At 39.4% G+C, this 53,034-nt stretch overlaps 2 protein-coding genes across 2 annotated transcripts; both read left to right on the forward strand.

Annotated features, from left to right (window-relative positions):
* The first annotated feature begins 5,322 nt into the window (after positions 1–5,322).
* On the forward strand, positions 5,323–8,719 carry LOC139458623 (mucin-2-like). Its single transcript, XM_071240045.1, has 5 exons — positions 5,323–5,443; positions 5,935–6,099; positions 6,217–7,294; positions 7,449–8,044; positions 8,481–8,719. Exons 1-5 carry the CDS (start codon positions 5,323–5,325, stop codon positions 8,717–8,719), a joined length of 2,199 nt encoding a protein of 732 aa, XP_071096146.1.
* Positions 8,720–14,662: 5,943 nt separating this feature from the next.
* On the forward strand, positions 14,663–42,911 carry LOC139459865 (uncharacterized). The gene is made up of 19 exons (XM_071241573.1): positions 14,663–14,747; positions 21,773–21,990; positions 23,075–23,164; positions 23,669–23,798; positions 24,247–24,379; positions 24,584–24,677; positions 25,038–25,103; positions 26,206–26,348; positions 27,188–27,237; positions 27,923–28,037; positions 28,609–28,785; positions 31,367–31,508; positions 31,648–31,758; positions 31,971–32,025; positions 32,552–32,698; positions 37,633–37,761; positions 39,018–39,149; positions 40,420–40,551; positions 41,602–42,911. The coding sequence occupies exons 1-19, from the start codon at positions 14,663–14,665 to the stop codon at positions 42,435–42,437; spliced, it is 2,985 nt and encodes a 994-aa protein (XP_071097674.1). The 3' UTR covers positions 42,438–42,911.
* Positions 42,912–53,034: the final 10,123 nt, after the last annotated feature.

The following is a 53,034-nucleotide window of genomic DNA, read 5'->3' on the forward strand; positions in this document are numbered from 1 at the left end:
AAGAGCTGAAACAGTAAACCCCATACTGCGTCATTGGGTCAGGCAATAATGCATTCGACATGTCCCCATCATTTCTGCCTCCTCGACAAGTTTGACAAAGTATCACACTATAACACAAATATGGTCATTGTAATTTAGTGGATATGATAAGCCAACTCGGTTTCAGCTCCTCGTAAATTTAGAAAATTCTCGGTGACTACTCATGGTGTTCACCTAATCAGAGACATTGCAGATACATTCGTGCAATACCAGGCACTGATGGGACTGGCTCAATCCATGCCATGGGCGAGATGGTGAAACGGAGGGTACCAAGACTTAAGGTGGACTTGGATGATGTTAAAAAAATCAACAGTGTCAAACTATTCTCACAAAGAAATCCAAAGGCAGTGCAGGCGAACATTATCTATCCACCAATTGGTCACTTCTGTCTTGATGAAAAGAATAGCAAACTAGATATTTTGTGGACTGCGCCACTTGTGTGTGTGTTGACCACTGTGTTCCGGTTGCATGCAGTTGCTCCATTCTGACATTCCATACCCCAGGAAGAGCTCTGAGATATTCTTGTTGATTATCAGCATGACACCAAGTGACAAATCCTGTGTCAGATCAATGCTGGAGTATATTTCCAAACATGCCAGACGACATGGAATCACACCGGTTATTACAATCGACCAGCAAATTTGGTGAATTGCATACATGATCATCGAATCACGGCCAGCTGAGAGCCCCTTGCATCAAATAGCCCTGGTCTTGGGGGGGGGGGGGGGGGGATTCCATCCTTAGATGAGTTTTGTGGGTACAGTTGGGAATCTAATGGCTGGATCTGGGTTAAAGGAGATCATCACTCAAGTATATTCAGAGGGTAGTGCAGATCAGATGTTGTCCGGCAAATCAGTGTCACAAGCTGTGCTGGCTCATTTCTTGAGGAACCACTTCTGCAATGCTCTTATCGTGTTTGATGGTTATTGTGGTGTTTTTCGACCATGGATGAGACCCATCAGAGAAGAACTGGAAGTGAGATTGGAGTGGATGTGGATTTCACACCGGACATGATTCTGAAAATGAAGAAAAAGCCCTTTTGGCAAATGAAAGAAACAAACAGAAATTCATCACTCTGTTGGGGTCAAAAATCGAAAAAGGTGGGTTTTCAGATTAAACACTCATCCGGAGATGCTGACTATGACATTGCAATGTCTGCCTGTACATTGGCTCAAAAACTAGTGGTAGGGAATGACACCGACCTTCTCATCCTGTTGCAATATCACTTCAGACTCGATACCATGAGGCCATCTTTCTTCAGACAAGTACAAAGATCATTGAAATCTTCATCCTACAGATGATCCTTGATCCTAATCTCAGCCATTTTTTGCCCTTTGTACATGCATTGTCAGGGACCGACACAACATCGAGGCCATATGGCATACGGATGGTCTCAGGAATATTCAAAGGTTTTCATGGTGACAGGTGGAAACCATGCAGAAATCGAGCAGGCTGGTAATCAGGCACTTGCAATCCTCTACAGCTGTATGCCTGGCTTGGATTTGAATTCTGAACGTGTGACAAAATTCACTGAGAAGGTATGTATCAAGCTCGAATTACCTACCCCTTCGACACCTTCCACCGACATCAGATGCTGCCAGATTGCCCAGCCAACGAGTCTGACTCCAAGTGCAGACCTGGCTAGGCAACAATATGGATGCGACAATATTAAAGCATCCATTGCTAATCTATGTCAACAGGCTACAGAATCCATGTATTTCGTACTACGTAAAAGCCGAAACCTTAATTTATCAATTCAATGCCAATTATATCTTTTTGACACAATGGTAAAACCAATCTTATTATATGGTTGTGAATTATGGGGTTCTGTTAATCTAAAACAAATTGAAAATGTACATATTTGTTTTATGAGAAAATTATTACCTGTTAAAAAGAGTACCCCTTTATGCATGCTTTACGGTGAACTAGGTAGAGTTCCGTTATCTGTTGATGTTAAAACCCGTATGTTAACCTTTTGGTCGAAATTACTTACAGATAAATCCAGCGAAATATCTTCAATCATTTACTCTATTGTATATAACTTCCATAATACAGGTGTTTACAACTATGACTGGATTTCATGTATTCAAAATGTTCTAAACAATATTGGTTTAAGTTATGTATGGTTGTCACAGTCTCCTGTTTCATCTTCCTGGCTCAAAGCAACAGCTCACTCTATTTTAACTGATCATGCTAAACAAACCTGGAGCTCTGAGGTGGAAAATTAAAAAAAAAGTGTAGTCTATTCTCTCTTGAAACCACAATTTGAATTAGAAAATTATCTGACGTCCCTACCCCTAAATAAAGCTATCCCTCTACTTTTATTTCGTACTTCATGCCACTACTTACCAATTGAAAAAGGAAGATGGAATGGGATACCTATTTGTGAAAGAAAATGTAAACCGTGTTTTATTGATGATATTGGAGATGAATTTCACTATATTTTTAAATGTCCATATTTTACGAAAGAAAGAATTTTGTATATCCCACCTACATATTCTAAAAGACCTAATATGATTAAATTTCAAAGACTTTTCACTTGTAAAGAGATATCTGTATTAAAAAACCTTAGTAAATTCTGTAAATATGTAATGCAAATTGTAAAATCTTCCGGCTAACCACATATCCGCTATTATAATGTGTATTTTGATGTCATTTTGTATCTCATATGCCGAGGATCTCGGCCTGAGCGTAATAAAGTTCTGTTCTGTTCTGACAGAATGGGGCTGGACGCTTCACAAGAGCAACAAGGGCACTATATTGAAACCAATCACAAGGCACCAAGCTGTCACTCCTAAATTTCTGTTGAAAATAATCAGATACAATTGCACTGGAAAGTGTGATGAAAACACATGCTCATGCAGAATATTTTTGTCTACAATGTACCTCAGCATGTGGACAATGCAAAGGGATGACATGTTCAAATGGACCAAGTCATGACGTTTCTGACATAACTGAATAATCGTCTCTTCATGTACAGTATATGAGTGTGATTATAAAGACTTTCTTGAACTTTAGACATTTAAATTGATAGTAAGTTTGACTTGTAAACTGTAGTATTGCAGGGTTATATCCTCTTTATAAGCCCGTGTTAAATATTTTGTAGTCTGATATGGAACAATTGCATTTTTTTCACATTTCGGGCAGCCGAAATTTATTTCTGTGTAAGATTTCACTTCAAAATTGTTATATATATATTCCCCTGTCTGGATCCTATGAAGTTGATTTTAAATAGAGTCATCAGCCATGTTTAGATTTTGATTGATTCTTTTTTTTTTAAATTTTTCGATTTTCGTTTGTACTGATGGCGGCCATCTTGGATTTGACCTATTTTGGGTGTTTCCCCATGTCAAATTTTGGTAAACTATTTTTTTTTTTAAAGTAGACCTATCAAGGCAGTGAAATGTGTTAAAAAACCTTTTCCGTCAATTTTGTTGAACCTTCATGAAAAATAAACCTTTAATTACCGGACTAAATAAACACACAAGTGCCTCGCTGTATTCCAAACAATCTTTGGGGACAGTATTTGGTCTACTCCTGCTACAAATTTAGTTTCAAGTCAAGAAACGGAGACAGAATCCACTGGCGCTGTTGTCTGAGATCATGCCGTTCCAGAATGGTAGCCGTAATTCTGAAAGAAGAAAAATGTCTAACAGCATCGTGCCAAAAGAGAGTAAAGTTGTTTAAATTCCCATATATTTCAAGTAATTACATCTGCATTTGCTGAATTGTCCTGGTTCCTTTTTTCACCAATTTCCCAGACAAAAAAAAAGTTACAAGCCGGTTAAAAGAGTTAATTTTGTGACTTTAAACAGTAAAACAAATGCACTCAAGACGAGAAATGTCAATATCGGGTGTTTTAGAAATAGGTAACTTGTTCCGATATCAATATTGTCAAGATTGGTTGTAAAACGTAATGAATTTAATGAATTGCAAATTACGTACGCATTACGCAAATGATAATACATCATGTCACTCATGGGCTTCGATACATTTTTTATTTTATCAATGAGGGTCCACTTTTCGAAATAATTTTTCACATAATTATGTTTCTAATAATTGTAACAATGTTGGATGAATTGAAAATGTAATTGTCAACTTACCAAGAAATAATACGGCTCCGTTATCGTTGTTCTTTTTCTGAATATTTTCCAAGGCACTAGCACTAGCACTAGCACTACGAAATATCTCTCTTTGCGAGCTCTTCTTGATGTACGGCAGCCCGTAGATGCCATATTCTCCACGTTGGTTTTTATCTTTTTTGATGCGGGAATTAACCATTTTCCCGAAGGTTGATTTTGGTAGACTTTTTAATACAAACTCAAATACATTCAATTAAAAGGAAACAGTCGTTAAATATTCTGTTGCAATTTTCTTGAGGTTAAATTATAGAATGACCAGACTATTTGGGCAATTAGACTATTACATATGATCTGACATATTCTTCCTGTTGTGTTTCATACCTTCTGTTCAACAGTAGTGACTTGTGTAGGAGGGCCACCTCCACCAGTTCTCACACTCTCCTTCCTCCTTGTCACCTCCTTCTTCTTGGCTGCAGCCCTGAGGTCCTGCCATTTCTTTTTCAGCTGAGGCACAGTCCTTACCTCTGTATTATTGGCGTTGATCCTGTAAACAAAAATTATTTCAAAATTATATAATATGTTTTGCTCGATGTCACCCATGATTGACAATTGCCTTGTTGTTGTCTACCATTAAATATGAAGGTGTTTAAAAATAAGTGATTCTGGCGTTTTTTGTTCCTAATCACTGAGCCGGACATTTAGGAAATTTACGTTTAGTCTATATACAATTTGTTTTATAATGTGAGAAAAGAGATACTTCCGCGACTTCTTATATGTGTGCATACATGTATATGCACTTATGCACAATATTTCAGATATGTATCCCTAGCAATAACAATAATTCCCACCTTTTCAAATTTTGCACTAACAAAGAAATATAGGCTTATTGCAAGTTCAAGTAGATCTACAGTCACCTTTTATCGCTATGTGTTTCCTTCCGCATAACAACAAGCGCGATAACACTAAATGGCATAGGTCTATCACTTCCAAATAAAACATATCCTTCATATGACAGATGTGGGTTCAATGCCGTGAAATACACTCACTTTGTCAGAATATCCTCCCATATCTTCTTCTTCCGATTGTTTGTGAAAAAGAAGAAAACGATGAAAACAACACATCTGAATTGCTGTCAACTTCTTCTGTAAGAATTTCGACTTCTGTGGCCGAAAAGTTTCTCTTCCTCGATTTCTTGTCGCAAATGTTCTCCATTTTACTGCGCTTCGTCGTCTGCTCAGAGCACCTGCCACGGGAGACAACTTTAGTGCGGATTTTCCTACCTCACAAAGTGAAAGAGCTCCAATCGTATTTTTTACGTGCTTGTAAGTTGGCCGAGGTAACGCTAGTTTTAGTGTAGCTTTGTGAAACAGTCTTAGACTATGGCGTAAACATTGCGCAAATATGGCGTAAAATCTACGAGCGTGTAAATTTACGACTGCTTTGTGAAACGGTACCCTGGTATCTTTAATTTATGTGATGACTTTACATGTGAGAACTGGTCTCAGTGATGAAATATGTCTTATTGTTGACAAGAATAGTTATGCAGAGTTGCATAAATTTACTGTGAATCTTTCCACGAATGGAATCTATGCCTCTTACCACCATGTGCTACCATTGATCATCGGATTCACCAAAGGCTTAAACATGTTCCATCTGTATTGCCTTGGGATTTACTTCCACATTAACCATGGTCTAGTGAAAGGTTTACACGATGGTTATGATAATCGAAAGACGAACATGCTCGACAATATTGTCATCAATATAGCAATTAGCAAATATCTGAACGTTTAAACGCTGCTTGATTATGTTGCAGACTGTCCCTATGGCGACAACACGTTGACTGGCCCATGTGCCTATAGCAACTGTATCACTTCCGGTCCCGACTACATTGGAAGGTGTTGTGACACGTGTCGCAATTTTACGTCACAATCTACCACAACTACAACAACTACTACTGTACCAACAACTACCACAACTACTACAACTACTACTGTAACAACAACTACCACAAATACATCAACAACTACTACAACGACTGCCACAGCTACACCAACAACTGTCACAACCACTACTGTACCAACAACTACAATAACTTCACTAACATCTACCATAACTGCACCAATAACTACAACTTTACCAACTACCACAATTACATCAACAACTAGCACAACTACACAAACAACTACCACTTTACCAACTACCTCTACTACCCCAATAACTACCACAATTACACCAACAACTGCCACAACTGCAACAACAACTACACCAACAACTACTACTACTCCCCCAACAACTACCACAACTACCCCAACAACTACCACAACTACACAAACTACCACATCTACACCAACAACTATCACAACTACACAAACAACTACCACTTTACCAACTACCACTACTACCCAAATAACTACCACAATTACACCAACAACTACCACAACTTCAACAACAACTACCACTACTCCCCCAACAACTACCACACCTACACAAACAACTACTACACCTACACAAAAAACTACCACAACTACACCAAAAACCACCACAATTACACCAACAACTACAACAACTGAAACAACTACCACTACTACCCCAATAACTACCACTACTAAACAAACAACTACCACATCTACACCAACAACTATCACAACTACACTAACATCTACCACAACTGCACCCAAAACTACCACAATTACACCAACATCTGCCACAACTGTAACAACAACTACACCAACAACTACCACTTCTACCCCAATAACTACCACAATTACACCAACAACTACCACAGCTGCAACAACAACTACCACTACTTCCCCAACAACTACCACTACTCCCCCAACAACTACCACAACTACACAAACAACTACCACGTCTACACCAACAACTACCACACCTACACAAACAACTACCACAGCTACACCAACAACTGTCACAACCACTACTCCCCCAACAACTACCACACCTACAAAAATAACTACCACAGCTACACCAACAACTGTCACAACCACTACTGTACCAACAACTACGATAACTTCACTAACATCTACCACAACTGCACCAATAACTACAACTTTACCAACTACCAGAATTACATCAACAACTAGCACAACTACACAAACAACTACCACTTTACCAACTACCACTACTACCCCAATACCTACCACAATTACACCAACATCTACCACAACTGCAACAACAACTACCACTACTCCCCCAACTACCACAACTGCAACAACAACTACCACTACTCCCCCAACAACTACCACACCTACACAAACAACTACCAACTACACCAAAAACTACCACAATAACACCAACAACTACCACAACTGCAACAACAACTACCACTACTACAACAATAACTACCACTACTAAACAAACAACTACCACATCTACACCAACAACTATCACAACTACACTAACATCTACCACAACTGCACCCAAAACTACCACAATTACACCAACAACTGCCACAACTGTAACAACAGCTACACCAACAACTACCACTACTCCCCCAACAACTACCACAGTTACACCAAAAACTATTGCAACTGCACCAACAACTTCACCATCAACTACAGCTACTCACCCAAAAACCTCAACTACTACACCAACAACTACAACAACTATACCAGCTTCCACTACAACTAATACTAAACCAACAACTACCAAAACAGCACCAATAACTACTAGACCTACAACAACTTCCACTAGTTCACCAACAACTACCACAACTACACCAACGACTACTACAACGACTGCCAAAGCTACACCAACAACTGTCACAACTACTACTGTACCAACAACTACTTTAACTTCACTAACATCTCACACAACTGGACCGCTAACTACAACTTTACCAACTACCACTACTACACTAATAACTACCACAATTACACCAACAACTACCACTTTACCAACTACCACAACTACACAAACAACTACCACAACTGCACCAACAACTACCACAACTGCACAAACAACTACACAAACAACTACCACAAATACACAAACAACTACCACTTTACCAACTACCACTACTATCCCTATAACTACCACAATTACACCAACAACTACCACAACTGCACCAACAGCTACACCATCAACTACAACTTCTCCCCCAACAACCTCAACTACTACACCAACAACTACGAAAAACTATACCAGCTTCTACTACAACTTCACCAACTACCACAACTACACCAATTACTATCACAACAACTAACACTAAACCAACAACTACCAAAACAGCACCAATAACTACTAGACCTACAACAACTTCCACTAGTTCACCAACAACTACAACTAAACCAACGACTTCTCCTACTACGCAATTAACTACAACTACGCCAAATACAACGCCAACTACCACAACTACATCAACAATTCCTACAACAGCCAGCTCAACACAAAGTTCTTCACCTCCATCAAAGCAAGCTACCAGGACAAGAATAGTGTCCAGCACAGCTACAGTCATGGCAGCACCTACATCCACAACTTTAAGCTCATCTCCTCCTACCATGATAGTCAATGCTCTCAGTGGTGAGTACACAAATTACAAAGAGTTACAAATTACCCCTACAAACCATGCTTGTCATTAACGTGACACAATTGGATCGGGTGGTCGATGACTTGTTTGATTGTATGTTAAAGTACCCTTAAGGTATGGACCGTTGTTCATCCCATCAATTGCCGATCTGTCTGCCCTGGAGTCGATTAATCACAGTGATAGTTTTAAATATTGCTGACTTCAGCATAAAACGGAAACAAACACATGTTAAGAATAAAGAATATGGAGACGGAAAAGTCTTGGAAACAGTGATTACCGCTGTCTTTCTGACTTTCACGGAAACTTGTACTACCACCGGTTTCTCCTTTGTCAATTCCTTCCTTCAAGGAAATCATTCATTTTTTCATTTACATTAATTAAAAATAAAAACAATCAGTATTATCAGGTAGTGAATTGTATGAAATATTTGTTTGTTTCCAGAGCAAAAAATAATCATAGGGGCGAGCTCCGCTCTCGGTCTCGGGATAATTGTCATCCTCATTGCGCTCATCGTCTTTGTCAAAAGGTGCGTACAGTTATTTTCCTGAAAGAGTTAATCTACATAAATGTGCTGGAAATGTGCTTCTTCGTGCTTGTGTTGGCATATGCCGTAGTTCCTGTAGATGTCGGGGACTGGGTGTCCTTGCACAGAACTAGGAACCACTTGCACAAATCGATGTCAGGCTTCGACTATCAAATTCATAAGAGAAGTCATCTTAATATTTAATCCTGCTAGTTTAACCACTCGTTGTGCTAAAAATGTAACTCTTTGTACTGGGCGTTGTCCACCAACACGAATAGACAGACGGTAGTTGACTGCGATCGGATGACACTACACATGGCACTGTGTGAAGTTTGTTTGTGAAGCATTATTGCTTTCAACAAAATTAACATAAACAGAAGTGTTTATTACCTTTTTATTTCTCAAAACAAACTTTGGAAGTACATGTCTCCATGACCTCCTCCGCTTGCTGTCAAAAAGCAATTGAAGCAGTTTAGTAAGCCGTCTTAGACGTCAGAGGCACTTGTGAATACTCCACAAACAAAACTGCAGCAAAATAGTTCATTCCAACAATTAATATTGTTCTGGTGTGATTTCCAAACTGATTAATATCATAATCGGTATCGGAGCTGAATTGTGCAATCAGTAAATAATCACATAAGATCAATGAATAATCAATAATTTATACTGAAGCACAAGGCAAAACGATGGGTTACATACGTGGGAGCGGCCCTTTAATGAATGTGTGTGCTCACACGAATGTTCAGGATCTTGTCACTGTCGATGGTCATGAAACAGTCCAGTGTTCAGATAGGTATACAATTCCCACTTGACAAGAAGATTAAAATTCGTTAAAGATCTCGAACAGTCCTCTGTCGCTTGTAACAGATAGCCTTCTAGAAACTGTAATAATGTCAAAGAGTACACAATCAGACAAATTTCCGCTATCTTAAGTCTGTGATAATTTGGATAAATGTGTGTGTCCCTTATTTCAGAGGCATTTGCAGAATGGGGACAGAACGAAAACCTCCGCCAACACGAACCGGAGACTTGGATTACATGGCTCCGCCTCTAGGAGTGTCTTCAAGGGGGTTCTCCTCATACTCAACACGTTTTAATGCTGGTCGATTAACCTAGGCAATAATACCCAGTACAGTTCATCCCACTCATACCCAATCATAGTTTTAAGCAACGACATTGACTTGACTTTTGAAACTGGTCTACAGACTTACCCACCTTCATATATTGAAATAAAAAGTAGTCGGGTCCTATTTGTTCGCCTGACATTTATTGTCAATTTCTGGAAATGATGTGCGATATTACCAATCATATGTATTTTTCACCACTGTTCCTCCCATATCAATTAGTCTGTTGATCTGATTAGATGTTGGTTTATTTATTTAAAAGTGTATGTTATTCAGTCAAAATGACATGAAATATTTGACCATTTTCATTCATAATCGTTACAGCTCACTTATTACCACAGGCCAATCAGCGTGTCATACTTACATATACCTTTTTACATTCCTGGTATCATCATTGATTTTCAGAGATCCATTCATAGACTTATTATTCTCTTGCGTTGACGTTCTATATTGACAATATGTGGTCAGATATATTTCTCGTTGACCTCTTTACTGTTCATATCGCACAGTTCACAAACCGATTTACTACAACATATAAACGAAACCAGTTTCTATGAGTCAGAGTGTTAGGTGTATATCGCTTTTGTAACGTTCTTGATGTACTTTCTTCATGACTTACAAAATTTGAGAACTTTATGGCATGTACTCAATCATGAAGGGAGGTTTGCAAGTGTAAATAAACATATGTATATTTTATTTACCTTTCCATTAATTTTTTGTACTATTGTGTAAATAAACTTAAAATGCGGCTGAAAATCGTTATATGTTATCTAATACATGTATTTTCATTGTCTTTTACTTGTTTTTTGCAAATTGTAAAAGAGTAGTTCTGTGAAAGATGGGCCGTAATCTCTACCAACTTATTAGTAAACTACTTATCCACATAGGCAACTTACTAACCAATTTGCAAATATTTACGAACTGGTTAGTAACGTCTACTAACATGTTTAGTGTCTCTGTGGACAGTGAAATTCGCTAAGTTTAAAAAAATCAAATATTGTTCACATTAATTTAATCACAAGGGTAATTTTTATTATGTTTGTGTTCAAAATACTGGAGGTGAGGTGAGGTGAATTTGGGTTTAATAAGATTATTGCACTTATATAGCGACGCGCGCACGCGCGCGCGTGTATATGTGTGTGTGTGTGTGTGTGTGTGTGTGTGTGTGTGTGTGTGTGTGTGTGTGTGTGTGTGTGTGTGTGTGTGTGTGTGTGTGTGTGTGTCTGCATGTACTAGTCCGGACTGATGCTGATTTATAGTGCTAGCTCACTGAGATACCATGCCGCAGTTTTAACATGACTACCCCACTCAGTATACTGACTCCGTATACTGACTCCGAGCCGACCAGTCCTTGTTTTAATCCCTTAATGCCGAGCGCCAGACAGGGTAACAACAAGTACCATCTTTTAACGTCTTTTGGTATGACGCGGCCGGGGATCGAATCCCGGACCTTCCGCTCTCCGGGCGGACACTCTACCACTAGACCACGGAGGCGGTAATACTATAGGCCTAAATTGGCACATGCACCTGGGTTATATACTTTGGGGTTTTCTCAACGTCTCTGTAATGAAACTGAAATGATGTTCAAAGCAGCGAAAAACTTGCTCACTCAGTCACTTCAAGTGCAGAGCGGACATGGAGGGAAAAAGATTAAGTAATTGTATGCAATAAGATTTGGCTTGACAATGAGTAAATATGTAATCAACGGCTACCGAATGTGGAAAGAGAAGTGCAATATGGCGGTTCTTAAACAAAAGTGACAAAACCCTTTCGATATTCAAGAAATCGCTGCAAAAAAACATAGTCCTTTGCTTGATTTCGAATATATCATGAACATGTGTTTACAATGTGTGAAGCGGCGATAAACCAAGCTGGCTCGCATAAGGAGAATCTGCTCTTCAGCAATATCCTGTCTAGCTCAGAGTACAGTGGCGGATCCTGGAGTTGAAACAAGGAGGTTTGCAGCAGGAACCGACAACATTCATTATCAGCTCCTGAAACACTTGCCCGATTCAAATTTTGAAACACTACTTAACATATTTGATGAAATATGGACAACTGGAAATTTTCCGCCTTTGTGGCATAATGCCATTATCATTCCAATACCCAAGCATACCTGGGATCACACTGATCCACCCAATTACCGTTACATATTATTAACTAGCAGTGATTGTAAAACCATGGAGCACATGGTCAACAATCGATTAGTCTGGTAGTTGGAGACCAATAATCTCCTGAGTAACATCCAGTGTGGGTTAAAATAACAGAAGTACCATTTATTATTTGGTGCGTTTAGAATCATTTATAAAAAAAAACATTATCAACAAACAAAATGCTGTATCCATCTTTTTCGACCCAGAGACCATTTCAGATACGAGTGGGCTCTGCCCTGTGTGATCATTTCGATCAAGATGAGTGCGTCGCTCAAGGCAGCATCCGATCTGTCAAACTTTTTCAGCATCAAACTTCATAGTCTCACTAAAGTATTAAACGCTTGTGTTATGGGACACCTTTTGTGGATGATTTCAGCATTTCATGCCGTTGTAAGGATATGCAGAGAAAGACAACTACAACTATGTGTTTGCAAATTTCAAAAATGGGCCAACGAAGCCCGAGATTTCAACAGTTGTACATACTATTGGTATGCCAAAATAAGTTTTTTAAATTTGCTTTTAAATATAACTTTATATTCATGACTCACCTGTTTAAATCAACGTGTTCCCGTCGTCATATGGCTGAAAGTCACCCGACAGTCACGATCTGCTTCCCATCAAACGTCTCCAAATATGGAAGATTTACGGTAGTCATTTTTGTAAATGATACCTAGTGCGACTGATTAATGTCTACAGCGTCCGAGTGGGATGAGTAGGAGTAGCATATGGCATTCATGGTCAGTAACTGGAATGGTATCAAAAAGTAAAGCAGAGCCGATGGCACATACATATTGCAGGATAAAGAAACCGATTGGCTTGAAATACAGAATGCATTGCAAAGTATATCTGTAGTTAACTTGGATGTAGCATGTTTGGACTAAATACACAAAATATTAACAAATCTAAGAACTTCATTTAATGCATGGTAAATGTATACGCCCACTATAAGAGTGGGTGACCGAGTGGCCGCTTTTAGCAATATTCCAGTAATATCACGGCGGGGGACACCAGAAATGGGCATCACACATTGTACCCATGTCAGGAATCTAACCCGGGTCTTCGGTGTGACGAGCGAACGCTTTAACCACTAGGCTACCCGACCGCCCTTCACATGTTACATGGCCTTAAAAATGAAAAAAATGGGTTTTGTCGCTTCTATTTACACAATCACACCAGGAGACATCCTTGAAAAGTCTCATTATATTACTAAATAGAAGCATGGATGAGCTAGCTTCGTTACGAGTTACAGGATGACGGTTACCTTTTGTGTGACCTACATGCACCACCGCCCAGCCAAAAAGGAGAATGCGTTTCCTGAGAGAGTGAGACCTTTTCCTTATGCAGAAAAGAGGAAGTGTTTTCTGAGTGAGTTCAGTGAGGAAAGTAACAAGTGAGCGGTTCGTAAAGAATAAACCACGTGATCAGTTGTACACGTTGTGCATGGCATATACACTAGAGATGTCATTACTGTCCTTGCCGCGGGATTTCCGATACGTACGAGACGGTAAAAGTCTTACGATCCCAATCCTCTATTGGTCAAGATCATTATTTGACGTGTCATGAACTTATCGTTACTGTCATTAACCAGGGTTTATACTCTGTGAGTTTTTGAATGACTCGTACGAGATGCATGAGACGTTCATTATAAATGGCAAACAAATAGTTGATAATATAATTTCATACCTAATGAAATATTCACTTTGCCAACTTAAAACTTTAAAACAATAGCCAACAGCAAACATGCAAATGTATCCTTCTATGCATATCACTGTGGGGTCCAGTTTTGGGTGACACAAGAATTTTACACATATTTTCATTGTGACGCTACCAAACAATCATTAAGTACAATACTCCATAGTCGCAATGGCAATGTTAACAAATGCTCTCTTTGTATTCATTTCAATCTAAACCAGGATATAAATTTTACATCCGTGTCCCTTCTGTGCACATCACTTTAGGAGCCAGTATTGGATGACACAAGCACGTGACATATTCATATTGTGACGCTATCAAACAAACATAGTCGCAAGGGCAATATCAAAGACACTCCTTTTGTATACATTTCAATCTCAGCAAGGATATAAATTTCAAGTCATGACTGATCATGAGAAGAGTACAAAGTAAACACTACGCTGTCGCTCAGTGGAGGAAATTTGCTAACCGATTTCAAGAATACATCCTGGTTGAATGTTGAAATGCAGTCTGACCCGAAAAAGGATTTTGAGAAAATGAAGATTCTTATTCTGCTAACGTTAAGCAAGTTTGCATTGTGCCAAGACAGTGAGTACAAACATATATTATGAAACATGTCGTTTACGTTTAGTAACCTATGGCATGCCAATATATTGGGATATAGTTTTTGCGTTTAAGCTAATGTGTAAAGAAGGGTTTACTGATGCCCATTAAGATATACTTTTTGTGAATTATCTCAATTTGATGGCAAATAAACGCCGCACAAAACGTTCCATAAAACATAAGAAATTTCAACGGAAGGCAAATTGCATTGTACGATATCAGACTTTATCAGAAACATGTGTTTAAAGTCAGCGTATCCTGTCCCACTTGTGGCACCCGTCACTCGTAAGTTACTCGTCACCCAGATGTCATTTATATGGTCTTTCACTGTCAGATATGTCCATTGCATCCATTTGGTATTTCGCGGTTTCAATACACACCCCAAATATCATTCATACAATCTCTCATGGTCAGTAAGTAAGGATAAGATATATGGATGAACGACTTCTTTAATACAATTAGGAGCGACGTTTTGGTGTAGGTTCTAACAAGGTTATCAAGCATTTAGTCAGATGAAACACTTGCTTGATAACAAGCTCTCATAGAATCTCACGGTCAGGTATTTTGGTTTTATCTGATTTATTTATTATGTCAGTGTTTCAGTGATATGAGGTAGAATGGGTTTAACGTCGAGTTCAAGATTATTACACTCAGAGTGTATAGCAACGCACATGCACGCGTGTGCATGTGGTGGTTTGTTCCAGTGCTAGCCTACGGAAATACCATGCCACAGTTTAACATGGATAACTCACTCAAACTCCGAGCCAACCAGTCCATGTTTTATCCCCTTAATGCCTAGTGCCAGCCAGGGTGTCAACAAGTATAGATATGGATTTGTTAACACCACAGATGGCAAAATGACAGTTGCCTGTAATCGAGGCTGGATTAGACAAAACCAGTGTGATAAGGTGTGTTTTGCCTTGAACTGATATTACGTCAAAGAACTCGTACGTAAGCTTCTACGTACTTTAACTTTTAAATATGAGGGCAAAACTATACCTCATTACACTTCACATGGGGTTTGAGCAAACTTTAATTTTTAATCATATTTGTATGTACGTGCATGAAATTGACATATTAGCTTCTACATACCAGCAGACATCATGGTTATCAGCTACCTACACTTTGTCCTTGTTGAATACAATGTCATGATGAAGTGTCTCGTTTGTTTACAGGCCACCGTCGCATGGTTGGTTAGTTTGTTGTTTAATGCCGCACTCAGCAATATTCCAGCTGTATGATGGCGGTCTGTAAATAATCGAGTCTGGACCAGACAATCCAGTGATTAATAGCATGGACATCGATCCACGTAAATGGGATCGATGACATGCATCAACCAAGTCAGCGGGCCTGACCACCCGATCCCATTAGTTGCCTCTTATGACAAGCAAAGTCGCTTTTTACAACAAGCATGGGTTGCTGAGGACCTATTCTACCCCGGATCTTCATAGGTAGCCGTCGCATGGCAAGAGAACTGTTTTTCGGCGTCAGGCAATAAATACTTACTATTTTTATGAAAATTGTGTGAATGACAGGTGCTCCCGATCGAGCAGGTCATGCTCACCCCTTTCGCGAATTCCAGGGATCATCACTTATTTCTAGTGGTCCATTATTATAATTTTGTATATTGTCCTTTACGCCCAATGGATTCTTCTTCGGCGGATAATCAACATTTACATTTTATAAGTTACAGAATGTACATGTTATTTCATGACTTCATTGTATTACATTTCACATAAGTGTTCCTGTTGATGTGAATGTTTTATCAACAGCAAACTGCGTTTATTATATGTTGGATTTTGCAAAGTGTGATTAATATTCGCATCGGTTGACTACATTTAATATTATCAGTAGACTGACTCCACGATTATACATCAGGGCAAAAGTAAAGTACTCCTCATACCTCTCAACTTCAGATGTCATTCAGCGTTAAGTACATGTGACGTATTTACAAAGAACATAACTTCATCTATTGTAAATATTGTTAATGTCCATATGTGATGGGCGTAAAGTAAAGTTAATGTTTCTGTGAATCATTTTACATTTGCCAAATATTCATGACATACAGCCACGCGCTTTTAGTCTTGTGACTTCACATATGGTCAGATTATACATTTTCTCGACGCGAATAGATGAAAGATTGCTGATGTGGCGTTACTCTTGTGGCCTGGAACTTGCACCAGGTTGATTCTGTATGGTCCAAGAACATGCCCGGGTCACTGTGTATAGTTATTGATAAATCTACTCCAGTTCGTTTTAAAAATACTTTTAGATTTTCGCCTGAGCCTACATGTAGATATTGTCGTAAGTCAGGGTATATTAATTCCGAAGGTAAAAAGCTGGCTTCTTCCCGTAATGCTTTTGTAAATAACAGATCACAGCCTTGCGAGGTTCGGATAAAGAGGAGTTAGCTTTTTGTAGACCAGTAGTGAGATGAGTAGTTACCTTTTGTTGGTAATTGGTTTGTGTCAGCTAGCTATCATTCAAAAAATGAGTTTTGATGAGGAAATGAAATCCGCCAGATGTTCCTGCTAATAATAAATGGAAACCTTTTCCTCAAATTGTTCATCCAAATTCATATAAAAAACCATGTTTTGTGTTAGACACATGAAACTCGTTTGACAGGTCATTGGGATGTGAACAAAATTTTATCCCATTTGTTTTGACCTAATTTGCAGCATGATGTGGTTGAACATGCCATTTATGTAAAAAAGTTGGCAAACCTAATCCGAAAATCCCAAACGCACCTTTGAAACTCATACCGGCCTTTGAAGAACGTTTCAGAATTGTCATTATTGATTGTGTTGGTTCGTTGCCTAAACCTAGGTCAGAGGAGAATAATTACATGCTTACTATCATGTGTGCTTCCACAAGGTTTCCAGAGGCTATTCCTTTACGGAGAATTATGGCTTAGGTTATTGTTCAAGGCTTTGGTAAAGGTCTTCACTGAGGTTTGTTTGTCCAGGATTATTCAGTCAAATCATGGCTTTAATTTCATGTCATGTATTTTCCAGCAGCAGTAAGCCAAATTCAGGTTAAGTCTAGATCATATAATACTGAATTTCACAAAGCTTCTGAGAGACTCTTAAGAATATAACAAGGACTTACTGTCTTGAAACTCAGAAGGATTTTGAAAAAGATTTCAGTCTGACAGTAAGTCGCCTGATGCACTGGAGCGTGTCTTTGCAGGGTCTTCATTAGACATTAAGGATTTTAAATGCAAAGACAACATTATTGCTGGTGCAGTTGGCAGAATGTGATCAGTTTTGACTGCAAACATGATTTTGCATTTTTGTAAAATATTATAATTATCATGTCCAATGTTTTTGCACTTTATTTAGCAAAGAAAGTTATCGCTATGTTCAAACCTTCTTTCCCTGAAAGGGGAGAGTGTTATGGGGCAGTGTCATTAAGTGTTGAATCTGTTGTAATTGTATTTCATTGTTTCTGTGGAGATTCAGTGGAAGTTGATAGCATAGTGTTTTGACAACAAGTAGTTGTTAGGAATGCAGTACTTTCTAGCGATATCAGTGGTGTGGAAGTTACTCTATTTGGATGTCCTTTGGAGTCAAGTGTAATATAGAATCTTCTGGAACAGCTAGACTAGTCCAGCACTGTATAGAACCTTCTAGAACATATTTAGACTACATACAAAGCGGCAAGCCGATGCCTCACGCATTTCACATTACATCACGACCAGCGGCTGTGTAACGATGACGTTTTGACCCTGGACATAGAGCCTAGGCCTCATTGACCATTGTTATTGCTTGACCATTGTTATTGCTAGGTGAATATTATTGTCACTATTATGTGTCATGCTTCCATTGTAATTGAACTGCCATTGAATGTTGTACTGCCACTATATTGTAAAGTGCCATTGCAATACTTTGCAATAATTTCCATTGATTAGACACCTAGTTAATTTATAACATTTCTTGGTTTCACACTGAATTCTTTTACGATTAGATTTCAGGGTTATTATGCTAACTATCAGAAAGTAAAACAAAAACAACAGTTTGGTGGGAATAAATGGGCGCAGTATATTTCAAATTGGACAGTAGCTGGGAGCCTAGGAACCTAAAACCTATAGTGGGTGCCTACCCGAAGGTACCTGGGCAGCCCAAGCAAAGCACAGGAAGCACACACCTAAGAGGATATCAACATTCACATCGATAGCGCCTCCTTAAGCACTGCAGCAAAAACCTATTACACAAGCAGTGTACGAACATACAAATCAAAGCATTACCAGGTGGAGTGTCACACTGACTGGTGATACCGAGAGTAGTTAACAGGTAGGGTATCACATAGCCTGCTATTAGCGAAGGGAAGCATACTCAATGCAATAACAACAAGCTAAAAGCATTTTGCCCCCAGATTCCCCTCCACCACTTCTTGTCTATGCAAGAATGTCCCACCAAATGTACCATTGCCAGCAAGCCACCAGATTTTGGGGATTAATAAGCTAGAGAGCCAACATATGAATGGTATTCAAAGCATTTTCAATGCTGTCTTGCAAAATTGTTAAATAAATGTCATTACCCAAATCAGAGAGGTGGATCCTATCATACACCGGGTCACGGTACATGCCAGATATTTGACCTGTTATGTCATGTTTAACCATAATACCCGCTCTGCTACAAACAGCCACAGCGGCAAACCAATTGACCCTTTTGCTCTTATGCTCAATAGCAGCATTATTCTTTGCCCCACGCCAGTGTAGTCTAGGAAGCATCTCTGACCACATTAACTTGGTTTGGGGCATAAGTTTAGTGATAGCTTGAATATTCACCTCTATAACAGAGCATAACTGTTTACCACTTCTATCGACAAGGTCATTGGACCCCAACTGTATAACAAGTATTTTGGGGGGTGGCAACCTCTGGATCTTTCGTCTGAGATATGGGATTAGTTGTTGCCACTTCATCCCCCTTTACCCAAGCCAAGTTATCCCTTCGCCAGGTTTTTCCAAAGACAGATGTAAACCTATTGGTCGTCCAACTGCCCTTCTGTGAGCCCAGTACACAATCGATGAGCCGACTATCCAAATTTCTGTAAACATATAAAGAATTTGATGACGAAGATACTGAATTAAGCCAAGTTAATTCTAATATATGATTTAAAGGCATTTGACTTCCACCGGCCCCACTCCAGGATTGTTTGCTCTGGGATGCCTTGAATGGCAGCAGTTGTGGCTGCACCAATGCGAAATGACTGTGATTTGTATTATGATGTACAGCAGCCAATAAATCTAAGAGCCTTAGCGTGTACAGCCCTGAATTGAAACTGAGTCACTGGACTAGTGCTGTAGTGAAGAAACAGTTGAGGAGGTGATGGCTTCGGTTGAGTTGACAAGTATGACCTCAAATTGTAAACACCACACGACGGAGTGCTATGTTTGGCTATTTGCAGAGTTGGGCCATGACCAGTCTGATCAGTTTAAGAAAATCGTATTTTTAGAGTAATATCGTCATCTAGGACTGTCACATCACCAAACAGTTATCTGCTCTCATGTTTTGATCCAGATGGTGTGACCTCACCTACCCAGAGAAATCCATAAAATGTAAGCGAGAACATGGCCTTGAACAAGCATGCTTCATAGCGTGATGAGCAGACATGCTGCAAACCGTGCATAAGTTTCTCAAGCAAACAAAGGGAAATTGGGGCCCTGCTATCATCCATGGAAGACATGATCCTCATACCTTTCAGCATTTTTCTCATTTTCTCTTTTTCATCAGTTGGGTCAGGAAAGCCAAGTAATTTATGTTGTCTGCCCAATCCTGACAAATGTTTTGCAGCTGTAGCTGGCGATGCCTGTTTTAGTGACAAGTAACCTGAATATCTTACTAAATGCTGTAAGGGGGCTGGCCATGTGACTGGAATACCTACTTGTGATCTGAACATCTCAAATTGATTTACTGCAGATTTAAATGCTTTCCTAGTATTCTCTGCGATCGAATGGTCTAGTAGCCTTTCAGCTTCAGTATAAGATTCCAAATTGAAGTTGGTATCTGTGTTGAGTCTGAGTCCGCACCTGGTGCCAATTGACGAAACCTCTGAAATTCAGATCGAGACAACGCGTCTGCTATTGTGTTGAGCTTACCTGGGATGTATTTGCCTCTTACCATAAGATTAACTTCCAAACAGCTGAGAACTAATTTCTTACGAGTACCATAACCCGCGATGACTTTGCAGATAATTTGTTCAAAATGGTCACAACAGCTTGATTGTCAGTGTTGAAAACAACCTTCTTGTGTTGGAGGTGATGACCTTGCAGGTTTACTGCAATGATTATTGGAAATAGTTCTAAAAATGTGATGTCAGAAAGGAAACCAGCTTCAATCCATTCCTTTGGCCACTTTTCTGAAACCCATCTTCCGTTGAAATATATCCCAAATACCATGTCTTCTGCACCTGCACTATCGGTGCATCTGATCATTATCCATCCATCATCATCTCATTGACGCTTTCGGCCGTCTTCCTTCGCCTTTCTTTTCTGTAGCTTCTTGCCTCGTGGCATACTGTTGATTGGCGAGACGTTTGTTAAATTTAACTGCACTTAGTGTTGTGACAACATCGGCAAGAAGAGACAAAAACGCGACTTGATTCTGTATATATAGTCAACGTTACCAAAGGGAGGTAACCCATCAATATTTCATGCCGCTAATAAATGAATTTATCCTGGTATTATATCTTGTACTTAGCGGATAAACTTAATTAACTTGTTGTTTTAGCTTGGAAGATGACAGGTAACATGCATTAAATATAACTTTTGAAATGGTATACATGAATATGTTTATTTTACTGCGTTAATTTTGGATTATTATTGATAGTATTTAACACTTCAGTGGTTGCATTGTTGTGATAGCATTTTTTTCTATTTCCAAAGTGCTCTTATACCACATACTTCATTAGACCACTTACCAAGCTGGAATTATCTGTGTAGAATTATATTTGAGAATACAACCTTCATTTGGAATGAAATATCTGACATATATCGTTCTTCCTTCTAGGTATAGGAGCTATCGTTGACATTCTAAAGCCAAATCAAGGGTTGAGAGACTGTACTCTCCCCAGGGAGTTCACAGTGAGTGTAAGGACACACAATGACTCCGTCACTCTTCAGTTGGAGACCAGCACGTCGGTGAAGAAAACAACCCCTGTATATGTATCTAGACAGGATGAGAAGGGGAACCCAATCATCGTCAGAGATACAGTGTTGGAGCTGGAGGTAATAATGCTGTCATAACTCAGTATTTGTTGCAAGAGTTGTTATAATGTAGATAAGATGAGAACGTATGTAGTATGGTAAATATTCATGATATCAATTTTTACAGAGATCGTTTACGCATATTAGCAAAAGGGCATGTACGGGTGTAGAAAATACAAGAAACTAACCCAGAACTGTTTGTGAGACTTTTATCGATGCAATAATCATTCTTGACATTTAACCAAGTCAAAATGTATTTTTACATTATCTAAAGGGTGGGGTGTGTATTCAATTGTCAAAATATCATTTGCATATTTCATTTTCAAAATTGATAAAATCATTTTTCACTTTTATTTTAGAAATATAGAAATTTACTTTACCCTTCTCAAAAACATTTGATGCGTGAAGATCCGCGGTAGAATGGGTCTTCGGGAATCATTCTTGCTGTAAAAGGCGACCTTGCTTGTTGTAAGAGGCGACTAACGGGATCTGGTGGTCAGGCTTGCTGACTTGGTTGATGCAGGTCATGGTATTCCAATTGCGTGGATCGATCCTCGTGATGCCAATCACTGGATTGTCTGGTCCAGACTCGATTATTTACAAACCGCCGTCATATATCTGGAATAGTGCTGGGTGGGGCGTTGAACAACAAGCAAACAAACAAAGCAATTGCGTATCTCGATGTTCTTAATGTCTATCATTGGATTGTCTTGTCCAGACGAGAATATTTAAAAAACACTGAAATATGGCTGAAATATTGAGTCCGGCGTTAAACAGCAAACAAAATAAAACAAAAAATGTTTTACAATATTAACCATGTTTATTTCTGTCTTGTTTATTAGCACAAGAATATTTAATCTTCAAGGAAACAACCGTCCGTGATACACACCGGCGTTTCAAAAAGCAAAGAAAGAAGAGTCGCACCTATATCTGCAAATACGTCACTTGCTAACTTTGGAAAATTTATGTCATAAAGCTCATATTAACCTGATATGCTTAAGGGTTAGATAGGCATTAGCACAATTCAAAAACGACACTCTCCTATTCATAAAGAATGTCATTTCCTGTTGTAATTATTACCACATACCTTTTAATTTTTTTTCAGGGAGCAGCCGAATACCAGGATGTGATTCACATGGCTAACATCGAGGTTACCTGCATTATTAAGGAGGAGAACCAACCGTATTATGCATTTGTATGTGTCACCACTTTTCAAACTAATATGAAAATGTTGAATGGCAATTGATATAATCTGTTTGATGCGCCCATAATCAATTAAAATCAACAGAACAACGCCTGTGTCGGTTGTACAGATAGTTCTATACATCAAGTTCCTTTTAGATGGAAACCAGAAGGAAATGTCTCCAGAAGGAGTTCGCTATCAATTTAAATAATACCTTTAAAGTAGCACAGGTTTATGTCTTCATGAACGTGACGCCTCATATAAAATGCATTTCGTTTACATGTGCTACAATTCGTTCACATATATCATTCGCGATTGAGGCGGACATTTCGAACACAAGGATTAGAATTATTGTGCGAGCCACAGATTGTTTTATCTTTTGAAAGTTCACCAAAGTAGCTGTATTGTAAGGTCATAAAAATAGTTTTAACATATATATATTTTGAGTCTATGAAATGTAATTCAACACGCAAATAATGAAACAGATGCAAATTACAATTGTTGTTTATACACCAGGAAGGGTTTCTCTTGCTCAATGGACCAAGTATGTATGAGCTGAAGCCGACAGGAACAGAATCAGCTTCCAGTGATATCAAATACACACTTACTTCTTCCCCAGTACACATTCCACCAATAGATAATGATGGTAAGGTGTTCGTCGGTTTAACGGAAACAAATAAATCATCCGTTGGATGTTCTAAAAAAGATTTCTTTCGCTCTTCCTTTCAGAATATTGTATGTTTTGTCACACAAACATCCCGGCTGCACCCAAATATTTAATGGTCGGTCCGTTATGACAGTAAAGTTATCTGACATTATCACATGGTAGTGTCGACTATGACACGACCAAGTAAAGAGAATGGAGAGGGGCGTTTTTCAAGGTTATATCTGTAGAGATGCAGGTTTTTTCAAGGTTATATCTGTAGAGATACGCGAATGCAAGACTGGTTCTAAACAATCAATAATATTTTGGCCTGATAACCGATAGTAAGTTGTTTTGCACATTATCAAGATACAGAAATGAGAAATGGTTAACGTAGAGGTTACAAATCACATGAGTAAATGTCACATGGACATTTGTGTATTTTATTCAGATGATGGCGAGAACGGTCAGTCAGGAAGTGACAGTGAGATGATGGCATCAGAATCCTTGAGGAAGAAGCGCCAGATTCAGGAGCCAATCTACGTGGACGTTATTACGGTGATAGCGTTCTCTGTTTATGAAAGGTACTTGTCTTTTACCTCACAACAGTTAAACCAATCAATAATCTCATACTGCAATGTGTCTTACCTAGCAAGATATTAATATCTCTGACATAATAAATACATTTGCCATTCAATCCCTGCAAATAAATACTTTGTATTGTGTAACATGGGAGATTTTATCTTGTCAACGCATTTTCTGGTAGTTGATTCCGTTGTATGTGACAGATGGTATTCCAGAGCAACCCAGCTGTCCGAAGCCTTAAAGCACCAGGAGACAAAACAAGGCATCAAAAGACACTTTGCACATCTTGTAAACGGGGTGAGGTTTCTACTAGTAACAACTTCTTGAATACTGTAAAGTCGACGTTTCGGTATAGATCCTTATACTGTTGGCGAGCAAATGGTTGTTGTCAGTCTTGCTTCACAACGGTATAAGGATCTATACCGAACATCGCCTTTACAGTATTAAAGAAGCTGTTATCCATAAATTGTGTCTACTTTATATTTTGTCAATTCAAGAAATCATTAGGTAAATTAAACAGTTTAGCATAGATTGCTTACGTGATAATATGGGTTAGTTTGGATAGAAATTGACGAGTTTAGATGTTGTCATGATAATATTATCATTTTTCCTGTAGAGTTAAGTAACCTTAACATACTATTTCCCTTTCCATAACAGGTAGATCTCCGTTATAAGAAGGCGTCCCCTCTGTACAACATAAACCTGGTAGGATATATCATTGAGGTAAGATGTTTGCCTCCAGGGGTGTTAGGTAAACAAACACTGGCGTGTTATATTATAAGTAACAACTTTTTAAATTTACGCTGTATTGATGGTGATATCTGATAGCGTCACTGTGTAGGTGACACTAAGTTTACCTTGTGTGAAGGTATTATGTTGACATCACCTATCATCACAGTTCATATGTACCAAACACAATTCAGCTTAGCTATGACGGTAGATTTACCCCAAAGAAAGTAGCTAGATAAACCATTTTCAAAAGCACAATAACAACAAACACAGGATTACTAAATTTCCAAAAACATGGTTATGATAAGACAATATTGATATTATCATTAATAATTAAACAATCTGATTCACTCCAATATGTGAGCCTAGGATTTCTGTTGGATATAAACAACTTCAATCACTAATTTAAGACATGTAACCTTCCACTATGTATCGTTTTGTTATACATGTATGTCTCTAGGTACTCCATGTATCATAAGTATGTATGTATCATGGTACTCTGTGTATCATTAATATGTATGTATCATGGTACATGTACTCCGTGTATCATTATTATGTATGTATCATGGTACTCCATGTATCATTATTTTGTATGTATCATGGTACTCCATGTATCATTATTATGTATGTATCATTGTACTCCGTGTATCATTATTATGTATGTATCATGGTACGCCATGTATCATTATTATGTATGTATCATGGTACTCCATGTATCATTATGTATGTATCATGGTACTCCGTGTATCATTATTATGTATGTATCATGGTACTCCATGTATCATTATTATGTATGTATCATGGTACTCCATGTATCATTATGATGTATGTATCATGGTACTCCGTGTATCATTATTATGTATGTATCATAGTACTCCATGTATCATTATTATGTATGTATCATGGTACTCCATGTATCATTATTATGTATGTATCATTGTACTCCGTTTATCATTATTATGTATGTATCATTGTACTCCGTGTATCATTATTTTGTATGTATGGTTGTACTTCATGTATCATTATTATGTATGTATCATGGTACTCCATGCATCATTATTTTGTATGTATCATTTTACTCCATATACCATTTTAGGATGTGCAGTTACCACGACCGTTCCAAAGTGCTGTCGTTAATGAAACGAAGATAGATGGTGATAAACTTCTCAGTGGCACAAGGCAATGGAAGGCTGACACACCAGGATTCCCTGACAATGACCACATTATTGTGTTCACAGCGTGAGTTGTCACAATCAGCTTAAAGTATATTTAAAGAATATTAAATTCACACATTTCCCTGACCATCTTATTCCCTGTTGTGTTATCTCTGTATTAGTTGCCCGTGTTGTACTTGTGTTTGTTTTCATTCATTAGTTCTCTTTGCTTTTTGTCTGAAGCACTGGTGATGCAGGGTTGAATTTGAACTCGCTCACTCTGTCCGTTCTAGATCGGCTTTTCTTGATATCTTTAAACAACCCTTTTTCTTTCTATCCCACTACCTTTTTTCCCCCAATGTTGTGGGTACACATCTCGTTATTTCTGCATTTACAAATGTTACCACTTACATCAGATTATCGTAGGCTGGATTCCCAAATTCGCCCTGATTATGTTTCCGGTATTGTGGTAATATGTTCACGTCTGAGACCCTCACATCGGGTCAAGGGTAGAGCCATTTACAGCCATGTAATGAACACTTTATAGGAAGGAACACTCGACATCGGTTCAAAATTCAGCTTTAAAACATTTTAAATACTGACATGGTATCAGGCTCAAGATGTCCAGGAGTCTTCTCGCGGCAGCTTATTCATGGTTCACAACAAAACATGAGCTAAAAGTCAGTATCGGAAACAAAATATTTTCAATGAATCGAAGAAAAAACGACACAAGGCAATTTGGCTACTGACGCTTTAGAACATCAAACATAAATCTAACACGTGGATATATGACTGAAATTATGCTTAAACGTAATTAACTCTATCAATTAAAGAATCCAGGGCTATCATTAATATGATGATACTCTGTCCTGCTAAATCTCTGTCGGTGCTCAAAGATCATGTCATGTTACCAATTCGTTTTAGGAACGATCTGTTCATTGTGGCGAAAACCGGACAAACGAGAAACCTGCTTGGTGAGTCGTAGTATATTTTCTTTTTGATTTTAGATTGAGAATCTAAATATTTTAGCAATGTATACATGCCTTTGGTAACACTTGGTTCGGGGATACCTTGATGTGTACTCAAAAGGAAAACTAATTGTGGTCATATTATATTATAATTATTCGTGTTTAGAAAGACATTACTCTTATAGCCTCTGGATTTTCTTCAGGAAAACTAATATACTTCTGTTTAATTGAGATATGAATCATCTAAAGATGGCTAAGGATCATCTTAAGATATGTGTTGTTCTTTACCCAATGTTAAAGGTATTGTCATTTTCATGTTCATCTGTTCTTCCCAGAACATCCAGCTACTGTGCGTTTTGTGTATTCAGGTAGAAAACAATACATCCGGATATCCACATATTTCGCATCATCCTAAATGCATATAATCACTGTAACCTTCATAATTGAGTCTACCTTTATACGGTAAGCAATGCAAATGGCAACAGCAGGTATTTCTTGATACATGAGGTGGTTGGGTAACCTGGTGGTTGAAGCGTTCGCTCATCACGCTGAAGACGGGGTTTGAAGCCCATTTCTAGGGACACCCGTTGTGATATTCCTGGAATATTTCTAAAGAAGGTTTAAAAACATACGCTTTCCTGCTATATGTTAATGTGTTTCATGCTCAGTTTCCATCGTCGTTTTGTCACAGGATATGCATATGTAGGAACAATATGTGAAGCACCAAATTACAGTGTGTCAGCTGTGGAATACACTGACAACCTGGTTGACGACATGCTCGTCACAACACACGAAGTCGGACATGCGTAAGTGTTTTTAATGTATAGTTTACCATGGTTTTTTTAATAGTTCATATTTATTGGTCGCCGGTGATTTCGAATCTATGCTAGATTACTAATATATACATCGGACACGACATGCAAAACCCGGAAAAGACACATGTACTGGACATCTGTTGCTATTCATGTTAGCCTATTCTCAAGTTGGATGGTTAGTTTGTTGTTTTACGTCGCACTCTGTCTAAATAATCGAGACAATCCAATGATTGATGTCATGAGCATCGGGACACAATGGGGATCGATGGCATGCTTCAACCAAGTCAGCGAGCCTGACCACCCGATCCCGTTAATCGCCTCTTACGACAAGCATTGTCACCTTTTAGGGCAAGTAAGGGTTGCTGAAGACCTATTCTACCCCGGATCTTCACGGACGCTTAACTGTGTGAATAAAGCAATTTCTCAGCATACAAATCTCTTGGGTTAAATCCCTTCATTGGTGCTGTGTGTGAAACGCATGGGATGGTGCTAGAATATTGATAAAAATAGGATGATGAAGAGAGATGAATATATCTTGTAAATCGAACCTGGTATTTCGCAGGCTCAGCGCCAGGCATGACGGGGAATACAACAACGCGTGTAACTCTACATACGAGTACATCATGACCGGCAGCGGGTACAGCAGGACCCATGTTCTTGACCACAACAACTACTACGTCTTTTCTACATGCTCGTCACGCTACTTTCAAACCTTCATCCAAGGAATCCTAACAAACGGGTTGGTATGAAAGACGAAACAGTGAAAAAGTAAATAAATGGAATAGAAACCTGACACACATCGACATGGGAGATGGGGGTACCTTACATGTATTTCCAAACAGACGGATAGACAGACATACAGACAGGCAGACAGGTATAATGAAGTGGTGACCACTATATTAACTGTTCCTGATCATGCGATCAATTACCGTATTCGACGTAATGAGCGCCCCGCTCCAATAAGCGCCAACGGCGATATTTGCTGATATATTTGCTTGTGAACAATCCCAATTAGCACCCCTTCCGGTTGATCAATGTACACAACACTTATTTATTTGCGTATAATACGCACTCGTGTGTTATATGCACCCTTAATTATGAGCAATTAAGTTCTGGAAAAATGTATCTCTCGTATATAAACATTTCAGGATGTCAGCTTAAACCACAAAATTTATCTTTCAAACCTGTTTTTTTTTCACCAAAATAATATTCTAATAAGAGCCCCCTATTTCTAACTTTGAAAGCGCCCTGGGCGCTTATTACGTCGAATTCGGTAATTGATCGCATGATCAGGAACAGTTAATATAGTGGTCACCACTTCATTATACCTGTCTGCCTGTCTGTCTGTCTGTCTGTCTATCCGTTTGGAAATACATGTATGGTACCCCCATCTCCAATGTCGATGTGTGTCAGGTTTCTATTCCAATGTTTTATACGTTTTATTTGATGGGAGCCTCAGGTTAACAAGGTTTTACTATAAACAGTTAACCATTTTGTTTAAATGTAGCCAAGCTAGATTTTGGATCAGGATTCAAAAGTGAGATGGTAGTTTCTTTATCTATTAAGTGAATTTTACTTGTAAAGACGATTTGTCTGTGCATTATAAAATATGTATATCGTTTGAACTCGACATATTTAAGAAATAAACGACGAGAGGGAGTTATTTATCGTACAATAAAACACTGCAGGGAGAATAAACTGTAATATAAAACAACGACCACGAGACGTTTAAATCATATATGAGATATGAACATTTTGTACAGCCTTTTGAAGGATGTCAATAAATTGTACAAGCTTTAAAGACAGTAATCCATATTTAAAATAATGATGACTCCCTGAATACAGTCAAACCTCGGCAATGTCGGACAATTCCATTTTGTGTACAAGGGGGGTTAAGTTTGGTATTATCACAACTGTCACGTAGATTATCTGCACCGTTTCTTCCAATACCGATTGTCATATCTCTTCCACTTTTGGATACGATCGTTTGGCCATTGCGTGTATCTGCTGTGTCCAGCTACATCTATGGGGAACAACTCACTTGACACTTACCTCTAAAAATTAACGTCATCCAAATTACGACGTCATCAGATTACGAGCGAATGTTCGAATCTCCAGAAATGACGTCATGATAGAACAATGTTTTATCGTGAAATAAACCGCGCTTCGTTCTTCATCTTCTTTGCGATTTAACGTGTAGCTATCTTTTATAAAAATTTGGTGCTATAATAAAAACAACCTTAACACTCAAACTCAAACCTATATGTGAAATGAACACTTTTTTACTGAAGATCTGGAATAATCCGACTCGTTTTGGGGTGTCACACATTTGCTGTCGACAGCTTTTCACGTGATTCATTTTATACGGTGTATGCCAATATGTTTGTGTGCTTGCCCATGATAAGTCATCTAATACTATAAATGTGTTAGGTGTATCTAAGAATTATTTCATTACCTTTGTCCACGGCATTTCTTTCCTGACTATGAATACATTACTATTTCCTTTGATTTAGCCAAAATCAACTTGTCAATTATAAAGTATTACTTACAATAAAAGCTGAGTTTCAGTGAGTTGTTTTCCATTAGCCCTGTTAAAAAATGTTTTCCAAACCAATATATTTTCAACTTGGTTAGTGCGAAAAGTGATTGGTAAATGTGACTCATTGTTAGGAGTGAATATGTGTGGTGGTGTGTTCACTGGAATCCGAAACCAAGACCGTCGGTTGCTGGCGTAGCTAAGGCAAAATTGATAACTCTGCGTAACGTATTTACAGCATTATGGACCGCATCCGTGGTCTAGTTGTAGAGCGTCCGCCGGAGAGCGGAAGGTCCGGGGTTCGACCCCGGCCGCGTCATGCGAATAGACCTTGAAAGATGGTACTTGTTGCTACCCTGTCTGGCGCTCGACATTAAGGGGCTAAAACAAGGACTGGTCGGCTCGGAGTCAGTATACTGTGTCTGAGAGGGGTATTCATGTTATACTGCGGCATGGTATCTTAGTAGGCTAGCACTATCAATCGGCATCAGTCCGGACTATTACAAGGAGCCACAAACGCGCACGCACGCACACACACGAGTACGCACACACGCACACGCACACGCACACACACACACACACACACACACATACACACACACGTGCATGCACATCGCTATATAAGTGCAATAATCTTGGACGCAACATAAAAAGAATATTTCTCCTCACCTCACCTACAGTATTGTGACATTTTAAAATATGTCGTGGTGCCTATGCCCATGAGTATATCCATATAACATAATACAGCCGTGATATTTCCTATTCAGTATCGTATGTTTTTCAGTACAAATGCCCAACAGCAATGCCTACAGACCAGTCTCGAGCCGGCGTCTGTGACAAACATCACGGGGACGATGCCGGGGCAGCTCTACGACGTTCACACGCAGTGTCAAATGATGTTTGGGCCAGGCTTCGTCTTGCGATCAGTACGAAAAATATATTTATTAGCATTAGAAGAAATCCTGCTTGGTCAATCATATACTAGACAGGTGTAAAACTGTCTTTCTGCTATATTTCCATTATCACGATAGACATTTTACTCACTACTGAACATAACATTTACAGGATATCGACATAGGTAATTCAGAAAACATATGCAAGAGAATGGTCTGTGGCAAGGAACAGCTTAAATCGTCCCGAAACGCTGCAGACGGAACGCCATGTGGCGATAAAAAGGTACACAATCTGAACGTGCATATGTGTCTGTACTTAACCCATGTTAACATTTGTATGCACTTCCCAGGGAACTGTGAATGGAAATTGAATGTAAACATGTTCATGAAATTGGACTGTATAAGTTGATAGGCGTAGCAATTGCTATAAATGTTTCATAAATTGTTGTTATTATTATCATTAGTAGTGTTATATGTGTTGCACTGTGATTTCAGTGGTGTGTTGCTGGACACTGTGTGTTTTCCATAGATGCACCAGAACAAAACAATAGTAAGTTATTGAAGTATACGTTTACACATAAGTCAGAGGAATCGCTTCTCGGGAGCATGGGTATGATGCTGACAAACTACGGATCATAACAAAGGTGAATCTGTGAATTCGAATCCACTAGCAGTGGATCTTGGAAGCACTAAGGGATGCAACTTTGCCAAATGTGTCGTAGCACATCAGACCACCAATCGGTACAAAAAAAGTGTACATAATATCATTTAAAGAAGCAAAGGAGCATCTGAAATGGTAGTCAAGGTCATATTGTCATGAAACGGTCACAAAACAAATTAATGATCATAAATATTCGATATTCTGTATTTCAATTTGAGTATGTCACACGGTGAACAAAAACAAATGTTTGTCGTCAGAACATTAATACAGGATACAAATTTAAGAAATAGTAAGTGGTACTTGACTTTTTTCTGGGTGTGTATGCTATACCTCGTTAGAGAGCGCCATAATATCTCGGACGACATCTTTTCCTTGAATGCAATGATCACTTTCGGAAACCTGCCAACAATTTCAGCTGACTGTCTCTTTGGGAACCAGCCAATCGTTTACCCGGGCAGTAGAACATGTGCTGAGCTGATAAGTGCAACACCACGTTTGTGCTACAATCCTGGTTATTTGACGGCCTGCTGTGAGACCTGTCCTGTCTACAAGAGAAATGACGGTACTTATTTCTTAATGATAGTAGTCTCTCGTTAAGTCATTTCAAGCATATTGTACAGAATGTACACTATTTCTAAGTATAAATCTAATGTGCTTTACATCTACATGTTTCATGTATTCGATATGTACAGAGAAAATATCATGTTCCAATAGGGAATACTTTGTAATGGTGCTATTTATGGGATCGTGCGTGGAGTGAGGTGGTGGTGGGTTGGGGGTGGGGGTGACTTGACTGAGCTGATATTTTTGTTGCAGCAAATAATTTGTTTTTGATAAAGAATTAACCAACGGCAATATAAGTTCTTGTTTACATGCTGGTTGTCCGGGGGAAATGGGTTGTGAGCAAAGGGTTTTCGCTGCTTTTCTGTACTAGAAACAATTCTAATGAAACATCTACCTCTGGTACATATATAAATCATAAATCCTGTATTTTGGCTTCAATCACACTTACTAAAATGTTCAGATTTTCAACAGACGTCCTTCTCACTGTCAATCACACAATTAGTTGTCGCAGAGTAGTCCTGTAACTACCCAAGACTTTTTTTCCTGTGTGTGCTTGAGTTAACTCCCACAGTAATATTAGTAACAATCTAGCACTTGGTAGTAAGGCACATTAAGCTAAGATAATTCTCATAAGTTTTCTATAATAACACATATTAAAGACTGTGTTTGGGGATTTCGTGAGGTCGTCATGTTGTCTCCCTCTACCCCTGGGTGCAAGAAGTGTGTCCGATTCATGGTCAGGGGAGACCCTCATGAAAACTGCACGAAGTGCAGAGGTATGATCTGCACTTAGGAGAAGAGATGTGAACAATGCAGTAGGCGCGAGGCTGCCAAGAAGAAAGTGGAAAACATCGTAACTGGAAAATCAGTTTCCACTCCAGTGCCTCCCTCTCCAGTCCACCCACCATCTCCTGCACCCACCATGAGTCTGATCAACCAACTGTTCAACAGCAGGAGATGGTGAATGGCATGCTCGAGACGAAGCTCTCAGCAATGGATACAGAGATAGGAAAGATCAAAGAGATAGCTCTGGCATAGACTATCCGATCTTCTTCCACGGCCGTAGGCCCATCTACAATAGACCAGTAAACTGGGCCGTACAGTCAGCCTGCAGGCGTTACCCAACCAAGGGAGAATACCGTACGGGAACGGCACGGTATCCATGTACAGGCCGTCCACGGCAACCAAGCCAGCCAGCCACACCAGCCAGATGCTGAACAGTTGCACGGACTCCATGGGCCAGCCACCCACAGCTACCCAGCCGACCGACTACGGCTTACCGTATGACCTTCATCAGCCAACGGTTCCCAAGCCAGCCGCACGGCACACACAGGATTATCCAGGCAGCCGACTGGCCAGCCGGCCGAAAGTGCAACCACCGCATTGCTTCCGCTACCCATGGACCACAAGCCACACAGAGACAGATTATACCGGAATCATGGTGACCGGAGGGTGACGAAACCTACGGTATATACGCAGAGTGCGACGATTATCCATTATATCCATTATCCTAGTTATGTCTATGGACTGTGATTTACGCCTATCGTCTTTCAACATAATGCCGAATCCGGGCCCAGTGGGAAGGCGTCTACTGTCATACGCCAAAAATTGGAAGCGAGTTATGCCCGCCCACTGGATTCCACACGTCGTGGATCACGGATACAAGCTACACTTCAGGGAACACCCGATCCTGAACACACACGCCGTGGGCCGAAGATTTCCCCTGATGGGAGCCAAGGGTTTTTACTCCCTGGTCTTCTGGAAAAAAATACAAGCGAGATGAGGATGATTATAAATTTACAAACCCTCATCAAGAGATCTGGTACCTCCACCAAAATTCCAGATGGAGTCCATACGGAAATTATGGTCTAGGTTGAAGAAAGGGGACTGGCTTATCAGCCTAGACTAACAGATGCATATCTTCACGTCCCGAGAAACCCATCCTCGAGTAACTATCTACGCTTCAATGGTCGACGCTACGAATTCCAAGTCCTACCATTCGGGATAGCTATAGAGCTTTGGCTATTCACCAGGATTACAGCACCAGTCATCAAGTTCGCTCACCTCCAGCTAGTTCGAATTCAAAGCTATCTGGGCCACTTCCTAGCAGCAGACCAAGGAAAAGATCAGCTACATCAGAACTTGATATTCATGGTCCAACTTATGACCTTCTAGTCAATCCATCCAAGTCAGAAACTACTCCGGTTCAAGACATTATATGCATCAGAGTAAGATTCCAGCTAGACATGGGATATCTATGCCCATCGGAGGATCGATTCGATAAGACTATAGAGATGATTCAATCACTTTCAAGTCAACCCAGCAAGTCGCCGAGGTGGTGGATGTCTCTTCAAGGCAACTTTACGTCTCTACAGGTTATGATCTTCAGAGGAAGGCTCATGCTACTTCCTCTACAGATATGTGTCAACTATATACGATCTCACGGCCAAGAGTGCCTGACTCAGTTAACTCCTAGATTACTATGAGACCTCCATTGGTGGAATCACAGAGAACATGTGATGAGTGGCATCCCTCTGATATATCCGACGCAAGAGCACCATCTATTCACAGACGCGTCAGATTCGGGATGGGGAGCCCATATGGACGATCTCATCGTACAGGGATCGTGGAACACAGAGGAGAAAAACCTTCATATCAACTGCAGGGAAATCAAGGCCATATATAACGCCATCCTGGAATGGTGGATACATATTCATCTATCATCTGTTCTCATAGCCACGGACAACACCACAGTAGTGGCCAATATTCAGAAGCAGGGAGGAACCAGAACAATCACCCTGGTGATGAAGACTACACGATTGTTTGCCTTGGCAGACTCCTTCAATTGAAGGATCGAGACATATACCTGGGAAACTGAACAGTCTTTCGGGTGAGAATAGTGGCAACAGAATGGACATTACATCCCCAGATCTTCACCTGGATAATAAAGCTATGGGGCATATCACATATAGATCTATTCGCCACCTGCCAGAACAACCAACTTCCGGTCTATGTCAGCCCAGTTCACGTCCAAAGAGCTCACCAGATCGACGCTCTTTCGATGGATTGGACCAATCTTTTCGCCTACGCATTCCCATCATGGTCTCTCCTTGACAAAGTCATCCATGAGGTGGAGGAGACGGATGGTGTAATAATACTGATAGCTTCAATATGGCCCAGCAGGGCGTGGTTCCCCGGTCTCCTTAAGCTACAAATGGAGGAACCTATACAGTTACCACTTCGTCGAGATCTGCTATTACAAGTCCAGCATATTTCACGAAAATCTGCCCAGTCTACATCTAGCCTGGAAGTTTTCATGCAGAAGATGCAGACATCCGTATACTCTGAACTTGCCTCAGAAGCTGTTGCAAGATCGGGGAGACCTTCATCCTCCGACACCCTTGATTATTATTCTGCATATCAGGTGTAGGGAGGATTAGAAGCACCTTAAATATCAACTATCACCATTAGACCGGAAGTGAGAGAATAAGCGAAAGTGACGTCAACACCGGAAAAAAAGTTGCTAAATGACGCCTTTGGGGTAGAAATAGGCCTAGAAAGACGCCATTACCAAAAGGGGGAAGTGACATACCGGAAGTGACGTAATCGTCGGTATTAAAAGTCACAAATCTAGGTTTATTTACGATCAACATCAGCAAATATGTGGTAAATCTAATGTAAATATCACATATGTGACTGATTCTTGACACAGTATCTGATTTTCAAGTCCTCAAAGGGAATTTCAGAGGAAATTATCTCAAGTAGGATTAGAATCAGTACATAATGATTTCCAGAAGAGGTTTGCTGTGAATTTCACAGGGGTCCCTCTGGTATATTCTGGCAGATATGTAACAGGTGTAGAAGCTTTGTAAAAAAATATTGAACAATAGTTTATCATTGTTGATAATTCTAACAATACTGCCTCTTTCACATACGAATTACGCCCTCTCACGTCTCGAATTCGTCTACCTCTAGTAGTAGATGAAAGTGGTGTTGCCGCCATTATGACGTGATGGCTTGGGTAGTTACGAGACTACTTGGCGACAACTTATTGTTTGATTGACAGTGAAGAGGACGTCTGTTGAAAATCTGAAAATTTTAGTTAGTGTGATTGAAGCCAAAATGCAGGATTTATGGCAGATATGTAATAGAGGGAGAAGCCTCGCTAGAATTAAAGAACAATAGTTTATCATTGTTAATAATTCTAAAAATACTACCTCTTTTACATACGCATTACTCCCTCCCACGTCTCGAATTCGTCTACCTCTAGTAGTAGATGAAAATGGTGTTCCCGCCATTAAGACGCCTTGGCTTGGGTAGTTACGAGACTACTTGGCGACAACTAATTGTGTGATTGACAGTGAAGAGGACGTCTGTTGAAAATCTGAAGATTTTAGTTAGTGTGATTGAAGCCAAAATGCAGGATCTTAGAATTATTAACAATGATAAACTATTGTTCAATAGTTTAGTGTTTAGAAACAAGAATCAAACAAAACACGAACTGTCTCAAATACAAATCACCCCCATTTCCATATTATTACTTGATGTTTGCGATTCTCACATGATAAAACCATACAATAATGTAATAGCCAAACACATCCAGCAAACATATTCAAGAAAAGCATAAAGCAGTAATGTTCAAGACTGTACTTACTTTTGTGTTTATGATAGTTAACAAAATCCTCTTCCAGAATTGAGGATACAAGTACCACGTGATAATCCAGTACAACATTCACTCCTCTGTGGTACTCAGCACGTGGTTTACGCACCTCCCCTACGGTTTGTGTCATTTGGAATGTTTCCATCAGTGTCTGTTGAACATGGGCATATTGACTGATGTGTTAACCAACGGGTCATCTTCAAGATTAAGATACCTTTGTATTTATTTGCCTCATATTTCTTATGTGTATTTGTATATTTCGTTTGCTCTAGAAAACTGTCCATATGGAGATCGATTTAGAGACTGTGACACAGTAACTCAGGACACGAAACGTTTATGCTACAATGAAGGAAATGCCCGGGGTTGTTGTGAAACATGTCCAGTTTACAAGTCGGCAGTAGGTAAGTAATGATAGAGACATTTAGACGGTTTGAGTTTCGGAGAATCTTATAAATACAGACACTGGTAAGTCGAAAGTTTGCACACTGAAATGTGAGGTTGAAATTATTAAAATGTTAATTTGTTAACGTTAATGAGTGGCAGTAAGTTATTCTATGGAATAAAATACTTTTTAAATGATAAGATGTCTGTCACCAATTCCAAACTGGAATATTTCCCCTTAACATACAATCAAAATACTTGATTTAACACCGGATCTGTGACCAAATTCATCAGTCCACTGTATCAGTTCAATGTATCAGTTCAATGCATCATTCCAATGTATCAATTCAATGTATCAGTCCAATGTATCAATTCAATGCACCAGTCCAATGTATCAGTTCGATGTATCAATTCAATGTATCAGTCCAATGTATCAGTTCGATGTATTAACCTAATCTTTTATTAACCAGTGTATAGGTCTAATGAATCAATTCAATGTAGAAGTAACCTATATCAGTCCGATGTATTAATTGATTGCATCATACCAATTTATCAATCCAATGTATAAGTCAATTGTTTCAATCCAATGTACCACTTCAATGTACCAATCCAATGTATCAGACCAGTATATCAATCCAATGTATCAGTCCAGTGTTTCACTCAAATAAATGTGTCCACTATATATGTCGAGTGTATCAGTCAAATGTATCAATGCAATGTATCAATACAATATGTCAGTCCAGTGTATCAGATCATCCCAATAAACCAGTACACATTATCAATCTCATGTATCAATACAAAATATCAATCCAGCGTATCAATATCATCTATCAACCGAATGTATCAATGCGATGTGTCAAAACAATGTATAAATCTAATTCTTCAGTCCAATGTGTCAGAGGCGGCCGGATAGCCTAGTGGTTAAAGCGTTCGCTCGTCACGCCGAGGACCCGGGTTCGATTCCCGGCCCATTTCTGGTGTCCCCTGCCGTGATATTGCTGGAATATTGCTAAAAGCGGCGTAAAACCATACTCACTCACTCCAATGTATCAGTCTAGTATATCTATCCAATGTATCAATCCAGCGTATCAATATGTACCATCTACTTCTCTAATTATTAAAGCAGTAATATGTTATTCATAAAATTGGTGTTACAATTCGTTATTTTGGATATACGATAATTGTGTTAATGGCAAGTGTTAATACACAATGCTAAACTATTAACAGTTGTGCGTATTTCTGCAATGTTCATGTTATTGAATTGTTTGTTTTCCAGTAAATTGCACATATGGGGATCGTTTCTCTGACTGTGACACTGTTATTACTCAGGAACAGAAACGTCTTTGTTACATTGAAAACAATGCCTATGGCTGTTGTGAGACTTGCTCAGCCTACTCGTCAGGTGGTGGTAAGTACAGAAAATAGGGGTTTTGGTGAGGTCTGGTTTGGGTTTTGGATGATTTAGTCAATCATTCAAATTGTAGTTTATAAGGATTATATAAGTCTAAATCTTATTTTCGAGTTTCTGGCAGTTATCATTATTAAAAGTTATTGGACAGGCCGTAAGTTTCTTTTTATTATTTGAGCACCAAGTATATATTGGCTTTGTACATAACATACTCCTGATCATCGAAATTAAGGGATTTGCTCAAATTCTAATCTGCAACATTTAGGTTATTGACGGGTATATATATCATAGTCGCAAGGGTGTTTCACATAGGTGTTGCAGACCGCCTCCGTGGTCTAGTGGTACAGCATCCGCCCGAAGAGCGGAAGGTCCGGGGTTCGATCCCCGGCCGCGTTATACCAAAAAGACGTTAAAAGATGGTACTTGTTGTTACCCTGCCTGGCGCTCGGCATTAAGGGGCTAAAACAAGGACTGGTCAGCTCGGGGTCAGTATACTGTGTCTGCGTAGGATATTCGTGTTAAACTGCGTCATGGAATCTCATTGTGCTAGCACTATAAACTGGTGTCAGTCCGAAATAGTGCAAGCGGCCTCTCCCACACATGCACGTCGCTATATAAGTGCAATAATCTTGGACGCGACGTTAAACCCAATTTCACCTCAAATCACATAGGTGTTGCCTTTCGCGCCCAGTAGCCACCTGTGGGTAGAAACGTTTGTTAATTTTTTTGTATATTCATGTTTACAGTTGTATTATGATCTAATGTTTGAAGGCATTGAGGAAGTTATGGGTTACCTACAGAGCACTATGGATCATTAGTTCATAGTAATATATCTATTCATAACTGCTTCGTAGAAACATAAATGCTAGATATTTCTGCACACTGATGGCCATTGTCAGTATAATCATAAGTTAGCATTTTGACGCTATTCTATATGTACCTCCCCTCTATGTTTCCTCTACAGGAAACTTAAATCATGTCTACTTATATTAGGAACTATTCAGAAAGGACCAAGTGTAATCAGTCACAATATTACAACATATCTATTGTGTTAATGGCAGGTGTAATTACACAATGCTAACCATTGTCAATATTAACATGAATCCTAACACAATTCTGCTAATCTTATGAACTATTCAGAATGGATCAGATATTATCAATCACAATATTACAACTGGTTTATTAACAGTTTGACATGCAAAGTTTCATGCCTTTAACACAAAGTGTGTATTTCGTCAATATTCATATTATTGAATTGTATGTTTTCCAGCCTATTGCACATATGGGGATCGTTTCTCTGACTGTGACACTGTTATTACTCAGGAACGGAAACGTCTTTGTTACAATGAAAACAATACCTATGGCTGTTGTGAGACTTGCTCAGCCTACTCGTCAGGAGGTGGTAAGTACAGACAATAGGGGTTTTGGTGAGGTCTGGTTTTGGTTTTGGATTATGATCTAATGTTTGAAAGAATTGAGGAGCCATGGGTAACCTACGGAGCATTATGGCTCATTAGTTAAAAGTAATGTATATACTAATAACTGCATCGTAGAAACATTAATGCTAGATATTTCTGCAAGAACTATTCAGAAAGGACCACGTGTAATCAGTCACAATATTACAACATATCTATTAACAGTTTTATTTTGTTTCAAATTGGATTTACTTGGTGGTTATATATGTTATGGTTCAATACTTTGCATACATTAACCCAAAGTGTGTATTTCTTCCGTATTCTGATTTTGTTTCGGTTGATTTCGTCACTTAACAGATTTTTTTAACTGTAAATCCAAGCTTCAACACAAAAGTGTCTGATATATGCCATATGATATATGGGGGGGAGGGGGTGCAGTTAATAAGGAATCCAGTTCATATAATGTAGAATATTTGATGATAAGAGTAAGATAGAAAGAGAGATAAGTGCATGGCTTTCCTTGTCTCCTGAAGAACGAGTGTCAATATTGCAATTTATTAGACTGTATAGCATGTCCTAACACCTCTAAAACCTGAAGGCATGTCAATTCCTCTTTTGTACTGGATTCCAAAGCTCCATAATTGTTGTCTGCAGCACTTAGTCGTCCGTCATCGCAGTGTCTGGTATCTATAATTTATGTGATGACATTACGTGTGATAATTGGTCTAAATGATGAAATATGTCTTATAGTTGAAAAGAATAGTTATGCGGAATTGCATAAATTTACTGTGAATCTATCCGCGAATGGAATCTATGCCTCTTACCACCATGTGCTGCCATTGATCATCGGATTCACCAAAGGGTTAAACATGTTCCATCTGCATTACCTTGTGATTTACTTCCACATTAACCATGGTCTAGTGAAAGGTAACACGATGGTTATGATAATTGAAAGACGAACATGCTCGACACTATTGTCATCAATATAGCAATTAGCAAATATTTGAACGTTTAAATGCTTCTTGATTACGTTGCAGACTGTCCCTATGGCGACAACACGTTGACTGGCCCATGTGCCTATAGCAACTGTATCACTTCCGGTCCCGACTACATTGGGAGGTGTTGTGACACTTGTCGCAATTTTTCGTCACAATCTTCCACAACTACGACTACAACAACTACAACTGTACCAACAACCACCACAATTACACCAACAACTACCACAACTGCACCAATGACAACCACTTTACCAACTACCAAAATTACACCAACTGCCACTACTACACTATCATCTACCACAATTACACCAACAACTTACACAACTGCACCAACAGCTACGCCCCCAACAACCTCAACTACTACACCAACAACTACAACAACTATACCAGCATCTACTACAACTGCACCAACTACCACAACTACACCAATTACTATCACAACAACTAACACTAAATCAACAACTAACACAACAGCGCCAAGAACTACTAGACCTACAACAACTTCCACTAGTTCACCAACAACTACCACAACTATATCAACAACTTCTACAACTACAACAACTACACCAACTACGACTACAACTACACCAACGACTGCCACAGCTACACCAACAACTGTCACAACTACACCGAAGACTTCTCCTACTACGCAATCAACTACAACTACACCAACTACAACGCCAACTACCACAACTACATCAACAATTCCTACAACAGCCAGCACAACACAAAATTCTTCACCTCCATCAAAACAAGCTACCAGTACAGAAATAGTGTCCAGCACAGCTACAGTCATATCTGTTCCAACACTCTGGTATGTTGCAGCAGAGATGGTCGCAGGTTTACTGGCAGTGATTTTCAGTGGCAGTAAATGATTGAAGCACCAGTACAATGTCGGCGGCAGCAAGTGAATGGAATTAAGAGTTACCATCCCTGTTTGTTTGCAAACATAACATGCTTGATCCTTCGAGACGTGGGACAGTTTCTAGGAGGATTGCGGTTCCATATATAAGATCCACAAGAGTGTGAGTTGAGGCCTTTTTCGACATGAGGTCTGCCTCATTTACTTCAAAACAACATTTTCTGTAATCACCGAATCTCCACCAGCATCCAATACTAATCTGATTCAAGAAGTTGGACAGTCATGTTTGAAAGACATTATACTGAACATTCGTGAATGTTTGAACATTAATTACAAGCCCTACTGCTGCTGCCCCTCATTTGACCCATTGTATTGCCTTGTTTGATTGCGAACCTAAAACTGTGTGTTTCAATATAATGTATTGATGTTTCTTTGATTTAGTGTGGCTACTGATTTCACAGTTTAGCTCTGTTTGTACTGATTTCTGGGGTACGTTGCAAAGCGCCAATCGCTTGCAAGCGATGTACAGCGATTCGCCTCACAACAGTGCGCTAACTTTCAGCCGCTTGCAAGCGAAACAATCGCTGGCTGAGGTCGCTTCGTTCTCAAACCAAAATGGCGGCTTACTTTGACAGCGGAACAAGAAATTCTTGAGTGGATCAACGAGGAAATCAGCAAAGGCAGCGAAGACCCCATCCTCCTCAGCCTGCTCTACATCTTCAAAGTAGTCATAAATTCCATCAGCTCGTCATCGAGCCTCTTCTATTACGTTCTTCATTACGTCAAGGCAACCAAGCGCTAGTTGCGCCGCCATTTTGGAAGAGTGGGCAAGCGCTTCGAACTGTTGCAGACATCAGAATGAGCGATTAATTTGCTTTCTCTGAGCGATTCGTGGCTTGCAACGCGCCCCTTGTTTCCTGCGTAGTGATTGTTTGTGGCATCTGCTTTTTCTTGACAGTAATGACTCCATATGTGTTTGATTGCTTTTTGTTAATTCACCCTAAGTGCCATGAAATTTATTTTGACTTATGAGAGAACGACAAAATAAATTTCAAAGGAAATGTTAGCACTCTTTCTTTGGACCAGAAGCTTAGTTTGTTTGTTGTTTAACGCCGCACTCAGCAATATCCCTGCTATACGACGGCGGTCTGTAAATAATCGAGTCTGGACCAGATAATCCAGTGATTGACCTCATGAGCATTGATCTACGCAATTGGGATACGATTACATGCATCAACCGAGCCTGACCACCCTGTCCCGTAGGTCGCCTCTTTCAACAAGCATCAGAAGCTTTGTACCTGTTAGACCTCATGACATGCGAATCATGCGAACTATAGATATTCTGACCTGAGAAGGTTCACATTCAGAACCATGTTGCGTTGTTGGGCGATGAGTTCCAGTTGGATCTGCTAATTAAAAAGCAGACTAGACAATTTATGCAAACTACACATCTGCACATTCATCTTGTACAGACAGGGCGTAGGAGGCGGTGCCAACGGTTTAATACAGTACACAAACTGGTTGACTGAAGGAATAGAAAACCTCATGACTGTACAGTGGAAAGAAAACGTAATGTACTTACAAACTCGATTTTATTAATCACGTACAGTGTACCAATTTCACAGTTTAATATATATTTAACGTAGTATCTATGTTCTTCATTATCATTTACAGTCATGTCTAGCTTCCCAAAAAAGGAAGAAATATACTTTGATCCTAAAAAAGTCGCGCCTATAGTGGAGCAACGACATTTCAGAAATATATCAGTCTGAAGAAAGTAAAGGAGTTTCTGGAAGACAAGTATGCAAATTCATTGAACAAGCAGATGAAGAATAGGTTTCCCAGACCACGTGTACGAGTCAATGAGCGAGACGAAATGTTGGACATAGACCTTGGTGACGTCAGTCATCATTCCAGTGTGCGTTATTCATGGTGTGCATTATTTCTTCATAGCGATAGACATTTTATTGCGATTTTTGTGGGTCAAGCCACATAAGAACAGAATGAGTGAGTGACTTGGCATTGACGTCGCTTTTAACAGCATTCAGGCTATATCGCGGCGTGTCAGCTTAATGTGGGAGGAAAGCTAAAAGTGACGCAAGTGTCAGACGTTTACCACTTCGTTGAAACCCACGAGCACGGGTATATTGCTGACAAACCTAGAAACATAATCGGGGCGAACCGGGATTCGAACCCGAAATCATAGGTTTCTGGCGTGCCCAAGGGACGCAACTCTGCACAGCGAATCGCGGCGCCTTAGACGACTGGGCCACCCGTGCCCCCCTTAAGAACAGAAAACCAGAGATGGTGGTAGAAAGATTGAAACATTTTTCAATGAGGGTCGTCTCCCGTGTAGACAAAGGTAGGGAGTTTGCTTGTGTTTTCAAAGAAAGTAGGTAAACAAGGTATAAAACTGATAGTTACTTTAAAGCCTAATATGCGGAAAGGGTAATTCGCCCATTAAGATCGCTCATGACTAGGTATTTAACACATAAGAACACACATAAGTACATTGATGTCGAACCAAGTTCCATTCTGTCAAAAAAATTGATTTTTCAACTTAGTACACCACTATCCAACATGACAAACTTAAGGAATACCTTCATTCCTTGAACCATAGGCCTTTTGTTCCAAACGTGGTGAACACAGATACAGTTGCGTATCTATACTCAGACGTTCAGGACAATGTCTGAAAAAATGAAAGCAAATGCCATCTGACGTTTACTGAGAAAACAATATGTGAAATGCTTGACTCCCTCATTGACAACATCTGCGTAAAATTGGAGGGTAAGACATTTAGGCAAGAAGTAGGCATTCCTCATAGGCACCTTCTTGCGGATCTGTTTCTTTATGCATATGAATCGGAATTTCTTTTATTTGGACAAGAAGTTTGATATTTAGATGATCTGATATCATTCAATAACCATCAAATAGCCCATTCCCTTCCACTGATTTACCCACCTGAACTAGACATAAGGGAGACCAGTGAAACCGCCTCATCTGTTTCATTGTTAGATCTATGCATAAAGATTCAGAGTGACAAAACACTCTCCACAAGACTGTATGACAAGAGGGTTGACTTCAACTTTCCAATAATCAATTTTCCCTTCATGTCGAACAATATTCAAGCAGGTCCAGCCTTTGGTGTTTACATTTCGCAACTTTTAGATACGATCGACCATGCTCTTTCTAACAAGATTTCAAAGAGTGTCATACGACTCTTGCTCAGAAGTTGTTTGATCAAGGTTACAACATTCAAGGCCTCAGTAAGGCTTTCAAAAGGTTTTATGGTAGATTTGACCTATCAGTGGCAAAAATGATGCCAGATGCATTTTTCTATAACTTGTACCATATGTTCCCATGGTTTTTTTCAGGTGAACAATTGGTTGTTGGTTGGTTTGTTGTTTAACGCCGCACTCAGCAATATTCCAGCTATATGACGGCGGTCTGTTAAGAATCAAGTCTGGACCAGACAATCCAGTGATTAATATCATGAGCATCGATCCACGCAATTGGGATCGATGACACACATCAACCAAGTCAGCGAGCCTGACCACCCGATCACGTTAGTAGCCTCTTACGACAAGCATAGTCGCCTTTTACGGCAAGCATGTGTTGCTGAAGACCTAATCGGCCCCGGATCTTCACGGGCCAGGTGAACAATTGACTTGCCTTTGCATGTGTGACGTGTGCCATCGGTGGGACAGGATACGCTCACCTTTTCGCGAACGCCTGTTATCATTACTATTTGATAGTGATTCATAAACACATCCTCATGATATAGTCGGAATTGTACAATCGATAGATAGCGATTTCTATTGAATATGGAAAAGGTTTTGTCGCATTATTTATCTGAGTTGGTGTATAATTACAATCTCACACAACACGAAAGTCCGACAATGGGCTAAAGCTGACGTCAAAATAGTAAAGAACCTACACCAAACTAAATGAAGGTGCAAATTAGTTATTTGAAAAAAAAATTCAGTAAGGAACACAACTTTGGTTGGACTGAAGAATTATTCAAAATTGTTTCACGCATTCGTCGACAAAGTATTCCTATCTACGGACTGAAAGAGTTTTACAATGAAAGGACTTTCCTACGAACAGATCAAAAACATGAACAGAGACACATATAAAGTGTTTGTACAATAAATTATATTTATGAAAGGAATCAACAAATTCTTTTTTTTAAATGCTATAAAAGGGTTGGTCACGTTTGTCAGTCCTCTACAGCTGTGACATACGAAGACTGTTTTTTATGGTTCCCTGATCAATGAGTTTCAGAGCTCAATTCTACCCTACTGCACAAATTGCATTGAGAGTCAACAACAGTTTCAATCTAAAGAAGCATGCATAAAATCTTTGAAAGTAGCTCAAGTCCGTGATTCACCAAATAATTTTGATATACATAAACAAAAAGAACAGTATTGAGGATTGAGTAATGATTGAGACGATTTATCAGTGATTCGTTTATGGGGTGAGGCTGTACCAGTGTAGAGAAGCCACTTAATTTTATCTCACTCAACCAGTCCACAGTTTAAGGTTAAGGACATGATGGAGTGGCTCGATCCTTTTATTACCGTCTTCGCAATGCTTGTGGCTTTGACTCAGAGGTCCATCACCACGAATACCCTTTTCATTGGGGGCGCACGGGTGGCCATGTCGTCTAAGGCGCTACAACTTGAATGTGGGTTCGACTTCAAGTTCGCCCCGATTATGTTTCTAGGTTTGGCAGCAATATGATACCTTGGGACATCCGTAATAAATTCATTTCTTCCTTATATTTGAATATTGCTGCATAGAGTCATGGATGAGCCAAGTTGGGGGGGGGGGGGGGGGGGGGGAGATGTTTGTATGTATCTGCCTGCCTGTCTGTCTTGTGGAAGAGCGTCCGCCCGGAGAGCGGAATGTACGGGGTTCGATCCCCGGTCGCGTCATACCAAAACACGTTAAAATATGGTACTTGTTGTTACCCTGTCTAGCGCTCGGCATTAAGGGGCTAAAACAAGGACAGGTCGGCTTGGAGTCAGTATACTGTGTCTGAGTTGGGTATTCGTGTTAAACTGCGGCATGGTACCTCAGTGAGCACTATAAATCGGTACAAGCAGCCACACAAACACAAACACGTACATGCACGTCGCTATATAAGTGCAATAATCTTGGACGCGACGTTAAACCCCATTTCACCTCACCTCACCTCATTTGGTTTGTCACGGTTTCAATACACACCCCACGTGTCGTTCATACAATCTCTCATTGTCAGTTATATTGGCCTTCAGTGATGTCGACTCACACTGGTTTAACGTTGTGTTCACGATTATTACACCTAGTAGTGTAAAGCGACGTCTATGCTCGCGTATGGGTGTGAGCGTTTGTACTAGTCCCGACTTGGACCAGTTTCACAGTGCTGGCCTACCGAGATACCGCAGTTTAACATGGATATCCCACTCAGCCACTGTATACTGACTCCGAGGCGACCAGTCTACGTTTTATCCCCTTAACACCGAGTGGTAGGGTGTCTACAGGTACAAATAATGAGTTGTTGGTTTAACATAGTAATGTGATTGTTGCCTGTAAATATTCGATTATGGGTTAGACAAACCAGTCAGGCATGACAGTGATCATTTAACCACACGATCCAATAATAGGTTACTCAAGGCGCTCTAACCTGCAAGCCCGGCGGTTATAACAAAATCAAAAGGACCACTAATTTTAGTTCGTAATAACCGTAGTTCGTTATAAGCGTATATACAGAATATATACAACAGCCGGGACTAAACAACAAGTTCGTTATATCAGTCAGTTTGTTATGAGAGTGCTCGTTATAAACGTAGTTAACTGTAGTTTAATTTATCTCATGTAGGTATCACGAGACGTACATGTAGTTGTATTACAGTGTATTGTTAAGAGAAATATATGAGACGGTCATAAATGACTATGACATGCAATAGAAATCTGTAACAAATAAAACGTGACTCTCTAACTATGGTGGATAAATGAAGCGACTGAAGCGAAGTGCACCGTGGGAGACGAAATACAAACCACACCGAACAATTGCAGGTGAACATAACTGCAGAGGGGACTGTATCACTTGATAGCAAGCTGTCATTCGAGTATGGTCCTCAGTTTGAAGTATAAGCACCCCCATCCCCACGCCCATTAGTATTAGCCCATTTATATTAGTACTGTAATGTTATTGTTATACTGTTACTGCTTACACTTTAGACACAGACGTGCACTGATGCACGTGCAATTTAGTACAAAGCTCAACAGATACTTCTAGTTTCTTCATGAATGTAGTGTTTCAAACCTAAGTGAACACTGAAAAACGTAATCGTTTTAATGAAAGAAGTCACCAGCGAGATCCAAGCTAATCAACAAACTACAAGCGAACAGTACAGAAGCCACCAATCAAACTCTTAAACTATCTCCAATAGCAAACATGCAATATATCCATCTATGCCTATTTCTGAGGGAACTAGTACTGGGTGACACATGCACTACAGATATACGAGGTGGGAACTAGTACTAGGTGACACATGCACTACAGCTATACGAGGTGGGAACTAGTACTGGGTGACACATGCACTACAGATATACGAGGTGGGAACTAGTACTGGGTGACACATGCACTACAGATATACGAGGTGGGAACAAGTACTGGGTGACACATGCACTACAGATATACGAGGTGGGAACAAGTACTGGGTGACACATATACTACATATATACGAGGTGGGAACTAGTACTGGGTGACACAAGCACTACAGATATACGAGGTGGGAACTAGTACTGGGTGACACAAGCACTACAGATATACGAGGTGGGAACTAGTACTGGGTGACACATGCACTACAGATATACGAGGTGGGAACTAGTACTAGGTGACACATGCACTACAGATATACGAGGTGGGAACTAGTACTGGGTGACACATGCACTACAGATATACGAGGTGGGAACTAGTACTGGGTGACACATGCACTACAGATATACGAGGTGGGAACAAGTACTGGGTGACACATGCACTACAGATATACGAGGTGGGAACTAGTACTGGATGACACATGCACTACAGATATACGAGGTGGGAACTAGTACTGGGTGACACAAGCACTACAGATATACGAGGTGGGAACTAGTACTGGGTGACACATGCACTACAGATATACGAGGTGGGAACTAGTACTGGGTGACACATGCACTACATATATACGAGGGACAGGGGAGCGACTCATCTCCAACCCTCAATAGAATCCCCACTGTGACATAAACACTTCGAAACATAAAACATTCCCCAAAAATAAACATGTCCAGTGTGTCACCAGAAGGGTAACATTGTCAGATGCTCTCTTTGTATGTATTGTAATCGATCTAGGCCAGGGTGGCGATCGCAAAACGTGATTGAATATGAAAGCCGTTTCTCATACACAGCGGTTGTTACTCACCATTCACACTATCGCCATTGAAGCGTACAAGCATACAAAGATGTGTCTAACTGAAGAAAGTTTGTTAACAGATAGCAAGGCTAAACGCTGGTTGAACGCCTTTGGACGATCTAACATGGCATACGATTTTGTGAAAATGAAGGTTCTCATTCTACTCACCTTAAGCCAGTTTGGATTGTGCCAAGACAGTGAGTACAAACATATCTCATGAAAAATGTCGTTTACGTTAGGCAATAACATTGTAACTTGTGTATGCCAATATATGTCCATATTGTCTTCGCATTTCAGCTTGCTGGTTTGTACGAAAGGATTTACCTATATATTTAGATATATTCGTTGTGGATTTTGTAAATTTGATGGTAAAATTAAACTTCAAGATATTTTCCATAATTCATAACAAGTCTGGGCTTAAAAGAAGAGCCTATTGTACAAGTCTGACTATAGCATAAACATGTGTATATCAATTTATATAAATAGTGATGACACGTTGTTTTGCAACAGTGTCTATGAATATGTTAATTTTATGGTGTTAATATTGGATTATTAATGATAACATTTAAAGCTAATTTTGTTGTATTGTTGTGATAAAATTGTCTCTATATCAAACGTGCTCTTATATCACATTTCGACCATTTACCAAACTCGAACTGTCTGTGTAAAATTATGTTTGAGAATATACCCTTTGTTAAAATGAAATATTTGACACTAAACGTATGAATAAATAATGTTAATCTCAAGCCTTGGTTGAGGGACTCATAGCATTCATTCACAAGGAATAAGCAATCCGTAATTTCGAGGTTATTCTATTATATTACTCACTGACATTTTAAGAGACAAAATGAAGAAAAAGCGTATGAAGTCAACCCTACAGAGAAACCCTTCACTGAAGGCAGCCTATTGTTCAGATGACGTAATGTAATTAATGTGTGACGTCATGAACAATGGATGACGTCTTGTGGTATCTTTCTCAACAACAAAACACTGTGACGCCATATATGGCTTCAATTGACCCGTCAACATTTAGAATCGCTAGAATGCACATAAGCAAAATGTAGAAAGTTATTGTTACGACGTTACTACATTGTATTATGTGCTCATACACATGATTGCTCTACTCTTAAGGGCAATATAAGGTATTCTTCTCTTCTAGGTATAGGCGCTTCCGTTGACATAGTAAAACCACATCCAGGGTTGAGAGACTGTACTCTCCCCAGGGAGTTCACAGTGAGTGTAAGGACACACAATGACTCCGTCACTCTTCAGTTGGAGACCAGCACGTCGGTGAAGAAAACAACCCCTGTATATGTATCTAGACAGGATGAGAAGGGGAACCCAATCATCGTCAGAGATACAGTGTTGGAGCTGGAGGTAAAAATGCTGTCACAACTCAGTATTTGTTGTACAATGAACGTGTACTTATCAATACTAGGTAAACTGTAGATTCGATACATGTGAACGTTTGTGTTCTTTTACTTCTTCATGGTATATTTTTCTAAAGGGATATTTTACGTTGATGAACAAACATGTACGGGTGTAGAATTTACAAGAAATAAACCCAGTACTGTTTGGGATACTGTTAACAAAGCAATTAATGTTCCTATCATTTAACCAGGTCAGAAAATATAATGCAAAGTGTGTGCGTGCTCACTCATTGTCAAAATATCAATTGAATTTCATTCAAAATTGTTAAAAAAAATTTCACTCTTATACATTATGAAGTTAGTTACTTTATGCTATCTGAAACCCCATAATTGAAAAACCCGTCTTGAGCAATAAAAACGTAATTGGGAGTATGAAAGGCATTGAAGCGAGAATTGCAGAGGAATAAGTTTGATTTTACGCCGCTTTTAGCAGTATTCCAGGAATATCAGGGCGCGGTACCCGAGAAATGGGATCCACACATTGTACCCCATCGCCCCTTTATATGAACAAAGAAGAGGACGGGTATGCTGATAATATTGTGGCAAGGGAGGGTATCTAATAGGCGAGAGACCCTCATTACTCCTATTATGTACACAAACACATACATTTTCATTTCTGTCTTGTGCGGGAGTGCACAGGAAGTTGTGATCTTTCATGAAACATGTACAGTTTTTCCATGAGACATAACTGCACATCAAGTGTTATGCTTGTCTGCAAATACCACACTCGCTAACTTTGGACAATATATGACATAAAACTCTTGCAGCTTTATTAACGTGGATAAGGGTTAGATAGACGTTAACCCAATTGAAAGCTGACATTCACCCATTCATAAAGAATATCATTTCTTGTTGTAATACCTTTTAATTTTCTTTCAGGTAACCGCAGAATACCAGGATGTGACTCACGTGGCTAACATCGAGGTGTCCTGCGTTATCAAAGAGGAAAACCAACCGTATTATATATTTGTATGGGTTACTGCTTTTCACGATAAAATGTAAATGTTGAATGTCAAGTGATCATGTCTGCATAAGGCGCCCCATTTAATATACCAAAGCAAACGCCTGTGTCGATTTTTCAGTTCTCTACATGAGGTTCATGCTAGAGGGAAAGATTGAATGGCATTTGTTCAGGGCCTCAGCAAAGATTTCAATAAGTCATATGGTCACATTGTTCGTGATTCATAAAACTTGCTCATGATATAGTCGGAACTGTGCATTCGACTCGAATGGGTTTTGTCGCTTTTATTAATGTATGTAGATGGCTTTCCAATTTCGCTATCAGTTAAACGCACACCTATGAAATAGAACAAATTTGTATTTCGATGAACCAGATGCCTCATATCAAATGCATTTCGTTAAACAACCGCCAGTCTTTACATGTGCTGACACCTCGTACACCATTGTGGTTGATATGTCCAGTGCAGGGTGAGAATTATTGCAAGACAAAGATAAGTCAGTCAAATGTTTCGTCCTTTAAAAAGCTCACCTGAATGTCAGAAATTTATCCTTAACAATTATATTATTGGTCTATGAAATGTATTGTAATATCAATTTTATGATATTACAATACATTTCATAGACCAATAATATAATTGTTAAGGATAAATGTCTCAACAAAATATATTATGAGTGCATGAAATTTACCGTAAGTGCATATTACGATTGTTGTTTATTTACCAGGAAGGCCTTCTCTTGCTCTCTGGACCACGTATGTATGAGTTGAAGCCGACAGGAACAG

This window comes from Haliotis cracherodii, unplaced genomic scaffold, assembly GCF_022045235.1.
Source record: "Haliotis cracherodii isolate W230 unplaced genomic scaffold, xgHalCrac1.p SCAF_13, whole genome shotgun sequence".
Lineage (NCBI taxonomy): Eukaryota > Metazoa > Mollusca > Gastropoda > Lepetellida > Haliotidae > Haliotis > Haliotis cracherodii.

What these genes read in the sequence shown, in the direction of transcription:
- LOC139459865 (XM_071241573.1), top strand. Translation starts at nt 14,663, where the DNA reads ATGCAGTCTGACCCGAAAAAGGATTTTGAGAAAATGAAGATTCTTATT. An exon ending in ATACAGTGTTGGAGCTGGAG is followed by an intron (nt 21,991 to 23,074) that starts GTAATAATGCTG and finishes ATTTTTTTTCAG; the next exon opens with GGAGCAGCCGAATACCAGGA. An exon ending in ACCAACCGTATTATGCATTT is followed by an intron (nt 23,165 to 23,668) that starts GTATGTGTCACC and finishes TTTATACACCAG; the next exon opens with GAAGGGTTTCTCTTGCTCAA.
- LOC139458623 (XM_071240045.1), top strand. Translation starts at nt 5,323, where the DNA reads ATGTTCTCCATTTTACTGCGCTTCGTCGTCTGCTCAGAGCACCTGCCA. An exon ending in CCTACCACAATTACACCAAC is followed by an intron (nt 7,295 to 7,448) that starts ATCTACCACAAC and finishes AACTACCACAAC; the next exon opens with TGCAACAACAACTACCACTA. An exon ending in TACCACTTTACCAACTACCA is followed by an intron (nt 8,045 to 8,480) that starts CAACTACACAAA and finishes CAAATACAACGC; the next exon opens with CAACTACCACAACTACATCA.